Here is a 72089-nt window from a genome sequence, read left to right as displayed (position 1 = left end):
ACCCCTGGAAATGAGGTTGAAATCCCCGCCAACTAACCCTGGCAACGAGCATGTAAGTAAAAAAATTATAATTAATGTATAAGGGGTACCAGAAACGTTGTAGCAAGGCGGCAGTTAATTTCTAGTTACGGCATTGCATCTTTGCCCCATGGGGGTAATTCAGGCTGCAATCCCCCAACCCAAGTGCGAATGGAATCGTACCCATGCACCTGAGGGGAAAACCATTAAAATCCACCCACCATTGTATGGTTTCCCCGTCTCGTTGCAGCGCAGAGTAAGTCTAGTGTGATGATGTCAGCGGCCATCCCTCCTAAAAGGTCAGGGAACGCCTGCATTTTCTGCGACACTTCCCGCCCCCCGAACCTCCGCAGGGTGTCAATCGCTAGCCACCCCAGGCTCCCATCACATGAGTGGCTCGCGCACGCACACAGCATGTGGCGTCATTTGATCATCGGCAGGTGTGTTCTAATCAGAATAGGGCCCCATGTATGTGTATAAACCTTAGTAGACCTGGGCCTAACCCTAATCCTATATGCCAGTGGCATTGTCACCTGTCTATTATCAGATCTTCTCACAACGCTTTTTCTAAATCCCGAGTCACGAAGCTGAAATTTTTTTCCAAGTAAAAGTGAAATTAGCAGGAACCAATTCACAGACACGCCGAAGTCTTATTGAGTCTTGTACGCTGAAATCACAGCCCATCTCTACCTCAGACGAGCAAATGGACATTTCCTATTGATTTGCTTTCACCCAAGATCACGTCAATCGCTGCTGATGCAGGAGATGCGACCGAGATGCTTTTCCAGGGGGAATGAGGAACATCTGCAGACAGGAACCTGGGGACAGTTCAGTCACAGCGGGGTACGCTATGTCATTATACAACCGCTAAATCCTTTCATTTCGCTGGGATTTTCAGCAGGTAGTATTTTTTTTTCCAGCAGTAAGTAATAAATAATTATATAGGGGAAGGCAGAGACTGTGTATAAGGATGAGGTGGATCCAACTCTTCGGGAGAAACCCAACTTTGCAAATAAAGTTTTAGCGTTTATCCTCAGAAAACCTCATATTCATTATATTGGTGGCATTCAGAGCAAGATCTCACATTGTATTTGCTTCCAGCATTTTTTTCTCGGAATGTATTTTCTGTTGCTTAATAGCGTTTTGAAATAAATACCTGAATTCATCATAAGGTGTTGTCACGTTTGCTATTTCATGCTTATGGAATATATATATATATATATATATATATATATATACACACATACATACATAGGGGGTATTCTGATTCAATCGCTCCCCTGCGCGTTTGCCCGGGGACCGATTGTTTGCGAGGTTTTTATGCACATGTGCAGCCACTGTGTGCGAGTGACAGTTGAATCTCCTGGTCACAACAGATACAAGTATTGGATCTGAGTTGGTCCCCGACAATGTGCCATAGCTTTGTCATACCCCTATGCAGTGCCTGGTTTCCGGCGCTGTAGTACAAGGGGTGGAGCCAAGATGACACAATTGTGGAGCCACACCCACATCCAGCATACCTTCCCTCTCGGCCACGCCCCCTATCTGCCAAATGTGCTGCCCCCCTCTGTCAGCAGAGTAGGTAAGTCTGAAACGCATATACACATTAGCTGTGAAATCCTACAGGAGGGGTCCATGTGAAGTCTCCATCGGGACCGCCGCCTCTCTAACCGGTCGTGAGGTAGACTGCTGGCGCCAAGTGGAACTCCAGAGAGGTTAAGGGGGAAATTTACTAAGATGTGTAATCTACTTCACATGCAATGTTGCTATGGGCAACCAATCAGATCCTGTCTACTATCTTCTAGAAGGTGCTAAATAAATAAGTAGTAGATTCTGATTGGTTGCCCAGAGCACATGTAAAGTAGAATACACAATTTCCCCCTAAGTGTTGAGAAAATGGGTGCAGGTGGGTATCGGGTCAATGGGAGACAGTGTCAAGGTCAACAACTATTGGTCGACAGGCAATATGTCAACACACGGGAAAGGTCAACATGCACTAAGTTGACATTGATAATAGATTGACATACTGTAAGCAAAATATCGACATGCCAATGTTTGATACCTGGAAAGGTCGGCATTAGTTTTCATGACTTTTTTGTTTTGATTGACTTGTTCATACTTCTTGAGCCATGTCAACCTTTTGCTTGTGTAAAACTTTTGCTAATGTCGACCTTTGTCATGTGTCGACCTTTTCAGTGTCGACTATTACTGATCGACCTATTGACTGTCGATTTAATTCCTGACTATCTTCCAATCCACACCTATGGGCAGCTATAGAGATGTACTATAACATTGGACTTAATTCAGCACGGATCGTTATCAGAGAATCTTCAGTCTGTTTACTTTAAATATTGAATGACGGCGTGTTGATGGCGGCAATTAGCGATTAAATATCCGTGCACATAGAAGTCACAGTTTGATTGACAGGAGGCCGGCATTTAGCAGTGGAGATATCGCGTTTTGTGGGTGTTTTTGTGAAAATGCTTTTTTTCGGGTGGGTTTCTGACGTCAGTGATGACCACTTCCAGCCCGGTTTTTAGAAGATTAGTGGAAGCCCCGGACTGGCGCAGATGGAAAAAACTGTTCGATGAATTGATTCTTGCAAATGGATCTGTGAATTGGTCGCCATTCTGGACGGCGGCTTTCTGCTCACAGTCCGCCGCGTTCTCTCTAATTAACGAATTAGGCCCAATGTTCCATATAAGAATCGTCATGAAAATAAGGTTCTGCAGAAGTAATTGTAAAGCCCAGCAATTCATCTGCTCTTTTCTGTTTTTTTATTTTGTTCTTGTATAAATTGCAGCCGCGACTGTATATAACAGAAACCTCTGGACGCGATAAAACAAGAGTCGCTGATGGCCCAGAGTGAAAATGCCCTGCGCGGATGTACAATGTATAATACAGTACAGTTCGGAAACATAAAACTTTATATGTATGTTTTTTCCGCGTGTGTTCAATTTACGAGTATGATTATTCTGCAAAACTTAATAGAATTGAATTCATATATTACTTTTGCTAAAATAGTTTCCCTTTCCTAACGCAAACTCGTACAAATCATTCCTTTTGTTTAATTTAAAACAAAAATTATTGAAAGGATGAGGCTCAGTGGGATTTATTAACGCACATCCTCCAGATACCATCCGCCCGTACAGCACAAATAGAGGGTTTGCAGGGATTTCCAAATTATATTTAATTGGACAATTATTCAAGCTGGAAAACACTGCGCTGTAAACTAAGGAGGTTCTTAAAAAAACACCTTGTCTGTTCATGAAAAACCGGCGAGTCCTTTTCTGACCCATGAGGCACAATTGTATCTGCGGCAAATTTATTTTGAAGTAATTGCAGAGTCTAACAGGAATCATATTTAAACAAAAAAAGAGAGAGCGAAAATACAGTAACTTTTTTTCGGCATAATAAATAGGCGGCTGCCTGGCGCGTAGTTCTAATCATATTAATAAGGATGGTAAAGTCATTAAAGAGTGCTAGAACCGTACTGTAAATCATAGTGTGCTGGAAGGAGGGGGCTGGGAAATGACATATGGGGTCAAGCTTTCTCCTATACAGAAAGGAGGCAGGAGGTATTTCACTACTTTTATTCTCCCGACACGTAGACAAATATTTCATGTTCTTTGTACTAAATGAGGCCCTCTGTGACTCTTCTCCCAGTAAAACTGTGTAATGAGTTATGTTTCCGAAATCTAACTCGCATCTGTTCAGACATGGATAAAGGAACGTGTGTATTTAAAGTGTACTTGCCTATCCTCCTGAAAAATGCAGGAGGCTCCTGATTTGTGGGGTAGTCTCCCACAGCCCTGGAAGAGTAAAGTTTCTCTCCCACATCCTGCCCTCTTCCTACTTTTTGGGTAAATTTACTAAGATGGGAGTTCTATTGAAGATAGGATGTTGCCCATAGCAACCAATCAAATTCTACGTCTTATTTATTAAGCATCTTCTAGAAGATAAGAACTATAGGCCCTTATTCTGGTTCACTCGCATGGCACTTTCCTTCTCAAATGGAAAAAAACATGTGCGCTGCAGGGGGGGCAGATTAAACTTGTGCAGAGAGAGTTAGATTTGGGTGGGGTTTTACTTCAAAGTGAGATCTATATTGCAGTGTGAAAATTATTACAGTGTAAAGTATTTACCCTTCACAGAAACAAAATAACTCACCCAAATCTAAATCCCTCTGCACATGTTACATCTGCCCCACCTGCACTACAGCATGGTTTTGACCGTGTGAGAAGGAATTTGCCTTTGCGAGTGAGCCAGAATAAGGGCCATAAGCTGATTGGTTGCTATGGACAACATATCATCTTTAATAGAACTACCATCTTTCTAAGTGCGTGGGTTTGATCATATCTCTCAACCCACCTGAAAATTGGGACTTTATGCGCACCCCGAACGCATTTGCACAAAGAGGACCTCATCTCCTGCTAGGCGCCAACACCTGGTTTTACATTTTTGGGGCGTGACCAAGTGTTCAGCTAAAGTAAAAGTGTGGTCCCGTCCCCTCACCCTCCTGACCGCCCGTGCAACACTGCGGTCGATGGGTGGGACAGTAGGGCAGAGTACAAAAATCAGGATGGTTGATAGGTATGGTTTTGAGTAATGCACTTTTTCCGCAGTGGCCCCGTCTGATATCCACCTCCCATGCACTTAGGATCACTTCTTGTTTGCCCAATCAGAAAGTCGCCAGATGCCTCAAACGACGCCTCGTTAGGCACAAAAGTGCAAAAACAACCCCATTTAAAGGGAGTAACAAATTACTTCTAACAAGAGTTTTTGTTTTGCTACATTTAAATCTCCCAGTTGTACGGAGAACTTAGTGCAACAGTTACAGATGCTTCCAACCAGAACATCTTATTGCCTGCACGAGTCCCTTGTAGTAATTAAGATTGATAAAACTGCTGCAGTTGTGTTACTGATACCTTTCATTATGATCGAGCTTTACAATAAGCTTAGCGAGAACAAAGACGATAACGTTTCTCAGGCGAGATGCGGCCCTCTCCGCTGATTATCTATTCATGGGGAGCAGTTGTTCATTTATTTTTAGTAGTACGTCTTATTCTTACTTTACATATCTGCGCTCTGACTAAATAATTGCACTCTACACTAAACTGTAATAAATCAACCATAGTAAATCTGTGACAAGCAGCTGACAGATAGCACCGATGCAGGCTTGTGTCAAGAATCCGACTTTTTCCTTCCTCTTTAATAGGAGTTGGCAAGAATAACTTTTTTCAAGCTGAAATGGTTTGTTTCTTTAAAATGCAAATGCTGTCAAATCGAGAATTGAAATGGATTTAGAGGATTGCGTATATTGATTAGTGCACTTTAGCTCTATTGCAGAGACACAGATTGATTTTTTTCAACTGATTTGCCATCACCTACGCACTGCGGAGGCCGTGATATTGTGGACTGAACCAATGTAAAAGTGGATCCAGCCAATCAGTTTATTAGAAACCAGTGAGGAATATTCATTATGCATTCATTCTTACAAGGACTGATCCTCATTCTCAGCAATGTCACCTGTATTAGTGAATGCATACGTTTGTTTTAGTGATGTCATTAGTTCCTAGTGAATGCATAGGTTGTCTTAGTGAAGTCACTGGTTACTAGTGAATGTATAGGCTGCATTCTCTGTGATGTCACTGGCCCTAGGAAATGCATAGGTTGTTTTAGTGATGTCACAGGTTTCTAGTGAATGCATAGACTGTATTCTCTGTGATGTCACTGGCTCTAATAAATGCATAGGTTTTTTTAGTGAGGTCACTGGTTCCTAGTGAATGTATAGGCTGCATTCTCTGATGTCAATGGCTCTAGTGAATGCATAGGTTGTTTTAGTGATGTCAGTGGTTGATAGTGAAGGGATAGGTTTAATTTTATGTGATGTCATTGGTTTCTAATAAATGAATACATTTCCTTCTCAGTGATGTCATGGGTTCCTAGTGCATGGATATGCTTAGGGCCTGTGTAAGGCTTTGCAGCAGCCTAGGCAAAATTGCATCTACTGAAACCCACCCCCTAACCTTGCACTACTACCAATACCCACTTTACAGTCCCTCAAGTGAATGTGTGGGGGTGGCAATTTGGAATTTCCTCAGCTACCACTTGTGCAACAAGAATATCTTATAGACATCCTGATGGTGTAAGGCTTGCTAATCGATCCCGATGCAGTCAGATCGCATCGCACGGCAAACCACCTGATATGAATGCGATGTGGACGATATAGTGCAGATCTGTACCATTTAGGCATTGCTGCCCTGTCTATCTGGGTTTCGATTTGTGCTGCCATGGGAGCGCGCATCGGGAGCGCAAGGTAAAAAACCTGTGCGATCTGCATGCGATCCCGATGCCATTTTGACTATATAGTCAAATTCTCATGCAGATTGTACCCGTGTGCACACGTCATTAGTTTTGCGATTAGCAGACTTTGCGGCCTATTGGCCTGACTGATGTTGCCAGGATCCATTGCTCTGTCTTTTCATGTATGCGGTGGGTAAAAGATGCCTCCTGCTGCCTTACCATAACGACAGCAGAACACAACAAAAACAGGAAAGACATGTCTGTATTTTGCCAGCCACTCCCTGTAAACTCCAAGTTGACACCTAACCTAACGCAATGCATCATCATGCCAGTCATTGGGGATTCCTGACTATTGTGAATTCCCGACCAGTGATCACAATACCGGAGTTCCGTAATTGTTGGAGATGATGATTCCGGAATCATGACAACAGGCACCCCCGGTCCTAAGTATGACAGGTTAGTTATAGGCCACATGGGGGGGATAGGGTAAGGCACTTATGGGGAGGGATAGGGTTAAGCTGTGGGGGGGCGGGTTAAGCAACAGGTGGGGAGGCTTCGTATTACGAATCCCCTGTCGGGATTCTGATCATTGGATGCTGCTGTTCGTATTCTGACCACTGGCATCCCGCCCGCGGCCCACGGGTCACTTGTATGTATTTCCCTCCAAATGGTCACTTCCTGTCAATCATTCAGCTTCATTGCGATCAAGACTGCAGCGGCACCTTGGCGCATGCACATTGTGATTGCGGCCCATGCACAATCTGACGATAAATGCGCCATTGAGTGGTAATCGCCCCACGTCCTCAGTTGCACACAGATGAACAAATGCCGCACATCTAATTGGTCAGTGCTTGCAATGTCGCTTAGCTGCTCCTAGTTGTTTCTTCATATAAATAAGACTAACGTTTTGCGGCGCTCAGCCAATCTGAGCCGCCCGGGGCCAGGTGTTATTTGGCGTGACTTCAGCAGCACTGTATGGAGAGACATCTGTATATTGTTTGTTTCTGCGCAGGTGACATCCGCAGTAAATACACAGCGTAGTGTTGGGTGTGTATAATGGCAGTAATGATGTACATACCATCACTCTCCTCACAATGCAGAGTATTTAAGGAGAGACTACTCACCTGTACAGAACAGAAATCCAGCTAATTATCTGCTGATTATATTCCCAGCATGACTTGAAAAACTCTGGCTGCCGCTCGCTCGGAATATGCAGCTGCGAGCGGCAATGACACATCGCCAACCTGCCTAATGGCTCCCTAATGACTAGGTTAACATTAGCAAACACATAAGTGACTGTAAGTCTACCCAAATGAGCACCATGTGCCCGGGACTGAGTCACCGTCAGCTGTCTGTGCTGTTAAATTACATGGACAAACAGAACGAGTGTGAGGGGTGACAAAGAGCTTATTTAATCATTGTCAGCAGCGTCGTTCTGCATAAGAGAATGTGCGCTGATTACTGACAGAGTGCATGCGTAGCGTCCACTGGGGCAGGAGGTAGGGATGGTCATCGGTGCAGACGTCATCGATGGTTGCCATTGATGGCAATTCTGCACCCAGCCATCGATAGTGGCAAACTATTTGATGGATAACCATCGATAGTTTTAGCTATCGATGGTCATCCATTATATTGGACTGATTGGCCCATGGGCCAATCAGAACACGGGGGTGGGACTTCCGGGTGTCCGGGGCTTAGCTATGCTCCGTGTCCCATCACCTTGAAAAAAAAAAGGAAACATCGCTTCTCCTTTGCCAACGATGTAGGGAAACCAACTGGTACTCCCACATCGATGGCAAAAGTATTTGACATTGGCCACAAACCATCGATGTTTTTAAATCATCGATGGTCGATGATTTTAAATCATCGATGGTCGATGATTTTAAATCATCGATGGTCGATGATTTAAGCAGGAGGATGATGGGAGTTATAGTTTCTCATGTAGAGGGAACACACATTATCTAGGTGCAAGGTTTATTGATTTGTAATCTGCTTTTTATTGTTGCAATTAAGGATTGTCATCGGTGCTGCCGCCATCGATGGTAACAAACTATGGATGAGCATCCATTTTCTTTGACTGACTGGGCAATGGCCAATCAAAAAGTGGGGGCGGGGCTTCCAGGTTGTTGAGGGCAGGGCTATGCTTTGTCCGGGCACCTTGATGGCCGCTGATTTAGGGAAACCATCTGGTTCTCCCCCATCGATGGCAAAAGTATACAGCATCGGCCATAAACCATTGATGATTTTGAATCATTGATGGTCGATGGCCATCCCTAGTTGCATATGCATCAGATAGTAGTCTGATCCCACGGGATGGGCATCAGTGCAGCATCCATCGATGGTTACCATTTATGGCAATGGTGACAGAAACCATTGATGGCTCTGTAAATATGCGGGGGGTTATTCAGACCTGATCGCTACTGTGCGAAGTTGCAGAGCCCAAGGGATGGCCATCGATGACATTGCCATCGATGGTTGCCAGCCTGCAATAGAGGTGGGACATCCCATTCTCAGCTCTACATACAGCCTGACAGCACGGAAAAAAACAGGGGATAAAACATGGGGAATATAGCTACCATCGATGGTGGGAAAGCATCTGGTGCTCTGCCATCAATGGTGAATGTATTCATCATCCAGCATTCATCAGCAATGGTTGTCATTCATCAATGGTCTTTGGCCATCCCCATACGAAACGCAGATACTGTAGGTAGAACACAAAGCGTAACAATATAAGCAGTGCAAGCGTAACTGTACCTGGTCCATAACCCCCTAAGCCAAAGGGGAGATACCAGCTGTCCCTTTAATGTTCACGGATGGATCCCCCATGTGATTTATGTGGCACTCTGTACAAATAAATGCCAGGGTCTGGTAGGGACTGTCCGGGGAGTCAGGGATTACTCCGTTTCCCACTGGTGTACCGATTACTGGACTGGATACTGTTTGCCAAGATGGCTCATTTCTACAGCTTGAGTTGCTGTCAGTGGAACTTTGGGTTCCAGGCTTTGTAGTCTAAAGCACAAAGGGCCTTATTCTAGTTCACTCTTTCTGACAAAATCCTTCTTAGATGGACAAAACCATGTGCACTGCAGGTGGGGCAGATGTTACTTGTGCAGATATAATTAGATTTGGGTGAGTTATTTTGTTTCTGTGCAGGAAAATACTGGCTGATTTATTTTTACACTGCAGTATATATCTCACTTTTAAGTAAAACCCCACCCAAATCTAATTATATCTGCACAAGTAACATCTGCCCCACCAGCAGTGCACATGGTTTTGTCCATCTAAGAAGGAATTTGTCAGAAAGAGTGAACTAGAATAAGGCCCAAAGTAACAGACACAACAACGTCATGCTAAATGCAACTCTGAATCATCCCTATGTGCACAATGCTCCTACACAACATTGCAAGACATAGCTGTCATTAAATTCTAATGTGATGACATCATTTTTATCAGCAGACAATGTTATTATATAGATTGTTATCATCACTCTCCTTTGTTTGTACATATTGCCTAGAATAAAATTTAAGGTACTTGTTTCCTAGCACGGCGCCCACGATATTAAGTTGTATGACATCGCATCGCATCGCATGCCATATGCCAGCATGCTATGCGATTTTAAATTGTATAAACATACTAATGGGTGCTTACAATGTTAAATGCACCCTCACGCCACCCCCACTATCAATGCCAACCCGAAGTGTGGCGAGCACAGCGAGCCTGGCGAGCACAGCGAGCCCGCGAGGGGCGGCGGTACGCATCCTCCGACCTTTTCATACCCCCACTATCCACGTCGGCGTGGAATTGATTTTATATAGTGTGGCGAGCGCAGCAAGCCACCGAGCCCGAAGCGTGGCGAGCGCAGCGAGCCCCGCGAGGGGACGCGTATTACTTTACATGTATTCCACGTGCGCTCGCCATGCTTCGGGCTGGGTGGCTCGCTGCGCTCGCCACACTATATAAGAAATCAACTCCACGCCGATGTGGATAGTGGGGGTATGAAAAGGTCGGACACCGCTGCGCTTGCCATGCTTCGGGTTGGCGTTGATAGTGGGGGTGGCGTGGGGGTGCTCTTAACATTGTAAGCACACATTACGGTGCTTATATAATTAATTATCTTATACGGGGCACATTTAACATTGAAAACACCCATTAGGGTGCTTATACAATTTTAAATCCTATACCATTGTATATGGCATACAATGGCATACAATGCGATGGTATACAATTTAAAATTGTATAACATCGGCTGCCATCGTATACGATGCGATGGGCGCCATGCTAGGAAACAAGTACCAAATTTAAATAAAGCAGTGCAGTATGTTTGGAGAAGGGCAGTTTGAGGGGGACACAGGAAACATGAAGCATACAATTATGAAGTCCCCATTGACTTACTCATGCCCCATGCCATCTGTCTGTCTACCTCTCCCCTTAGATTGTAAGCTCCTAGGAGCTCCTGCCCCATGTTCACTCAGACCTCACTGGCCGCTTCCAGAGTTCCGCCCATTTGTTAGTGTTGCCATCACTATTGGTGAGAGGTTTCTACCTTCCCCGCTCACCTGCTTACCAGCTGTAGTGTGTACTGAGAGCCGTGGTGCTGATTTTTAAACCTCATGGCAAGATACCGGTTGGGCCCCCCCTCCCCCCTCAACAATCCATAGCACTATATGTTTGCTGATGATTGCAGGCGGCATCGATAGAGCACTTTGATGCACGCGCAGTCTACCGATAAATGCTCAGTCGTGTAAACATTGCGAACAAATCTACATCAGGCTCTAGGCCTTTTGGAATAAGCCGTTATACCTGCGTCACATGTAAAGTAACCTGACTGCCCACATACAGGGGATGAGACCCTTTTTTGTGTCCAAACATTTTTCTATCCTATAAAAGAACATCAAAGGGTCTTTGGAAGTGTGGCAAGGTCCATGTGATGTCATGATGTCCCGCCGTAGTCCGCAATGCTCCCCTGGGAACGTAGGTGGGTGGATGCCTGCAGGTCCGGCAACAGGGGGGTCAAGGGGGACAAGAGTGAGATTTGGGATCAGGTGTGGGGGGAGGGGGTGACGAGGCCCCAGAAATAGTGTACAGGGCCCCACGATTTCTGTTGCCGGCCCTGGATGCTTGCACGAAGCACGCGGTTGGTGTCACATGACATCAGCGCCTGCCCCCTTTTTGGCCCTCTCTGGCGGCAGAGAAAATTCAATCAATGGTCGGCGACTCACAAATGATTTCTCTCCCCTTTGGCCGCATGCTAGCGAATGGATGCGGAGGGGATCGGGGTCATCTGGTGGTGCGGCAGGCGGCACTGACCTGTACCTAACGAACAGCACTGAATCGGTCCCTTTGTATGATTAATGGGCCTCCTAACCTCCACAGAGTTTTCCGTCTCTCTATTAAGTATTGGCTCTTATAGAAAATGTCTCTATATTGCAATTATTTTAAGCAGCATGACCTTCCGAGGTCGTGGTCATATATTAACAGCTCGCTGCCCTTATAGCATTACGGCTAATCCGTTCTTCTCATGGTTCCAGCAAAGCTTCCGAGCCGGAATCTCCAGCGCACCTCTCTCCTTATTATACCCTATGAATTGTTAAACACGGAGCTGTCACAATGTGCCGTGCGGAATAAGCAGTTCAAGCTTCTCCCTAATAAATCCTTTCAGCGAGTCTCTCTATTCATCTTTAATTCTGCAAAACTCTCTAATTAGAGACAATCTAGACAGAAAATTAATTTGCATTACGATAAACGCCATTCACCTTTTATTTAATAATGTAAAGAATTTATCATGCAAATTACAGATTCTGTTTGTTGGGAAGAGTTTGGTTGTTGTTCCAGAGGCAGCGGCAGTTCCTCGCCCAAACTTCGCACCTTTATCATTTACTATACGTCCCTTAGATATTTCTACGTGATTTCATTCATTCGAGATCTCTGGAGAACTCGGTGACTTTGTGTAAAACTTCTGATAAAAGGAACCTTTTTAAAACGCTGCACGTCATATATAATAATCTTTAAGTACTTCCTTTTTTTTTTTTAATAGGTTACTTTAAAAACCATTAAGTATTAAGTTGATCTATGCAAAAAGACCTTTATAGTTAAATGAATAAAAAAAAACTAAGTGGATTTTTTTTTTTTTAAATGTTCAAACGAAGGGAACTATTTATCAATTAATATTTGCGTGATTATTCCATTCGAACACCCGTTGTAGTGGGATACTGACAAATATTTTGTACCCCCCCAATGTATATACAGAGAACCGTAGCTGCCCGCACCTTTCCTGATGAATATACCAATGCCAAGTACAAGTTTCAGAGCTTGGCCCCGCAAGCTAACGTCATCTGAAGATGGCATTTGCTATTGTAGTTATGGGGAGACCACACATGCAAAGTAGATGGAGGCCTATAGGAGAAGAAAGCCAGTACTTCTTATACAGGTCGGGTCTCCCTTATCCGTGTATTCCAAAAACCTAAATATTTTTTTTTTTTTTGGGGGGGGGGGGTCCCCTGCCCCTTTTTTTTATCCCTGGGACCAGAGATGCATCTTAAGAGGATCCTGAAGGATGCCATGGACGCCGGGGGACACTGTGGATGCCGAGGGGCCATCGGGGCTCCGGCGGGGGACCAAGTAAGTGTAGAATTATTTTTTCAAAAATTCGTAAAAATTCCTTATCCAAAAAGGTTATGGTCCCAAGTCATGTTACTGGGCCTTAATTGTACAGTCAATGCTTACAGCGCCCTGGTATAGGGTCCAACATATGTTAGCAGTTCCTCTTTTGCTCTTCCCTGGGACTTGCAACCCGCATAAATGACCCAGCTTAAGACTGAACGGTGCAGGGTCTGGTGAGCTCTATGCCCCTCCTCTCTGCTCATTCTCAGCTCCAACTACCAGTGTGTGTAACAGTGAGTACGTCTGTTCCTCATTACGCTCGGTAAAACCACTCCATTGGTTAAGTAACTGGGCTCTTGGTAATTGTAAGGCATCTCCTGGTGTGTACAGAAACTCTGCTACATCCCCAAGCCAGTAGCACACACATACTTCCGACCAACACTAATTGGTCTAAGCATAATTATACTATTTGAACCATGTTCCAGTCATTGCATTAAAAAGGGTCAATTAGTCCACATTTCTGCAGATTAATTATTCAATTCTCTGCATTGAAATTCTGAGCTCTGAACAAATTCTCTTCAAATCTTACTAATTAATCACCGAAATGCAGCAACAGATCATCCTGAGTGACAGTAGGTAAGGATGAAAGTGCGAGGTTCTCCAGACACCCCCACTGCGTCGCTAACAGACAGACCCACTATAGCCGGCACAGGAGTGTCTGTGTAATAATAGGGAGCCGCTCGGTGCCATCCATCAATCCATCTGTCTAACGAAAAAACAATCAGATCATTATCATGAAGCAGAGCTTCGTTAGAGGATCTGTCACGAATAAGCAAATTGCAGAGGTCATCCGAATATCCTGGGGGACGTTAAACGTCCGTCTCGTGGTGCCTTCCACCCTGTGCTGCATTTACAAGACAAATTGGGGATAATGTCTGTAATAGCTGCGGGTGGCACTTGTGCATCCAAATATTTATGTGTGCCTTTTACCCAACATATTACAGCGTGCGAGGGCCAGTAATGGACACATTCAGTCTCCAGTGCTTGACGACCCAATTTATTTGCTAATACAGTACGCTGGAGCTTTCATTTGTAATAGCTGAGTGTGGAATGCAGAGAGCGAGGGGACGCGAGGAGGTCTGGGTAGTTCTACTGTTCCGCCTGTAAATATAGAAGAGTCACTTTTGAGGAAATATATTATTTGCACTATGGGGGTGGTCTTACTCTGGGGGCCAGACTTACTCAGAGCTAGGCAAATATGTCACCTTGCCTATTGCTGGGCCTTACTCTGCTTTGTAAGCGATGCAAAAAAAAGCACAAAACTGCACTGCAGGTGGGGCAGATGTAACGGATTATAATTTTTCAGTGCTGCTTTATTTTGACACTGCAATATACATTTCAGTTTGAACACTCCCCACCCAAATCTAAATCTCTCTACACTTGTTACATCTGCCCCACCTGCAGCGCAGCATGGTTTTGTCCAGGTGTGTTTGTTTTTTTTGCTAGGACCCTCCTTCAGGCTGCCCTGCACCGGGGTTTGGGTCATAGGGTCAAGACAATTAAGGTCAACAGTCATGGTCGACCACTATTGGTCCAAATGCCATAGGTCGACAGATGAAAAGGTCAACATAGTTAAGGTTGACATGTTCAAAAGGTCGATACAATAGGTCGACATGGAAAGGTCAACATGAGTTTTTCACGTTTTTGTTGTCTGTGTTGACACGGACACGTAATTGTACCACGTCCCCTCGCATGGGTGTCTTCGCTCGCCATGCTTCGGGCTCGGTGCCTCAATACGCTCGGCACACTTATACTCTAACTCTATATCTACTTGGATGAAAAGTAGGAAACGTCCCTTTTTCCATGTCGTCATATTGCTTGTGTCGACCTTTTGACCATGTCAACCTAAGCTGTGTCAATCTTTTTCAAGTCGACCAATGGCCTGACGACCAACAGTAATCGACCTATTGACTGTCTACCTTAATTTTGTCGACCTGCCGACTGCATCCTCCCCTGCACTCAGGTCATATCAAGTTCCTGGAATTGCGTTCTTTTTCATTGGATATTTTGTGTAATAGTAAGGGAAGTAGGAGAAGTGTCGGTATCCTACAAGTAGCGGATGTTATAAGGTATTTGGTGCTCTGTAATGTGGCATAATGTGTACTGGGAGCACTGTAATGTGGCATAATGTGAACTGGGAGCACTGTAATGTGGCATAATGTGAACTGGGAGCACTGTAATGTGGCATAATGTGTACTGGGAGCACTGTAATGTGGCATAATGTGAACTGGGAGCACTGTAATGTGGCATAATGTGAACTGGGAGTACTGTAATGTGGCATAATGTGTACTGGGAGCACTGTAATGTGGCATAATGTGAACTGGGAGCACTGTAATGTGGCATAATGTGTACTGGGAGCACTGTAATGTGGCATAATGTGAACTGGGAGCACTGTAATGTGGCATAATGTGTACTGGGAGCACTGTAATGTGGCATAATGTGAACTGGGAGCACTGTAATGTGGCATAATGTGTACTGGGAGCACTGTAATGTGGCATAATGTGAACTGGGAGCACTGTAATGTGGCATAATGTGAACTGGGAGCACTGTAATGTGGCATGATGTGAACTGGGAGCACTGTAATGTGGCATAATGTGTACTGGGAGCACTGTAATGTGGCATAATGTGAACTGGGAGCACTGTAATGTGGCATAATGTGAACTGGGAGCACTGTAATGTGGCATAATGTGAACTGGGAGCACTGTAATGTGGCATAATGTGTACTGAGAGCACTGCAATGTGGGATATTATGAAGTTGAGGCACTGTCATGTTGCATACCTCCCAACTTACCAAGAGACGGAGGAGGGACAGATAGATGCGCGCCGGAGGTGCGCCGAAAATTTTGGGGTGCGTGGCCTGATTAAAGGGGCATGGTCTATACTCGCGGCTCTCCCACGAGGCCACGCCCCGTTTTGACGCTATGGGGGCATGACCCGGAGGCTCTGTAAACCTCTAGCCATGCCCCCAGCCCCCTGGCTGCGGGAATAGACGCTGTGCGCATGCGTTTATTCTGCACTGCTCAGCAGCCGACAGGGGGACTCCCAACAGCCCCCCCTCGCTGCGGGACAATGCCGGCTGCGGGAATGTCCCTGAAAACCGGGACATTCCCACAGTAATCGGGACTGTTGGGAGGTAAGATGCAATGGTGCTCAGTGTTAACTGGGGCACTACGGTGTGGCATCACATTAACTGGGAGCACTACGGTGTGGCATCACATTAACTGGGGCACTACGGTGTGGTATAATATGAATTTGCGGCCAGCGGTGATCAGTGATCTGTCAGAGAATAAACGTGAAAAACGCTTTTTCAATTTTTTTATATTGCCGATTCCCTGACCCAGTCGCAGGGGATTGGGACATTAGCAATATGGGCCTAATTCAGACCTGATTGCAGGGCAAATTTGTTCTCAAAATGGGCAAAACCATGCTGCACTGCAGGTGGGGCAGATGTAACAGGTGCAGAGAGAGAGAGTTCGATTTGGGTGCAGCGTGTTCCAACTGAAATCTAAATTACAGTACAAAACCAAAGCAGTCAGTATTTACCCTGCACAGAAACAAAATAACTCACCAAAATCTAACTCTCTCTGCACATGTTACATCTGCCCCACCTGCAGCGCAGCATGGTTTTGCCCATTTTGAGAACAAATGTGCCCTGCGATCGGGTGTGAATTAGGCCCAATGTCTCTATTAATGAAGGCAAATCGGACTACTGTAGGTAAGACCCTTCCAATGTTTAACTTGTGTATTACATAGAAATATTCTTCCTCTGCGGGAAATTCCGGATATTAAGTGCGTCCCCTCGGAATTTCATGACCTGTGATATCACATCCAACCTGCTGCCTTGTATTAGTTTTCATTTCCTTTTTGTTTACTCTAGAAAGCGAATCATCTATTAATTATTCCTCAGATGTTAGAACCAGATACTGAATAATGATTATTTGACGATTACCAGTAATTACGGGAAATTCATTAATAGCAAGTTCTAAGCATTGAACCTGGGCTTGGGAGTGTGAAAATGCTCTGCAGGAGATTGATCAAAGTGGAGAGAGATAAAGTACCAACCAATCAGCTCCTAACTGCTGTTAACCACAACATGACAGTTAGGAGCTGATTGGCTGGTGGTTTATCTTACCAATATATCTCTTTCTAAGGATTAGTACATTTCACGCACACAGGGCAGCCGAGAGGAATGCCGGGCCCCGGTAAAATTTTGGGGCCATGGCCTAAGTGTGGGAGGTATGGCCACGCCCCAAAATGTTTAGCGGAGGGTGAAAGAAAACTCTAGACTCAGGAGCAGCAGCAGCACACCTACAGCATGTGCTGTGCTGACAGCAGGCTCAGCATGAGCTCACACGCTGTCAGTGAGACACTCATGCTGAACCTGCTGTCAGCACAGCACATGCTCAGTGGACAAATACAATCAAATCTGCAGGTCTGGGACGGCGGCGGTGTTACAATAGCTCCGCAGCCCCCCGGCGCCCGCACTTACACAGCGCCTCCCCGCTACCACGAGGGGCTGCGGAGCTATTGTAACACCGCCGCCATCCCAGACCTGCAGATTTGATTGTATTTGCCCTGGCTCCCCTCCGCTGCTGTCCCGGCTTGTTCTGATGGTATGGAGATGGACCATCACATAAAATGTCCGCCCCCATATAGCAGACTGTTCTCTGAAACTGTCTGCTGTATGGGGGCGGACATTTTGTGATCGTCCGTTTTTCATTACAGATGCCAGGAGCGGAGCCGGGACTGCACAGATGAAAAGTTCTGCGGGTCCCTGGAGATGTAAGGCACGGGGGGGGGGGGTCATGGGGGGGACATTGGTGGGGAAGCGACATTGGCGGCCGTGATACACGGGGGGGGGGGGGGGGCGCGGCGCTGGGCCCAGGTAATTAGAAACCCCTCCTCTTCTCGGCTGCCCTGCACGCACAGCTAGATAGGAGCTGATTGGTCAGTACTTTATCTCTCTCCAGTCTTTGATATATATAACTACTGTAACTCATGTCCACAATCAAAATCAGCTGCATACAGTGTAACTGAGGTTGCAACTTTAAAGTGCAAACCTATGAAATGCCACTGAGCTTCCCCAAGACGCAGGCCGCAGATAGTCGCCCTATCATTACTACAAAGGGGCAGACAGAGAGAACGGTCAGCCAGCAAATAGCGGCGTCTTCTGCAAATATGCCCAGATTGCACGGGTAGCATAATAGGACAATGCAGACAGGACCGTCTGGGTGCGTGGGAGGAGCAGGACAACAATCCCCATCTGCCAGTAGATAAAATATTTGTCCACATACTGTTCAGTAGCAGTTGTTTGTATTTCATTGAATAGTAATTGTTCTCTGGCTCCTGGTACATTACAGACACCAGCGCACAACCGTTACTGCCGCGCGCACAGATCCCACCGTTATACATGGACGACAAGTACGGGACTCACCCAGGGGGTTCTGTATGGGACGCGCAGTCCAAGACCTTGCACCCTAACTGACACTGCTTCATGTATGCTGTGATGTCATTTTTAATATATGAGTCAATGCAGACAGATTAGGTCGACGCAAGCGTTAGGTCGACATGGGCAATGTTGCCAGTCAAAAGGTTGACATGGTTTTTTTTCATGTTTTTTTTCATGTGTCAACAGAAGGTATTTCATGCCCTACCATCCACTAGGGCGTGGAGTGGGAATAAAAAAGTGCCCAAAGCATGGTGAAGGCATGGTGTTCATGTCGAACGTGTCAACATTCGTGACAAAACATTGTGAAAAGTCCATGTCGACCTTTAAAAAAAAAAATCTTTATTTATTCATTTTTGAAGCATAAATAATCAGTTGTCATGTTGTACATATATTATACATATATTATTTTATCACATTCGTAAGAACAGTGATTGTAACATAGACCTTAACATCTCTCTTATCCCTTTTTTTGTGGTCCGGTCCCGTGTGTGATTTAGACGTAAACTTCTCTTCCCTTTGTTGGTTAATCCATAAATTAATCTGTCTAATGCTGGGTACACACCAGGACGACAAGGGTCCAATCCCATCAGTCTAGATCCAATTCCGACCGAATGGGTGTACATTGTGTGGTGATTGGGCCCTTTTCTGTCCTGGTGTGGACCGATACCGATCCGATGCGCAGTCCCGCGGGTCGGTCGTTATTCAGATCCTACCTGCTGCAGGTAGGATCTGAATAACGACCATACTGCCGGGTGCAGGTCGCCATCGGCTCGGACCCACTCACGGTGCACATCGTGAGCGGGTCGTGCCCCCCGCGTCATCGTGAGCGGGTCGGGAGAAACACTGACGACCCGCTCACATCGTGCATCGTGAGCGGGTCGTCCTGGTGTGTACCCCACATAACAGTAGATTATTTAATTAAAGGGGTCTTCTTCTAATGCTGTCCTTGTCCACCTGTAATCCATGTCCACCTTTTGACTGTCGTCCTTCCCCATGTTGCCCTAATTCTTGTGTCAACTTAATGACCCTGCTGACCTAGACCCATGTCGACCTTTTGAGGGTGTCGACCTAATGAACTTTGACCTTCCTATGTTTACAGCCATACAGGATCAGTAGGGCGACCCTCCCACAGTATCAGTGTTTATTCTGTCCACGCATGCGGGTACTGGTAGCCAGGGATGTCCTATCGCATCAGAGACACAGATGCCACCACAGCTGGGAATTTGCTGCGTTTTGTTTTCAATAAAAAAAAAAAAGGACAAAAATATTTGCCACATATTCTTGATTGGCCACATTGGAACCCACCGGCACGCTCTGTACTGTGACCATAAATATCTGTGCAATCTACAACCCACAGAGGACCACAGCGGCGCCTGCGGTCCGGCATTTTTCCACTGTGCACTTTTCATCACTCAAATTTGTTGTATGATTCTAATCAATCAGAGGGAACAAAATAATAGAAAAGATTTAATGCTATAAAAAAACATAGATGTAATTATTATAAGATAAAATTGCATCCTGGGAACGGTGACCGGCGGCAGCTGTGCCCCTATAGAAAATGTCCCAAATATTCTGGCTGGTTTGTGATGTCTGCATCTGGGAAATGAGTAAATATTTCAATGGTAGGGGATTATTTAAATCAGTGGTGATGGGTAACGATTCAATGCCCCAGGAATCACCAATGTTAGTGCATAGGTTCCAACTCTCACAGAATGTATGGGAGACTCCCAAATCTCCTCTGACTCACGCAGATGCCTGTAGAAGTGCAGAGGTGTCCCCAGAAGCACCGACAGGTATACTGGGCACAGGTAATGGGAGGAGGTGTGGCCAAAGCAAGGAGGTGTGGCTGCCTCTCCAGACAATCGCATCACCATGGTCAACAAAACTATTTGAAGCTTGACATCGATGGTGGGAAACCATCTGGTTCTCCCCACATCAATGTCAAAACTATTCAACATCGGCCATCAACTATCAATGATTTCCCTAGTGAGGGGAGGGGCTATGATAACACATCATCTTGCTTCCTTGTACCGTCTGCTGGGGGGGACAAGGGGCTTGATAGAGGTGCAGGAGACTTGCCCACTTTTCTTGGAGTCAGGGGTGGGATGTGTGTCCCAGAGAGGGGACTGTCAAGGGCATTTTCAGAGACGGGGACTGATCTCGACTTCATTAAGCCCCACCCTAGTGCAGCAAATACAGTGATTCACAGGTCTACGAGGGGGAGGGGCTAAAATAAGATTTGCGTCATTTTAGTCCCTGAAGAGGATTGCAGGATTTGAACGGTGTGCGGGGACATGCAGGAGGCTGGCCCACCTTTCCAAGAGGGGTCGGAAGGGGGACCCAATTTTCAGTGATGAATAGGCCCTTAATGACTTTGAGCGTTGTTACCCTTTGGACTGTAGACGCTCAGCTAGTGCCGGCTTTGGAACGTGATGATGAAATTATCGTTGTATCAGATTGGTAGTATATTAAACGCGCCGCAATAGAAAAATAATCTGTTCTTCTAATCCAGAACAAAACCTAATTATTGTCCTTGTTACCAAGGTCAGTAGACGGATGAATTGTGAACTGAATACAGCCCCAAAATGTTAATTTAATTTGGAGGCCTCACATTTCCCAGCGTGTGATTTTTATCGCACTCTTCCGCTGTTCATTATTGAAATACAGTTACAGCCGACATGCCTGTGTAATCCTCCATGTTTACAGCTGCGTTACCCACCACTACAATTTCTGTAGCCTCAAAAAAGAGTCATGTGATTTAAAGGGCATCTAAACTCAATTAATAGTTCATTCTGTATTCAAAGCATGGAGGTAAAATGTTAACATGAGTAGATATTTCCATCTTCCCTCATGAAGTGCAAAAGGCACATCTTATCTTGCAGTTAATGATTGAAAGATTGATTTGCTAGCGTGGGTCAAAAAGCTCAAATCGCAAAGCCTGCTTCCTAACTGGCCCAGGCCCTGGGCTTAAACTCATCAGTTTGGATAGAACATTATCCCAGTATCTGTGCCCTATTCCAGTGTAATGCACAATAGAGAATGTTGGAAATTTTGGATATCTGCTGTAGTGCTTTGATATTCTACTAAATGTCCAAAAACAGGTATAAGGTTATATAAATTCAATTAGGGGGCAAAGTTGCTCTTGTAGGGGTATATAAATGTTGGCAGCGGACATAGAACTCGGCCCAATCTTGCCCTGGACTCGATTACTTTTTTGCCCAGTCCCTTAGGGCTACCGATAAAAAAACATTTGAATCCAACAGTTAAGTGTAATATAGACGCTCTTACTCCCAGGGTGAAGAACATTGCGCACTGTGTGGATATGTGTATAAATGCCAAATAAATACCAACAGTGGCAGCAAATCTAACCCCCCCCCCCCCCCTCACGGCCATATCTCAACCAATACTCTCAGATTTTTGTATGCAGTTTTATGGAGCTATAAACAAAAATTGTTGAGTCTGGCTGTACTGTAAATGTGGCATGTAACTGAACTGAGGGTTAAGTGTACTAATACCCGTTTTACACCAAAATCCTGGATCCGACCCGTCATTTGGAACACAGTTCCAAGCCAGGTTGGATCCGGGATTTTGGTCAATTTACACTGCGGTGGTGACCCACAGTGTAAATGGAGGTGGCGCTTGGAGATGACATCATCTCCAAGTGTCCATACCGCCGATCGCCACGCCGGGCTCCTGACCGCCGTGCTGAGGGCAAGCCCAGCACCAAGGCTTCCCCCAGCCTCCGTGCACCACCCCAGCCCCCATCTGCCTCCGCTGCTGTCTGCACAGCACAGCAGACAGCAGCAGAGGCTGTGTGTGTCCCCTGCCCAACCTCCATGTTAACCACAGGACGCTGCGGTCCGGAGGTTGGGCTTCCCACATTGCTTTAAACTTGATGCCGGGTCGGAAGACCCGGCATGCCCGTTTATACTGCCCACTAGCCAGTTCCTGCCCATGCTCTACCATGGTCAGGACCGGGGTAGAAGTCTGTGTAAAGGGACATGGTTTAACCCCTTTTACACCGCCACTGACCCGGGTCCACGACTCAGAAACCCGGGTTTTTGCGTTTGTTGTAAAAGGGGTATAAGAGAGAGTTCTATTGAACATGGGATCTTGCCCATAGCAGCCAATCGGATTGTATCTATTATCTTCTTGAAGGTGCTAAGTACAGTCTGGTTGGTTGCTATGGGCAACATCCCATCTTAGTCATTTTACCCCCGAGAGTCCTGCTGTGATATCCCACTGCTGCCACCAAAATGACTGAACGGCCGATCTCTTAAAAGCCGCTACTTTGTGTTCCTTCCTCTATGACAAGTACGTTTATAAGAGAAAGGTCTCCCTGAAGTGCACAATGTGGGAATCTACCCATAGACATCTCTCCTGCAGCCATGGTTTCTTATTCTAATGAAGATCTGTAATTACCATCGTGCTGCAGGTGTGGAGAGATCACAGGTCATTGTTCAGAAACGTCATTGTATTCCGCAGCAATCTCCTGTATATGGGTAAAGGTGCCCGTCATAGTTACTGTTAGTGATAAGCCATTAAGGGTGACCTGCAGAGCGGACTACACATGCGTGCTTAGGGGGTTATGCTGGTCCATTCGCACAGAACAGAACAGAACATTCGCATTGGGACCGGGTGTGGCCACGGAGAACAGAACAAGGCTGCGGCCAGGGTGCATGGGGTTGCGGCAGATAGTTCCCATGGTAATCTTCCTGACTTCAATTTGGCTCATGGCTGGTGGTGGTTTAAGAGAAAAGTAGGCCCATGTGCAGCCACTCCCCCCCCAGGTGTGGGCCCCCTCCTCTCTGCTGACACCAGCGCTGCGCATTAGGAGTGCTCACCCCCTACTGCCCATGCACAGATCTTTGGACGTCACATGATGTCAGCCGCCGGCCTCCGTCTTCCTCCCAGCGCTCGTAAACAAAAGCAAACAACTGCTGCTTTGGGAGAAGTACTGAATTACCCCTATAGCCCAAATTTCAGGCAGTGTATGGGGCGGTACAATTTATTGGGTACACATCTCATATTAAATATTATGTAAATTTACACAACTATAATCACATTAAAATACACACAGAAAAACAAAAAATTAAAAAATTAAAGAAATAAACAAGCAAAAATAAATAATAAGGTGAAAAAACAATAAATCAAGTTATGGGGGATTAAATAATAATTGAAGATCTTTAGGTAGGTATATAAATAAGTATGGAATTTTAGCTGGTTGATTTTGAGCTAAACACGTTTCTTATGAGTGAGGGGTCAGCCTTAAATGAGGCATGAGGCACTGTCCAACTTATAGTGCATTTACCCGCGTCCGGGTTTTTTTGTACAGATGTCTAAAGTGCTGGAGCTTATTGTCAGGTGTAATTTTTCATATGTCAGTTGTTATAGCTGAATTGCTTTGGGCCAGTCACTACTTAACACACAGCGCATCCAGTGCTATAGTACACTAGTTTTGTCCAGAAGTGTATGATAATTCAACTCTGGAATTGAGAAAGCCGCCCTGTGAGCGGAGAAACGCGTTTTCCACAGGAGTCCTTGCTAGAAGCTGGCCGCCCGGTACCTCCATTCAACCGCCTGACCCGTGGGTTCATCAATCAGCAGCACACTTGGAACTGTGGCAGAGTCCCCAGGTGTGGCTGCTCCACGAGAGTCTAGCGAGCTACGGCAAACTGCCACCGGGAGAGACTGAGGCCACGATCCATACACCAAGGCTGGAGAGAAGCACCGGCGCCAAGTGCACCTCCAACTCAAGCCGCGATACCAGCCCTGAGCGGCGCAGCCCTTCAAAAGAAAAACCGTGCTTCTCCAGCTTCCCCGCAGCGGCGCCATTCAGGCTGAATAGCCGCTTGCCTGGGACGGGTAATATACCTCTATTTATCATACACTTCTGGACAAAACTATTGTACTACTAGGTGATTCATCGCGCCCTACGGGCGCTCTTCACACCGTCGTAAGGGGCTGCGCCCCCTTAATTTGTGAACATTTGTATATGAGAAAGATGGTTAGAATTGTATGTAAGATGCCTGTATTGCAACTTCAGTTATAGGTGAAATGTGTTAAATAGAGAGCATATGATGTGGAAGGGGGTGTGTATTGTTTTGTTTAATTAAAAAGCGGTTACAGAGTAAGATGTACATTGATAGTGTGGATGGTACAGTGACATTTGTGGGTGTGGGGGGGGCTGTGTGTGCATGTTGTTTAGGTGTGTGTGTGTGTGTGTGTGCGCAATAGTATAGTAGGGTGTTTCTGAGTCAGCGGCTCCCCACTGGCGGAGGTCACGACACAGGAAAACAGGAGGCTGGGTAGTGATAGGGGTGTGTGGGAATAAGGGGGACTAAAGAGGAGGGTAGGAGATACTGTGCTGCTTCTGCCAGTGGGTGAGGGTCCAGCGTGGCAGCACAGGAGTACAGGATGGTGGCCCTTAGTCAGTGTCTCCTCCTACTGGGTGGGAGTTCGGGTGCATGAGAGCAGGAGGCTGGGCTATGAGGCATGATAGGGGCATGTGGGCAAAACAGCGTCAGCGACTCCCAAGTGGTGGAAGTTACGGTTCAGGAGAGCAGGAAGCTGGGTAGTGATAGGGGTGTGTGAGTATACGGGGGACTAAAGAGGGGCTTAGGGGTGCCGTGAATTGCGGGAGGGGCGCGGGGGGGTGCCGTGAATCAAGGGAGGGAGGGGGCGCAGGTGTCGGCGAATCGCGGGAGAGGGCGGTGGTCCGCAAAGCGTGGGAGGGGGCGTGAATTGCGTGAGGGGGGTTGCGAATCGCGGGAGGGGGGTGCGCGGGGGGTCCGTGAATCAAGGGAGGGGGGGGGGGGCACGGGGCGCGATGAATCACCTAGTTGGTTATATATTCTTGTAGAAGGATGGTAGGATGTTGCTGTCATTCAGAATGCATTTACATAAACAGTAATAGTAGCAGTAAAAGGTCTGACTTAAAACACCTACAGTAAAACAGAACAGGTGTTATATATTATACAAAGAATTGGTTGATGATGTGTAGGTTGACGTGCACATAGTTGTCACTGGAAAAAAATTGCTACAAGAAAAAATCAACACAGAAAGTTCAACACATGTAAATGTTGACATAAGTGTGGCACTTCATCGGTGTCCATGTCGACACATGAGAATGAATATGAAAACATTCAAAAAAAGAAAAATAAATCTTCAAAAACTCATGTCAACCTTTTTTATTGTCGACCATAGCCGTGCCAGTGTCTTGCATGTGCCATTTAATCCTGGGGTTGGCGTGAATCACGCGCGGGGGTGGGGGAGGGAGGAGGTGAGGGGTGTCCGCGAATCACGGGAGGAGGGGTCGTGGGTGGATGCCGTGAATTGCGGGAGGATGGGTCGCGGGGGGGGTGCCACGATTCGTGGGATGGGGGGGCGCAGGGGGTTGCAGTGAATCGCGGGAGGGTGGGTCGCAGGGGCGGGGGGTTGCCGCAATGACAGGAGGGGGGGTCAGGGGTGGGGAATCGCGGTAGGGGGGGTCGTGGGGGGCACCGTGAACCGCGGTAGGGGGGGGTCGTGGGGGTTGGCGCGAATTGCAGGAGGGGTGGGGGTGTCACGGGGTGGGGCCGCGAATCGCGGGAGTCCCCGGGGGTGCCGCGAATTGCGGGGGGTGTGCTGAAAATGGCGGGAGGGGGTTCGCGGGGGGTGCCGCGAATCGCCACAAGAAAAAAATTAACACAGAAAGGTCAACACATGTAAATGTTGACATAAGTGTGGCACTTCATTGGTGTCCATGTCGACACATGAGAATGAATATGAAAACATTGAAAAAGTGAAAAATAAATCTTGTCAACCTTTTTCATTGTCGACCATAGCCATGTCAGTGTTTTGCATGTGCCATTTAATCGTGGGGATGCCGTGAATGTGGGGGGGGGGGGGAGGGAGGTGCATACCCAATATGACCCTCTCCAGGAGGGACACATTGCTCTGTTTCTGGACTTTCTTCTTAATTTATGGATTACCATCACCTGTGCTTAAACACCTTTCTTATCAATTACCCTGTTTAAAATGACAGGTGATGACAATCATAAATTAAGATGGAAGTCCACAAACAGAGCATTCTGTCCCTCCTGGAGAGGGTCATGTTGGGAGGTATGGAGGTGTGGGGCACTCACCTGGTGTGTCTGGTGTGTGAGTGTCATGACTCACATGTGTCATGTGAGTCAGAGGCTCCACCCACCGTTATAGCTCCAGACACACTTTGAGTGACAGATGTAGCCAAATATATAAGAGATAGCGCTGGATGCGCTGTGTGTTAAGTAGTGACTGGCCCAAAGCAATTCAGCTATAACAACTGACATTTGGAAAATTACACCTGACAATAAGCTCCAGCACTTTAGACATCTGTACAAAAAAACCCGGACGCGGGTAAATGCACTATAAGTTGGACAGTGCCTCATGCCTCATGCCTCATTTAAGGCTGACCCCTCACTCATGAGAAACGTGTTTAGCTCAAAATCAACCAGCTAAAATTCCATACTTATTTATATACCTACCTAAAGATCTTCAATTATTATTTAATCCCCCATAATTTGATTTATTGTTTTTTCACCTTATTATTTATTTTTGCTTGTTTATTTCTTAAATTTTTTAATTTTTGTTTTTCTGTGTGTATTTTAATGTGATTATAGTTGTGTACATTTACATAATATTTAATATGAGATGTGTACCCAATAAATTTTATTGATTTTAAATGTTTAGTGTGTCACTTCAGCGCCCTGTACTATTTTGGTAGATTTGTGGTATTTTGGAGAGGTTGGCATGCTCTAACATGCTCCCAAGTGCCGCCCTCCAGTACGGTGGCTGCAGAAGATACACTGCCCAGTACACACTACGCTAGCCCCGAGCGCCGTAGACAATTGTTGTTCTATATGGGGCGGTACACCTGGCAAACCGTAACGCAGGTGTCCTAAGGCGAGCTCAGGGAGGACAGAAACCTCCCGTGGAGCAGAAGGGCAATCCATTCACACCCGATCAAAAATGTCCAAAACCCATTACAGGCTCATCACCGGATGATTTTACACCGGCCAGAACTGCTTATTCCAGGACCTGCTTGGCGGGTGCGATGTCACCCGCCCTCCGCTAACAGGCTTTGGAACGCCCGCTGTTTCCCGGACACATGCAGCGTTTTTAATACCTATGTATATGTTTTTAGTATTTTTGTATATATAAAATCTGGGTGTGGTAAAGGGTTCCGACAGTCTGTATCCCGACAGTCATTAGCGCGACGTCGGGAACCAGACTGGCCGGACTCAAACATGCTGTTTGAGCGCAACAAAGCCCCTTGTGGGCTCGCTGCGCTGGCCACGCTCGCCACCTATTGTATTCTCCCTCTATGGTGGTCGTGGACCCCCACGAGGGACGATAGCCGGTGGCCGTCGGGAACTCGTCTGTCCGTGTTTTAACAGTTGGGATCCCAACGTCGGGTAAATGACTGTCAGGACCCCGTCCGGCACCCATAAAATCTTTATTACCACATTGCGGTGTAATATATTTTAATCATAGTCAAGCGTTGCTATCTTTGCATTTTTTTTATTACACTCAGCATTTTTGTTGGCACTCCCATGAACCGGTCGGTCCCCCCCCCCCCCCCCCCACACGCCCGCTCCCCGTCCATCACTGCGAGCGAGCAGCCAGCGATTAGAAAAAATAATTTCATCTCAGCGCGGCCTCGCGCATGCACAGTCTATCAATAAATGCCCGCTGCACAACTTAACAGTCTGAATCAGGCCCTTTGTACCAGTAAATAATATATAGATATATAGCTCGCGGTCTCGTCCGTGCTTGCGTACAATGGCGATGCTGATGGAGTTCAGCGACCTTTTACTTCTGCGCGTGTGCGAACGTCTCCAAAAGATCATAAGACGCGTGTGTACGAGGGTATGGATCACTGGATAGACACCAGCTAGGTCGACAAGCAGGAGGGTCAACAGGGTCATTAAGTCAACTCAAGCATTAGGTCGACGTGGGGAAAGTCGACAGTCAAAAGGTCGACACTGGGTTTTTAACTTTTTTTCAAGAATGTTGACATGGACACTGAAACGAGGCCCCTCGCATGGTTCGCTGCGCTCGGCACATTATTCTCCAGCCACATCCTAGTGGATGGTAGGGCATGTCGACACATGTCGGCTCCAAAAAAAAAAAACATGTCAACCTTCCCCATGTTGACCTAATGCTTGCTACCGCCATCGCCGTCTCGCTCCACGGGTGGTGTGGGGGGGATTTGCGACCATCCCCCCACCGCTCACCCGCTCTACGGTGGGGGGTGGGTGGGGCCGCCACAGAATCGCTCCAGGGGTGGGGTGGGGTGCGGGCGCCACTTACCTAGATCCAGAGGGGGAACCTGCTCCCAAGTGCCGCCCTCCAGTGGCTGGCGCCCCCAGGCAAATGCCAAAAGCTGCCTAGTGGTGGCCTAGCCCTGGTCGACCTAGTGGTGTCGACCTAATGCTTGTAGACCTAGTGACCAAATCCCATGTACGCCATGAAACGCATGGTGTAAGAAATGTACTGGCAAAGCCATGGGCGTTCCCCAGGCCTGCCGACAGGGGGGTCTGGAGTCCCGGGCCCTGACAGAGAAGGGGGCCCAGACCTGGTCCTACAACTATAAATATGAAATAGCTCCTTACCAGCTAACTGCCTGCCTCTGAATTCTGTCCCTGTGGTGTGTCGTGTCCAATGTCCATCGGCTCTGCTGCAGCCAGACTCTGCTCTGGTCCCGGACAGCAGGGGCTGCTGAGACATGTAGTTTTTTTTAAGTGTCTGGCAGCCAGGCACTTAAAACAAAACTACATGTTCCAGCAGCCCCTGCTGTCCGGGACCAGTGCAGACCAGACTAATGGATGCCTGAAGCAGTTCTCGGTAAGAGGAGATCATGGTGCACTGCCTGTGCGGATGAGGGAGGAGGAGGAGCCAGCAAGTCACAGGGATCCAGAGCAAACACTGCAGCGAGGATCTCACTGTCAGCCCCACCACAGTGACTACTGGTATTATATATTACTGTTCAGGTCTCTCCCTCTCTCATCCAGGAGACTTCCCTGGGAACCTACAACCTCTAACATGTACCACCCTGCAGCCTGTATATATCAAGTTCAGTATCTCTTGAAGACATGGGAAACCTAATCCCATGCACTCTGTATTATTTGAATGAAATAATTATTTCGCATCCATAAATATGCTATAGAAATCTCTCATTATGTTATGCAATACATTGCCAAATGCAGGTCGCGTGTGGAGGGGTTTTATTTGAAAAGAATAAAAATCAACTTATTGTCTATGGATTTTATTTCTTGTATTTTTCCGAGTTGCACTATAGGTCCCAGCAGGCCCTGGCAGCAATCATGGCACACTTGTGTTTGTAGTTCTACAAATGTCAGCGTACCAAAACAGCTGCAGACAGCCGGGCATGCTGGGATCAGCAGTGCACCATTGATTTAATTTTCAGTAGTTTTAAATATCCTAACCCACCTCAGCGGAGGGGCAGGAAGAGGCCCCTGTACGCTTAATACTTGGAATTACGTCTGCATCAGCCGCTAATCTCCAATTGCAGTAATCAGAGGGCAATTCTTTACTTATTTATACTTTAACAATGTTATTATTATAGTTGTGAAACAAGTGTAAAAATCAGAAGCACCCTATGGGCAATGTTCCCTCTAATTTTATGAAGGCTGTGTGCGGCAAAAGATATTGGCTGTGCAACTTTGGAAGGAAATTTTAATTTTTGTGCGTATAAAGGCCTAGGTTTCGAGTTCTGTTGCGTTAATAAAGCAATTTGAATGTTTACAGACTTCACACACCACACATATAGACTATAGCAGTGATTTTCAACCTCGTGGCACACTAAACAAGATTTTAACATTTGTGCGCTCAGTTGTAATGTCTGTGCGCGGGCTTGGCGAGTTGTGTGCGCGCGCACACGCGCACTGTTTAGAGGGAACACTGCCTATGGGGGTATATCAGACCCGATCACACCGCCGCCATTTTGCCCGAGCAGGGTTTAGTTAAGCTGCTGCGCACTAGAGGGAAATCTTGCCTTGCCAATCAATATAATCGCTGTGCAAATGATGTGTACAGCTGGGTTGGAATAGTTTGGTCTACAGCATGTTGGTTGACAAGCATTAGGTCGACACCGTTAGGTCGACATGGGGAAATGTTGACATGGTTCTAGGTCAACATGGGATTAGGTCGACATTATCTAGGTCGACAGTCAAAAGGTCGACATTGGGGTTTTAACAGTTTTTTACCCAAATGTCGACATGGGCACAGTTTCCAGTGCACCGCATCCCCTCTCATCGGTCGCAATGCTTCAGGCACGGTGACTCGCTGCGCTCGGCACACTATTTTATTGACCCATCACGCCCTAGTGGATGGTAGGGCATGAAATACCGCCAGTTGGCACGTGTCGTCTCAAAAAACAGTGAAAAACCCCATGTCGACCCTTTGACTGTCGACCTAGACACTGTCGACCGAATGTTTGTGTCGACCTTGACCCATGTCGACCTTTTGCCCAGTTTGCCTATGCCTAAGGCCAGCTCTGGTCGGGGCAGTGCTAAGTGAACACGAATCGGTCATTGGCACAAAGAGGAATATACAGTAATAAATGCATGTACTCCTATTATGGAGATCTCAAAATGCCCTAACCTCACAGGTGCTCTGTAACGCTGCACCGACCTCACAGGTGCTCTGTAACACTGCCCCGACCTCACTGGTGCTCTGTAACACTGCCCCGACCTCACAGGTGCTCTGTAACACTGCCCCGACCTCACTGGTGCTCTGTAACACTGCCCCGACCTCACAGGTGCTCTGTAACACTGCCCCGACCTCACAGGTGCTCTGTAACACTGCCCCGACCTCACAGGGGCTCTGTAACACTGCCCCGACCTCACAGGGGCTCTGTAACACTGCCCCGACCTCACAGGTGCTCTGTAACACTGCCCCGACCTCACTGGTGCTCTGTAACACTGCCCCGACCTCACAGGTGCTCTGTAACACTGCCCCGACCTCACAGGTGCTCTGTAACACTGCCCCGACCTCACAGGTGCTCTGTAACACTGCCCCGACCTCACAGGTGCTCTGTAACACTGCCCCGACCTCACAGGTGCTCTGTAACACTGCCCCGACCTCACAGGTGCTCTGTAACACTGCCCCGACCTCACAGGGGCTCTGTAACACTGCCCCGACCTCACAGGTGCTCTGTAACACTGCCCCGACCTCACAGGTGCTCTGTAACACTGCCCCGACCTCACAGGTGCTCTGTAACACTGCCCCGACCTCACAGGGGCTCTGTAACACTGCCCCGACCTCACAGGGGCTCTGTAACACTGCCCCGACCTCACAGGGGCTCTGTAACACTGCCCCGACCTCACAGGGGCTCTGTAACACTGCCCCGACCTCACAGGTGCTCTGTAACACTGCCCCGACCTCACAGGTGCTCTGTAACACTGCACCGACCTCACAGGTGCTTTGTAACATTGCCCCGACCTCACAGGGGCTCTGTAACACTGCCCCGACCTCACAGGTGCTCTGTAACACTGCCCCGACCTCATAGGGGCTCTGTAACACTGCCCCGACCTCACAGGTGCTCTGTAACACTGCCCCGACCTCACAGGTGCTCTGTAACACTGCCTGACCTCACAGGTGCTCTGTAACACTGCCCCGACCTCACAGGTGCTCTGTAACACTGCCCCGACCTCACAGGTGCTCTGTAACACTGCCCCGACCTCACAGGGGCTCTGTAACACTGCCCCGACCTCACAGGTGCTCTGTAACACTGCCCCGTCCTCACAGGGGCTCTGTAACACTGCCCCGACCTCACAGGCTCTCTGTCATGGTGACAGATTACACCTTCAGCCAGCGCTGACTTCTAAATCAGCAGCCACCATTGGAAATCCTCTACAGGGGGTACAATATCCTCTTGCAAAATTGGGGCTTTGCTCGCCTTTGTGTTCAGAGAATCCCTTATATTATAATCCAGACACATCCCGGGCTGAGCCCGCACCACGGTGGCATTCTGCGCCCTCCGAGACCTCCCGAACACGGCACCGACGCGTGAATCTACCATATAACGATTTATAACAAGGGTGCGAGACATGTAACAAGAGTCTGTGTTTTGGAAGCTGAAATGTAGATTAACGCGCTCATTGCTGGGGGACCCTGGGACCACGGAGCCCCATCCTGCAGGGGCTTAGGCACATATAGAAGTTTGGTCTCACTATCACAATGGTCTGCACAAAATCCGTCCCCTGGAATAATTGGGTATCATCCATACAGAACCAAGTAGCTGTAGGGAATTTATTAAACATCCAGGTTTATTAGCTGTGCGGACCGGCGGCAGTACATAATAATCAGGCTGCAGGTGGAAATGGGATTTTCTGAATCAATGATTTGCTGAGTTTATTTTCCCAGTATGAGCGTATCATAACAACACATTTCTCTGTGTGTCTTTGGAAAGCCTATCTTTGATAGATATATGGTCACTATGTCGACATAGGTTGACGTGCATAACGTTGACCACTGAAGATCGACAGGTCTTAGGTTGACACGAAAAAAGGTCGACATAGCTTTCGGACAACAGGTCATTAGGTCAACACAAGCATTAGGTCAACAGTCAAAAATTTCGACATGGGTATTTCATTTTTCTTTAGCCGACGTGCCGACAGGCGGTATTTCAAGCTCTACCATCCACTAGGGCGTGGATGGTGAATAGAATAGTTTGCCAAGCGTAGCGAGCCACCGTGCCCGAAGCATGGCGAGCGCAGCGTCAACATTCGGGACAAAAAATTGTAAAAAAAAAAACATGTTGACTGTCGACCTTTGCAATGTCAACTTAATGCTTGTGTGACACCCTGTCGACCTTCCTGTGGTTAACCTAATAATCCACACCTCCACTGATAAGGGCGCGATTGTTGGCCACTTCTCTCCTCCAATTAGGAGAAGGGCCGGTAGCGTTGGGGGTTAAAAAAAAAAAAACTGCCAATAAAATCTTTTTTTAGGGTGCACTCTACGCCCGGCCGTTAGTCTCCCGCCGCAGAGGAGAGAAAATTAGAACCTTTTATTGTGATTTTTAAATTGCTTTGTAACAAATAGCTGAATAATCCTCAGCGAGCACAAAGTCTGCTTCACCCAACCAGCGGCTGACAGCTTTCTAATGCAGTTACATTAAAGCTCTTCTCTAAGTATGGAACTAGCTCCTCGGGGCATTGTTACATATCATTGCTTACAGGCACTTGGAGACATTAGTAATAGCGCTCCCTCCTCTGGTACTGTCACGTTATGCTGTCACTTAGCGGGCACCTGATATCAGATACTGTGACGAATCCCTTCCTGGTGACCTTCCTCCGCACGGATCTACATCCTTTTACCCCCATTTAGTGCACAGCCAGCTTTTAATTCCACTCATCCATCTCTACTTCCATTGACCTCCCATCACCCTGAACTTCAAGGTCCCTTATCCCCGGCCGTCCCTCAGGATAATCGCGTAGAATGGCCATTTGTGTCTTATTCATGTCCGACGTGATATACGGAATAACCGTCCTGGACCGGATTTTACAGTCATGCTGATCACAGAGATTTTTCTTTCTGTGGCCGGGTGTTCCGGAGGATTTAACATTATACACACTATTCTGTATACCACATACTCAACACCATATACACTGTGCCGTAACAACATATACACTCTACCATAACACCATATACACTGTGCTGTAATACCATATACACTGTGCCGTAACAGCATATACACTCTACCATAACACTATATACACTGTGCCGTAACAGCATAACACCATATACACTGTGCCGTAACACCATATACACTCTACCATAACACCATATACACTGTGCTGTAATACCATATACACTGTGCCGTAACAGCATATACACTCTACCATAACACTATATACACTGTGCCGTAACAGCATAACACCATATACACTGTGCCGTAACAACATATACACTCTACCATAACACCATATACACTGTGCTGTAATACCATATACACTGTGCCGTAACAGCATATACACTCTACCATAACACTATATACACTGTGCCGTAACACCATATACACTGTGCCGTAACAGCATATACACTCTACCATAACACCATATACACTCTACCATAACACCATATACACTGTGCCGTAACAACATAACACCATATACACTGTGCTGTAACAACATAACACCATATACACTGTGCCGTAACACCATATACACTGTGCCGTAACAACATAACACCATATACACTGTGCCGTAACACCATATACACTGTGCCGTAACAACATAACACCATATACACTGTGCCGTAACACCATATACACTATTCTGTATACCACATACTCAATACCGTAACACCATACACACTCAACCATAACACCATATACACTGTGCCGTAACACCATATACGCTGTGCCATAACACCATATACACTATTCTGTATACCACATACTCAATACCGTAACACCATATACACTCTACCGTAACACCATATACACTCAACCATAACACCATATACACTGTGCCGTAACACCATAACACCATATACACTGTGCCATAACACCATATACACTATTCTGTATACCACATACTCAACACCGTAACACCATATACACTGTGCCGTAACAACATATACACTCTACCATAACACCATATACACTGTGCCGTAACACCATATACACTGTGCCGTAACAGCATATACACTCTACCATAACACCATATACACTCTACCATAACACCATATACACTGTGCCGTAACAACATAACACCATATACACTGTGCCGTAACAACATAACACCATATACACTGTGCCGTAACACCATATACACTGTGCCGTAACAACATAACACCATATACACTGTGCCGTAACACCATATACACTGTGCCGTAACAACATAACACCATATACACTGTGCCGTAACACCATATACACTATTCTGTATACCACATACTCAATACCGTAACACCATACACACTCAACCATAACACCATATACACTGTGCCGTAACACCATATACGCTGTGCCATAACACCATATACACTATTCTGTATACCACATACTCAATACCGTAACACCATATACACTCTACCGTAACACCATATACACTCAACCATAACACCATATACACTGTGCCGTAACACCATAACACCATATACACTGTGCCATAACACCATATACACTATTCTGTATACCACATACTCAATACCGTAACACCATATACACTCAACCATAACACCATATACACTGTGCCGTAACACCATATACACTGTGCCGTAACACCATAACATCATATACACTGTGCCGTAACACCATATACACTGTGCCGTAACACCATATACACTGTGCCGTAACACCATATACACTGTGCCGTAACACCATATACACTGTGCCGTAACACCATATACACTGTGCCGTAACACCATAACACCATATACACTATTCTGTATACCACATACTCAACACTGTAACACCATATACACTGTGCCGTAACAACATATACACTCTACCATACCACCATATACACTGTGCCGTAACACCATATACACTGTGCCGTAACACCATATACACTCTACCATAACACCATATACACTCTGCCGTAACACCATATACACTGTGCCGTAACACCATAACACCATATACATTTTACCATAACACCATATACACTGTGCTGAAACACCATATACACTATACCATAACACCAAATACACTGTGCCGTAACACCCTATACACTGTGCCGTAACACCCTATACACTATACCATAACATTATATACACTATACTGCAACACCATATACACCATACCATAACACCATATACACTATGCCGGAACACCATATACACTATACCATATACACTGTTCCAGAACACCATATACACTATACCGTAAAACCATATACACTATACCATAACACCATATACAATGTGCCGGATCACCATATACACTGTGCCGTAACACCATACACAGTACACTATACCGTAACACCATATACACTGTACCATAACACCATGTACCTTATACCGTAACACCATATATCTTATACCGTAACACCATCCACACTGTGCAATAACACCATCTACACTATATCATAACACCATCCTCACTGTGCCGTAACACCATATACACTTTACCATAACACCACATACACTATACCGTAACACCATATACACTATACCAGGGTTCCTCAAACTATTTTGCTCTGGGACCCCATCAGACAATAAAAATAATGACAGGACCCCAGCAAGTTACTGCAGAAAGTCATCACATCACATGTGTAGTCAGCAGACAGCACCTACATGGCAGCATTGTGGGCGCACAGAGCGATGGGAGGAGTCTGATATACCATAACCCATCACATCACACGTGTAGTCAGCAGACAGCACATACATGGCAGCATTGTGGAGGCACAGAGTGATGGGAGGAGTCTGATATAACATAACCCATCACATCACACGTGTAGTCAGCAGACAGCACGTACATGGCAGCATTGTGGGCGCACAGAGCGATGGGAGGAGTCTGATATACCATAACCCATCACATCACACGTGTAGTCAGCAGACATGGCAGCATTGTGGAGGCACAGAGTGATGGGAGGAGTCTGATATACCATAACCCATCACATCACACGTGTAGTCAGCAGACAGCACATACATGGCAGCATTGTGGAGGCACAGAGTGATGGGAGGAGTCTAATATACCATAACCCCTCACATCACACGTGTAGTCAGCAGACAGCACATACATGGCAGCATTGTGGAGGCACAGAGTGATGGGAGGAGTCTAATATACCATAACCCCTCACATCACATGTGTAGTCAGCAGACAGCACATACATGGCAGCATTGTGGGCGCACAGAGCGATGGGAGGAGTCTGATATACCATAACCCATCACATCACACGTGTAGTCAGCAGACATGGCAGCATTGTGGAGGCACAGAGTGATGGGAGGAGTCTGATATACCATAACCCATCACATCACTCGTGTAGTCAGCAGACAGCACATACATGGCAGCATTGTGGAGGCACAGAGTGATGGGAGGAGTCTGATATACCATAACCCATCACATCACACGTGTAGTCAGCAGACAGCACATACATGGCAGCATTGTGGAGGCACAGAGTGATGGGAGGAGTCTAATATACCATAACCCCTCACATCACATGTGTAGTCAGCAGACAGCACATACATGGCAGCATTGTGGGCGCACAGAGCGATGGGAGGAGTCTGATATACCATAACCCATCACATCACACGTGTAGTCAGCAGACAGCACATACATGGCAGCATTGTGGAGGCACAGAGTGATGGGAGGAGTCTGATATAACATAACCCATCACATCACACGTGTAGTCAGCAGACAGCACGTACATGGCAGCATTGTGGGCGCACAGAGCGATGGGAGGAGTCTGATATACCATAACCCATCACATCACACGTGTAGTCAGCAGACATGGCAGCATTGTGGAGGCACAGAGTGATGGGAGGAGTCTGATATACCATAACCCATCACATCACACGTGTAGTCAGCAGACAGCACATACATGGCAGCATTGTGGAGGCACAGAGTGATGGGAGGAGTCTAATATACCATAACCCCTCACATCACACGTGTAGTCAGCAGACAGCACATACATGGCAGCATTGTGGAGGCACAGAGTGATGGGAGGAGTCTAATATACCATAACCCCTCACATCACATGTGTAGTCAGCAGACAGCACATACATGGCAGCATTGTGGGCGCACAGAGCGATGGGAGGAGTCTGATATACCATAACCCATCACATCACACGTGTAGTCAGCAGACATGGCAGCATTGTGGAGGCACAGAGTGATGGGAGGAGTCTGATATACCATAACCCATCACATCACTCGTGTAGTCAGCAGACAGCACATACATGGCAGCATTGTGGAGGCACAGAGTGATGGGAGGAGTCTGATATACCATAACCCATCACATCACACGTGTAGTCAGCAGACAGCACATACATGGCAGCATTGTGGAGGCACAGAGTGATGGGAGGAGTCTAATATACCATAACCCCTCACATCACATGTGTAGTCAGCAGACAGCACATACATGGCAGCACTGTGGAGGCACACAGTGATGGGAGGAGTCTGATATACCATAACCCATCACATCACACGTGTAGTCAGCAGACAGCACATACATGGCAGCATTGTGGAGGCACAGAGTGATGGGAGGAGTCTGATATACCATTATCGATCACATCACACGTGTAGTCAGCAGACAGCACATACATGGCAGCATTGTGGAGGCACAGAGTGATGGGAGGAGTCTGATATACCATAACCCATCACATCACACGTGTAGTCAGCAGACAGCACATACATGGCAGCATTGTGGAGGCACAGAGTGATGGGAGGAGTCTAATATACCATAACCCATCACATCACACGTGTAGTCAGCAGACAGCACATACATGGCAGCACTGTGGAGGCACACAGTGATGGGAGGAGTCTGATATACCATAACCCATCACATCACACGTGTAGTCAGCAGACAGCACATACATGGCAGCATTGTGGGGGCACAGAGTGATGGGAGGAGTCTGATATACCATAACCCATCACATCACACATGTAGTCAGCAGACAGCACATACATGGCAGCATTGTGGAGGCACAGAGTGATGGGAGGAGTCTGATATACCATAACCCATCACATCACACATGTAGTCAGCAGACAGCACATACATGGCAGCATTGTGGAGGCACAGAGTGATGGGAGGAGTCTCATATACCATAACCCATCATATCACACGTGTAGTCAGCAGAAAGCACATACATGGCAGCATTGTGGAGGCACAGAGTGATGGGAGGAGTCTGATATACCATAACCCATCACACCACACGTGTAGTCAGCACACAGCACATACATGGCAGCATTGTGGAGGCACAGAGTGATGGGAGGAGTCTGATATACCATAACCCATCACATCACACATGTAGTCAGCAGACAGCACATACATGGCAGCATTGTGGGGGCACAGAGTGATGGGAGGAGTCTGATATACCATAACCCATTACATCACATGTGTAGTCAGCAGACAAAACATACATGGCAGCATTGTGGGGGCACAGAGTGATGGGAGGAGTCTGATATACCATAACCCATCTCATCACACGTGTAGTCAGCAGGCAGCACATACATGGCAGCAATGTGGAGGCACAGAGTGATGGGAGGAGTCTGATATACCATAACCCATCACAGCACACGTGTAGTCAGCAGACAGAACATACATGGCAGCATTGTGGAGGCACAGAGTGATGGGAGGAGTCTCATATACCATAACCCATCACATCACACGTGTAGTCAGCAGACAGCACATACATGGCAGCACTGTGGAGGCACACAGTGATGGGAGGAGTCTGATATACCATAACCCATCACATCACACGTGTATTCAGCAGACAGCACACACATGGCAGCATTGTGGAGGCACAGAGTGATGGGAGGAGTCTGATATACCATAACCCATCACATCACATGTGTAGTCAGCAGACAGCACATACAGTACATGGCAGCATTGTGGAGGCACAGAGTGATGGGAGGAGTCTGATATACCATAACCCATCACATCACACGTGTAGTCAGCAGACAGCACACACATGGCAGCATTGTGGAGGCACAGAGTGATGGGAGGAGTCTGATATACCATAACCCATCACATCACACGTGTAGTCAGCAGACAGCACATACATGGCAGCATTGTGGGGGCACAGAGTGATGGGAGGAGTCTAATATACCATAACCCATCACATCACACGTGTAGTCAGCAGACAGCACATACATGGCAGCATTGTGGAGGCACAGAGTGATGGGAGGAGTCTAATATACCATAACCCATCACATCACATGTGTAGTCAGCAGACAGCACATACATGGCAGCATTGTGGGGGCACAGAGTGATGGGAGGAGTCTGATATACCATAACCCATCACATCACACGTGTAGTCAGCAGACAGCACACACATGGCAGCATTGTGGAGGCACAGAGTGATGGGAGGAGTCTGATATACCATAACCCATCACATCACACGTGTAGTCAGCAGACAGCACATACATGGCAGCATTGTGGGGGGACAGAGTGATGGGAGGAGTCTGATATACCATAAACCATCACATCACACGTGTAGTCAGCAGACAGCACATACATGGCAGCATTGTGGAGGCACAGAGTGATGGGAGGAGTCTGATATACCATAACCCATCACATCACACGTGTAGTCAGCAGACAGCACATACATGGCAGCATTGTGGAGGCACAGAGTGATGGGAGGAGTCTGATATACCATAACCCAGCACATCACACGTGTAGTCAGCAGACAGCACATACATGGCAGCATTGTGGGGGCACAGAGTGATGGGAGGAGTCTGATATACCATAACCCAGCACATCACATGTGTAGTCAGCAGACAGCACATACATGGCAGCATTGTGGGGGCACAGAGTGATGGGAGGAGTCTGATATACCATAACCCATCACATCACATGTGTAGTCAGCAGGCAGCACATACATGGCAGCATTGTGGAGGCACATAGTGATGGGAGGAGTCTGATATACCATAACCCATCACATCACACGTGTAGTCAGCAGACGGCACATACATGGCAGCATTGTGGAGGCACAGAGTGATGGGAGGAGTCTGATATACCATAACCCATCACATCACACGTGTAGTCAGCAGACAGCACATACATGGCAGCATTGTGGAGGCACAGAGTGATAGGAGGAGTCTAATATACCATAACCCATCACATCACACGTGTAGTCAGCAGACAGCACACACATGGCAGCATTGTGGAGGCGCAGAGTGATGGGAGGAGTCTAACATAACAGACAATCCAACAGATTTTCCAGACTCGTTGAATCACTGACTGAGATTAGAAACGTCATCAGCCTGATGGTCATCAACATGGAGTCACAACCCCATGCTGAGAAGGTCTGGACCCACTTTGGGGTCAGGACCTACAGTTTCAGAACCACTGCACTATACTATAACACCATATACACTGTGCCGTAACACCATATACACTATACCATAACACCATATACACTGTGCCGTAACACCATATACACTATACCATAACACCATATACACTGTGCCATAACACCATATACACTATAACAGTGGTCTCCAACCTTTTTGGGCCGTGAGCTACTCGCAACAAAATAAACCTGAAGAGATACTAAAATAATTAAAAAATCTGCATAATATGCCACACACTCTAATGCCCCTGACACATTATGCCAAACACCGCAATGCCCTGACACAGTATGCCACACACTGCAATGTCCAATATGTGGCATACATACCTCCCAACACTGGAGGCAGAGGAGAAGGGACCGAAATTAGGGGATAACCTACTAACATGGTACTCCTGTGAGGCCACATCCATGGATGTACTACAGAGAGTGACACTAGAGTGCTGCAATGAATGTAACCGGCACTGTAGAGAGTGACACTAAAGTGCTGCAATGGATGTACCCGGCTCTGTAGAGAGTGACACTAGAGTGCTGCGGTGGATGTACCCGGCTCTGTAGAGAGTGACAGCAGAGTGCTGCGGTGGATGTACCCAGCTCTGTAGACAGTGACAGTAGAGTGCTATGATGGATGTAACCGGCACTGCAGAGAGTGACAGTAGAGTGCTGTGGTGGATGTAACCGGCACTGCAGAGAGTGACAGTAGAGTGCTGTGGTGGATGTAACCGGCACTGCAGAGAGTGACGGTAGAGTGCTGCGGTGGATGTAATCGGTTCTGTAGAGAGTGACACTAGAACCCTAATGTGGATGTACCCGGCTCTGTAGACAGTGACAGTAGAGTGCTGCGGTGGATGTACCCGGCTCTGTAGAGAGTGACACGAGAGTGCTGCTGTGGATGTAACCGGCTCTGTAGAGAGTGACACGAGAGTGCTGCGATGGATGTAACCGGCACTACAGAGAGTGACAGTAGAGTGCTGCGATGGCTGTAACCAGCTCTGTAGAGAGTGACACTAGAATGCTGTGATGAATGTAACCGGCACTGCAGAGAGTGACACTAGAGTGCTGCGATGAATGTAAACGGCACTGCAGTGTGCGACACTAGAGTGCTGCGATGGATGTAACCGGCTGTGTAGAGAGTAGAGAGTGACACTAGAGTGCTGCTGTGGATGTAACCGGCTCTGAAGAGAGTGACAGGAGAGTGCTGCGATGGATGTAACCGGCACTGTATTGAGTGACAGTAGAGTGCTGCTGTGGATTTAACAGGCTCTGTAGAAAGTGAAAGTAGAGTGCTAGGATGGATGTAGTGGCTCTATAGAGCGTGACACTAGAGAACTACGGTGGATGTAACCGTCTGTAGAGAGTGACAATAGAGTGCTGCGATGGATGTAACCGGCTGTGTAGAGAGTGACACTAAAGTGCTGCGATGGATGTAACTGGCTCTGTAGAGAATGACACTAGAGTGCTGCGATGGATGTAACCGTCTCTGTAAAGAGTGACAGTAAAGTGCTGCGATGGATGTAACCGGCTCTGTATAGAGTGACACTAGAGTGCTGCGATGGATGTAACCGGCACTGTAGAGAGTGACACTGGAGTGCTGCTGTGGATGTAACAGGCTCTGTAGAGAGTGACACTAGAGTGCTACGGTGGATGAAACCGGCACTACAGAGAGTGACACTAAAGTGCTACGGGGGGATGTAACCGGCTCTGTAGACAGTAACAGTTAAGTGCTTTGGTGGATGTACCCAGCTCTGTAGAGAGTGACAGTAGAGTGCTATGATGGATGTAACCGGCACTGTAGAGAGTGACACGAGAGTGCTGCAATGGATGTAACTGGCACTGTAGAGAGTGACAGTAGAGTGCTGCGGTGGATGTAACCGGCTCTGTAGAGAGTGACACTAGAGTGCTGCGGTGGATGTACCCGGCTCTGTAGAGAGTGACAGTAGAGTGCTGCGGTGGATGTACCCAGCTCTGTAGACAGTGACAGTAGAGTGCTATGATGGATGTAACCGGCACTGCAGAGAGTGACAGTAGAGTGCTGTGGTGGATGTAACCGGCACTGCAGAGAGTGACAGTAGAGTGCTGTGGTGGATGTAACCGGCACTGCAGAGAGTGACGGTAGAGTGCTGCGGTGGATGTAACCGGCACTGCAGAGAGTGACACTAGAACACTAAGGTGGATGTACCCGGCTCTGTAGACAGGGACAGTAGAGTGCTTCAGTGGATGTACCCATCTCTTTAGAGAGTGACACTAGAGTGCTACAGTGGATGTACCCAGCCCTGCAGAGAGTGACACTAGAGTGCTACAGTGGATGTACCCAGCTCTGTAGAGAGTGACAGTAGAGTGCTGCGGTGGATGTACCCAGCTCTGTAGAGAGTGACAGTAGAGTCCTGCTGTAGATGTACCCAGCTCTGTAGAGAGTGACAGTAGAGTGCTGCGGTGGTTTACCCAGCTCTGTAGAGAGTGACAGTAGAGTGCTATGATGGATGTAACCGGCACTGCAGAGAGTGACAATAGAGTGCTGCGGTGGATGTAACCGGCACTGCAGAGAGTGACAGTAGAGTGCTGCGGTGGATGTAACCGGCACTGCAGAGAGTGACGGTAGAGTGCTGCGGTGGATGTAATTGGTTCTGTAGAGAGTGACACTAGAACACTAAGGTGGATGTACCCGGCTCTGTAGACAGGGACAGTAGAGTGCTTCAGTGGATGTACCCATCTCTGTAGAGAGTGACACTAGAGTGCTACAGTGGATGTACCCAGCCCTGCAGAGAGTGACACTAGAGTGCTACAGTGGATGTACCCAGCTCTGTAGAGAGTGACAGTAGAGTGCTGCGGTGGATGTACCCAGCTCTGTAGAGAGTGACAGTAGAGTCCTGCTGTAGATGTACCCAGCTCTGTAGAGAGTGACAGTAGAGTGCTGCGGTGGTTTATCCAGCTCTGTAGAGAGTGACAGTAGAGTGCTTTGTGGATGTACCCGACTCTGCAGAGAGTGACAGTAGAGTGCTGCGGTGGTTGTACCCGGCTCTGCAGAGAGTGACAGTAGAGTACCCAGCTCTGCAGAGATGTAGAGTACCCAGCTCTGGGTGGATGTACCCAGCTCTGCAGAGAGTGACACGAGAGTGCTGCGGTGGTTGTACCCGGCTCTGCAGAGAGTGACAGTAGAGTACCCAGCTCTGCAGAGATGTAGAGTACCCAGCTCTGGGTGGATGTACCCGGCTCTGCAGAGAGTGACAGTAGAGTGCTTTGTGGATGTACCCAGCTCTGCAGAGAGTGACAGTAGAGTGCTGCGGTGGATGTACCCAGCTCTGCAGAGAGTGACACGAGAGTGCTGCGGTGGTTGTACCGGGCTGTCAGCCATACATCTTCCTGTAATGTGAGTCTCTGTTCCCGGCTGCATAGTAACAATCTGTATTACTGTACTCTCCTATAACTCAGGGGCATTTCACGCTAGAGAAGATCTATGGGGCCCAATTTAAGGAGTGAAGAATCCGACAAAATGAGATACAAGAGATTTTGCGAGGACGAGATAAGAGCGCACGGTCCTAGTATTGGAATAAAATGCGAGAATCTGAAATGTATTACATTATCTTTCAGAAATGAACAAATTTCAAGCACATGCCCACAGACAAGTGTTTCCGTTCAGCTGCTGAAAGTATGTGTAATACAATGATTGGAATGGATTAAGAGCCTCCCAGGGCACAAGAAATTCACAATTGATTTAGCCCAGCGTGATTTCCATCAAAGAACAGTAATCAGTAACCTATATTACCCCGGCTCTATTCCTGCTCCTCATACCTTGCTATAAAGAGACAGAAACTTTCTATAATACTAAGAAGAAAATCAACCGTAATGAACATCGGTGGAACAGCCGTCGTCTGTAGATACGAGCTTGTATCTCACTGTCGCTTGGCAAGTAGTTGGTAGTAGTCGTAGATTACTCGGCGCGTTGTTTTTTTTCACAAAAAACCTTTACTTCAAACAAGTTTTTAAAATGTTATTTTGCGTTATTATGATTTGATAACAAGTCTCGGTCATCGCGGCGACTTTTTAATATTTTACATTCTTTTCAAAATTTATAAATAGGTTTTTTTATTTTATTAAATCAATTGTTTTTAACAGCACTGGTGACAGATCTACCATTGGTAGTGTTGCTTTTCCTCTTCCTGCTTCCCAGACACTGAATGGCCAATCAGAGTCCAGCATACTCTACCTGCCTTCCAACCTGCAGCCAAACAGTGAAAGGTTGCCAGCATGCTGAGTGGTGAATGGCTGGAGCTACCCACCAATCAGAATGCTGAGAGACATTCACTGTATGGAAGCAAATGGAGAGATGGCCGCAGGACCGAGGGGCGTGTTATGATTTTGTTGACATTTTTCCCTATATGTATTGCTTTGCCCGGGGACTACAATGCAATTAAGATGGCCCTGGGCCGGCGGTCACATCACAGACCCTCTTAAAACTCCTGGTCACACATGCGGTTTTTCACACTCCCAGAAAATGGTAGGGTACCACCTGCAAACGCTGGCTTCCTGGCAGTCAGATGGCGGTGGTATTGCGATTACTATCCATGCACTATTTCTGTAGCTATTTCCCCTCGCCAAACTGCGCTACTAATAATGCCCATACATAGTTATTCAATAATCAAAGAGACTGGGCAAGTTCATGGTTCATCATTTTTATACCAAAACAAACCACCAAATCCCATAATGTAGGCGTATGTAGATCTGGCTCTGATACTAGCCTGTGCCTCCATAGCCACTAATCTCGCCGCACCTTCCTGGAAAAAAACATACGGTTACAACACACAGGCTCTCAGCATGTCACACAATGGTAGAGGTGGAGGATGATGTTGCAGTGAAAACAGAGCTCAGAGGGATATTCCAAAGCCTCTCATCTCAGTACATCAACTGTCATGTGACTGTGGTTGACACGGCACTGAGCAGTTCTATAGATTATTACAAATGGTATTGATCAAACGACGTCTTTTGGATTGTCTTAGAGGCCCATTTAAGTAAGATTGCGTGTACAATACGATGTGGGTGGATTATTACCATCCAGGATCACATTGTAATATTAGATCCTATCGCTTGGATGTATCTCCCTGCACATCCAGGGACTGTGCCTCTGAAAGGACCACGGCCCATAGTGATTTACGGTAAATATAGAAAACAACTTTTTCTGCGTCTTTATTTTTGTAGAGATTGGACATTAAATTGGAGAAATAACATGGAAATGCAGGCTGCTAAATAAAAATATTCATTTCTTCTCTGTGTGAACGTATAACCCGAGAGGTAAACAGATTCAAGTTTTCGGGGAACTTTCTGCTGACTTTAGGGGTTTGGGCATAATGTGCAATAATACTGCATCTTACTTAACTCTGTCGCCGATTTCCTCCAGCTCTGGGTCCACTCATATTTCTTCTCATAAAAAGTTAAATATCCACTACAAAAATGAATCAGCTAAACTTGATGTTAAAAGCCGCCCCAGTATGAGTCTGAGTATCACGCTGTGAAAATGTTATCAAATGTTATATGGGGGAAAAACAGCCCAGTGAAAGCATTTGTAGTTTGTCTATTACCGTCCTCGGTGCTTTGCTGTTCTGATTTAAAGAAGAGAAGAAAAAAAAAAGAAATCTATTTAGAAAGCGGCGTTCTCGCCATCGCATTTATCTCCGCTGCTCAGAATCCCGGGAATTTTACACAACTGCTTTATGTTTAGCATAAATTATCTTCAATGTAGTATAGTTCTATATATAAGTGCAAGGGGCAAAAGGCGCTGGCAAGTACAGTAACTAGAACACACGTAATAAGTGATTAGCGTTATAAACAGGAGCGTGCCGTTCTCTCATACGCAACCCATTACACGCAGACATTAGACAGGAAGTTATAATTATGTCCTTTAATGAATTTGGCCACTTACTGTATCTTAGTAATTATATGCCTTCATGATGCCGGTTATCTAGCGCAGAAGCTCCCCAGTAATAGCTAAATATAGCTAATGATAAACGTATTACATGGCATTAGAATTAAGATAGGCCGTGAATAGAACCGGTGTCTAATCCAGGAGTGTCCAGAGGTAGGTGGGAGCGGGTATTTATTACATGGGCCCAGACCTCTCTGCATGGCCGGGGTGTAATCAGCAATTCAACAATTCTTCCCCTTATGCTTATTTTTCTATGTGACGGCACAGCAGCCATATTGTATTTACCTGGACATAGAGCAAGCCCCCTGCTAGTAATGGGTGTGGTATATTTGGTTGACATTCATAATGTCAACAAGAGAATTTGGTACTTGTTTCCTAGAAGGGCGCCCATCGCGGGCATCGCATGTATAATGGCATGCGATGCGACCGATGCGATGCCCGCGATTTTACATAGAAATACATGTTAAAATGTAAATCGCGTCGGTCGCATCGCATGCGGCCAAAAAAATCGCATGCGATGCGACCGACGCGATTACCGATTTTCCATAGGGAACAATGTTAAATGGCCCACAGACCCCAAATAGCCACCCTGAAGTGTGAAATGGCCCCTCCAATTGTTAACGCCACCCCACCATCAACCCGAAGCGTGACGAGCGCAGTGAGCCCGCGAGGGACGGCGGTACGCGTCCTCCGACCTTTTCATACCCCCACTATCCACGTCGGCGTGGAGTTGAGAATAGAAAGTGTGGCGAGCGCAGCGAGCCACCGAGCCCGAAGCGTGGCGAGCGGACAAGGAATACGAGCCCGAAGCGTGTCGAGCGGCCGCGGAATACATTTTAAGTAATCCGTGTCCGCTCGCCACGCTTCGGGAGCGTGTTCCGCGTCCCCTCGCGGGGCACACTACGCTCGCAACGCTTCGGGCTCAGTGGCTCGCTGAGCTCGTCACACACTTTCTATTCTCAACTTCACGCCGACGTGGATAGTGGGGGTATGAAAAGGTCGGAGGACGCGCTCGCCACATTTCGGGTTGATGGTGGGGTGGCGTTAACAATTGGGGGGGCCATTTCACACTTCAGGGTGGGTATTTGGGGTCTGTGGGCCATTTAACATTGTTCCCTATGTGAAATCGGGTCAATTGGGCAATTTAACATTGTACCCTATGTAAAATCGCGGTAATCGCGTCGGTCGCATCGCATGCGATTTTTTTGGCCGCATGCGATGCGACCGACGCGATTTTTTTCCTTGCGATGCATAAGATCAAAATCGTGGGCGCCGTTCTAGGAAACAAGTACCGACAATTTTAACATGGTCACAAAGTAGACAACTTAGCATACATCATGTACCACCTAGGAAACCCCCCTTTATGTTAAGTGCACGAGGATCAGAGGAACGCACATAGCGGCGCAGTTGTGACATTTACCTAAAATTATGAGATTTCCAGCGCGCTTAGTGAGTGACCCTCCCAAGCTTCTTGGTGAGATTTCCGTCTGTACTGCGGCACTGAATGGGTTACATGGAATAATCGGACGGAATAAAGCGACAGTACCAGTAGCAGAGACTACCCAGATCCGTCTCATTCCCTCGCAACCGATCCCCAATCAGCCTGGCTCCTGTTGATTCTGCCACACGCTGGAGAACATGTTCAATATTTTCTGTTCCCAAGACTTACAATTGTTTCCCTAATTGGAAATTGTTGGGGGCAATCAATGAAGGACTGGAAGAGTATTTTTCTCTCCCATTCATTAGATTATGCTGAAGGTATTCATGTAGGGAGGACATTGTGTTCCATGAAGCTGAGCGCCTGAAATGTAGATGTCAGGATGTCAACAATGCCGGCAGTGGTCCTGCTACATCCAGGGAAGGGATGTCGGCGCTGGTGGAAATAGGAGTTTACCATCCCAGTGGACGTGGAAAATTAATTGTGGGCCGAGCTCAGCAAGGGGCCGTGTCAGAGCCATGCAAGGGGACTCGGTACACTTATATGGTGTCCATGGTGACCAATGTCGACCTTTTTCATGTCAACCTTTTGCTTGTGCTTTTGTTCACGTAGACCTAATGCATGTGTCGACCTACTGCCTAATGACTGTCGACGGACGAACTAACGATCCATACCCCTCTTTTAAACGTTCAGATCCCCCTTTCTCTCCTATCTATATGACATGTTTTACGGTGTAGAAATAGTTGACGCGTTTTTAGCATTTGCCGCCTCCCCTGTGCGGCTGCCTCCTCCTATCACACTATTATCACCGCTGTCATTTTCGGGCCTGGTTCAGACCTGCTCCCCGGGCCGCGAGTGTGCGGAGCCCAGGGAGCAGTGAGCCGCCGCCCTCTTCTCCACAAAATACCACCTTACCAAGGGGTTTGCCGGGATGCTCAGAGATGTGTACGGGTACTTACCATCGAATTACTTTTCCTCTAGTCCCTGGTGCTGGCAGCTGCTGCGTAGCACAGAACCGGCGGGCGCTGATGCTAGCAGGTATAAACAGGCCTGCGTTTGGCTGGACACTCCCAGCATTTCGTTAGGCAGGCCCACCGTTTTTGTGGGCACGCCCATGAAATGCCCGGGATCCACCCCCTCACGCCCACCCCCTGTCAATCAGGCTGCGAGCAACTTGCAAATAGAAGAATTTGCCTAAGCCTCTAGGACACGGCCTCACACAGCAGTGTTGCCATCGCCCAGTGCGAATTCGAATCTGGCTGAATGGGTCTTAATCGGAATTAGTACATACTGTCCAATTACTTAATTGGATTACTCAACCAACCTGATTTTACCCACTTGTCTCCTCTCTGACAGTAGTTCCTTGCCTGTTACCTTCTCTCTCACTCTGTTTTCTACCACATCCTCGCAAATCTACTACAGACGCTGTCTGTCCCCCCAAATCCCTCTGTCTGCTTTCACTAACCTACCCTCTCACCTCTGGTCCTCATGGCTGTTAATCTCTCAACTTCACTTTCTCCAACCGCTCCTCCCCCTCCCATCCCATACCTATCCTGACCACTCGCCCCCGCACCCCCACCCTCCCAACGACCCCCCCTCGCTTCTGCAATCCCAAAAACCTTATCCACATAAATACACAACCCACCCCCCCCTCTTTCCTGTGCACTATGGAACGCCAGATCCATCTGCAACAAACTCCCTGCCATCCATGACCTATTCATCTCTAGAGCATTCCACCTCCTTGCTATCACCGAGACCTGGCTCTCCACCTCTGATTCTGTCTCTCCAGCTGCTCTCTCCCACGGTGGCCTCTCTTTCTCTCACACTCCCAGGCCTGACGGTCGCCAAGGTGGCGGCGTGGGTTTTCTCCTCTCAGCCTCATGCACCCACAGTGTCATTCACCCTGAACCCTCTCTCCTTTTCTCCTCCTTTGAGTTTCACTCTATCCGTCTATACTACCCCTACCACCTCCGTGTCGCTGCAATCTACCGCCCCCCTGGCCCTATCTCCCAATTTCTTGACAACTTCGCTGCCTGGCTTCCACACTTCCTCTCCTCTGACCTGCAATCTGTCATTCTTGGTGACTTTAACATCCCCTTGGATAACCCCACTGATCCTGGCACCTCCAAACTCCTCTCTCTCTGCTCCTCTCTTGGCCTATCTCAGTGGACTACCTCTCCCACCCACATCCAAGGACACTCCCTCGATCTCGTCTTCTCTTGCACTTCTTCCCTTACTGACTACACTATCTCGGCTTTTCCTCTTTCTGACCATCACCTCATCTCCTTCTCCCTCACTGCTTCCCCCTCTCCCACCCCCCCTCCCAAGCGCATTGTCTCACGGCATAACGTCAACACACTTGATCTTGCTGCCTTCTCAAACACGCTGTGTCCTCTTCTCGCCCCAATCGCCCTCATGTCCTGCCCGAACCTCGCCGCCTCCCTCTATAATGACACCCTATCTTCGGCATTGGACTCTGCCTGCCCTCCCTCCTCTATCCCCCTTCGATGCTCCAACCCCCAACCGTGGCACTCGCCTATCACCCGATTCCTTAAAAAGTGCTCTCGCACTGCTGAGCGCTTCTTGAAGAAATCACGCTCCCTTGCGGATTATCTCCATTTCAAATTCATTCTTTCCTCCTTCAGCTCTGCCCTTGCTCTGGCCAAGGAATCCTACTTTAAGTCCCTCATCCTTTCCCAATCATCCAATCCCCGCAGGCTCTTCGCCACCTTCAACTCCTTGCTCTCCCCCCTCCTCCAGCTCTTCCGTCCTCCATCGTAGCCGCTGTATAATCGTCTCTTAAGCCACCTTACTGCTAACTCCATTCTAGACCCCCTCCAATCCGGGTTCCGCTCTTTACATTCCACTGAAACTGCCCTGACCAAAGTCACTAACGATCTACTATCGGCTAAATCCAAAGGCCTCTTCTCTATCCTCATCCAGCTTGATCTGTCGGCTGCCTTTGACACTGTTGCCCACCCTCTCCTGCTCAACACCCTCCGCTCCTTTGGCATCACTGGCACGGTCTTCTCCTGGTTCACCTCATACCTCTCCGATTGCTCCTTCTCTGTCTCCACTCCGAGCTCCTCCTCTCCTACTACCCCGCAGCCAGTCGGTGTTCCCCAAGGGTCAGTCCTTGGCCCTCTCCTCTTCTCCCTCTACACCACCTCTCTGGGCACCCTCATCAGCTCCTATGGTTTTCATTACCACCTTTATGCTGATGATACCCTAATCTATCTCTCCTCCCCCCGACCTATCCCATCACTCCTGTCCAAGGTCTCCGAATGCCTCACGGCCATCTCAGCCTGGATGACCCAACGCTTCCTGAAACTAAACATGGCTAAAACTGAACTTCTAATCTTCCATCCCCTGAACATCACCTCTTCTCCCACTATCTCCATCAGCATTGGTGAAACCGAGATCACCTCCACCGACCAAACGCGCTGCCTCGGTGTCATCATTGACTCCTCCCTTTCTTTCACCCCCCCACATTCGTGCTCTCTCACAGTCTTGCCGCTTTCACCTACGCAACATCTCACGCATCAGACCATTCCTCTCCACTGACGCGACCAAAATTCTCATTCATTCACTTGTCATCTCCCGCCTTGACTACTGCAACATCCTTCTCTCTGGGCTACCTCTCACCCGCCTCGCACCTCTCCAATCCATTCTTAACGCTGCTGCTAGGCTCATCTTCCTCTCCCGCCACTCTACCTCCGCCTCCCCCCTCTGTCTATCTCTTCACTGGCTCCCCATTCCTTTCCGAGTTCTCTTTAAACTCCTCACCACCACCTAAAGGCTCTCTCCTCCTCCACCGCTCCTTACCTCTCTTCACTGATCTCTATCCACACTCCCTCCCGTCCTCTTTACTCCATCGCTGACCGCCGACTGACCTCTCACCTAATCACCTCCTCCCACTCCCGTGTCCAAGACTTCTCTCGTGCTGCCCCCCTGCACTGGAACAACCTCCCGCCACCCATCAGGCTTTCTGATTCCCTTACCTCCTTCAAGCGCTCCCTCAAAACCCACTTTTTTCGACTAGCCTATCCCTCCTCCTAACCTCTTTTGATCCTCCTATCCTGCCTCCGTTCCTACTTATCCTATTGTTTTTCGTTCGTCCACCCACCTATTTTTAGTATGTTAACTCTTATGAGCAGGGCCCTCCTTCCTCACGTACTCACCCTACCTCTTTACCTCACCTGTGCTCCTGTCCTGTTCTTCCCTTCCTCTACTTCATCTTCAGTCTCCTCGACAATTTTGACACCTTCTGAACTGATGCTGATTTTAGTTCTACCAGCTATACCCCTATTTATACTGTATTTTTCAACACACCCTGTACGTTACCTTGTAATTTGTTTTTTGTTTGCTATGTACGACGCTGTGGACACTTTGCGGCGCCTTATAAATAAATGTACTACTACTACTACTACTACTGTAGGGCCTTATTCTGAGTACACAATATTTAGTGGCTGTTTGCGGACACTAGTGACTGTAAGCATTAGGGGGCCGTCGTTACAGCCCTAAAATCTTGCAATAATGATCTCTCTCGCAGGCCCTTGTTTTGCCAGAATTTGTAAAGAGAAAGTTATTATTTTCGGTGCAGTTTCGTATTGTCCTCCTGCCGGGATATGGGATTGGCGCACCTGGCCCAGGGACAAACTATCAGTCCGCTCCACGGTTGCATCGGCAACACTTTTACTGAACATGCGCGGCCGTCAACTGGCACATGAATCAGCATGGGGTAGACGGAGTGGGATTCTAAGGATCCCTCTCTGAAAACATCTGTGACAAAGTAGTCCATAGGCATTAGTAGTCGATGCCAGGGTCTGGAATGCAAGCTATGGGGACTGCTTTGGTGTTGAGAACCTTTGGGGGGCCCTTTGTGCTGTCCCTCCTTATTAAATCCTGAACATCCTAAATATTTTGGGGTATCCTGTGAAAATGGGTGTCCTTTAATAAATATGCCCCAAGATGCAACACAGTGATGTATTTTTATGTGAAGTAATACCCACTAGTATGAACTATGTACAGATTAAATGAAACCCTTGTGACAGCACATACAAATACAGGTGGATTAGGAAGTATAACAAGATTCCAGAATACAGTGACAGAATTCAAATTCCAGGTAAATGGAGCAATTCTCCAGATTCACCACTAGGTGGCGCCACTAAGTAGTATTAGCTCAATCAGTGCTCTGAGCTGTGCTGTAAATCTCATGGAGAACGGAATAAAACCCATCATTGGAAGGTTAGTTCCTATCTGTGCAGTCAGACGAAACACTCCCTGGTTGGCTGAATGAAATCTGTGTGAATGCAATAAATATTTTTCCAACCTGGCTGCAAACGCCATGAAGGAATCAAATGATGGGACGAAATACATCATAGGGGGTACGTTTACTTCTAAAAATGAAAAGAGGGGATGTTGCCCATAGCAACCAAATTCTGTCTATCATTTTCGAGGATGCAATAGAGAAATGATAGACAGCATCTGACAGCTACAGGCATTTGTATGTCTTACCCTTAGGGGCGTGTTTAGAGATCTAGACCTGATCATTATTATTTATCGAAATTACTTGCGGCAAAACAAAATGTAAAATTTCCTAGATGTATTAAATGCACACAGCCGTCCGTCCCGCAGTGGGTTAGAAGTGACTGATTGCCAGGGCCGCTGACAGGGGGGTGCCCTGGGTACAGCCGTCCGTCCCGCAGTGAGTGAGAAGTGAGTGATTGCCAGGGCCGCTGACAGGGGGGTGCCCTGGGTACAGCCGTCCGTCCCGCAGTGAGTGAGAAGTGAGTGATTGCCAGGGCCGCTGACAGGGGGGTGCCCTGGGTACAGCCGTCCATCCCGCAGTGGGTGAGGTGAGTGATCAATATTATTATAACTTTATATTGGGTCCTCAGCGCTCTGCTGCTCTCCTCTACTGATTTCGGAGAGGGACTCTGCAGATTCCTCTCCCAAAACTGTTGCGGACAGTAGCCCGTAGACTATCATGGCTAATGCCATCCGATGGCTGATCTGGTGACTACTGTGAGTGTACACATTAAACTTTTACTTTCTACAGTGGTTATTTTTGTATTTATTTTACGTGTGGACTATACGTGCCAGTAGGCTTTTAGTGTCCTGCCTGCTGGTACTTGTGGTTCTCCAAGTACCGGAATGTTGGGAGGCTAAACCTTACTGCCTTACCCCACTGCCTAAACCTATCCACCCCATGTAATTTCCTAAACCTAACCTCCCTTCCCACAGTGGAGCGTCAGGTGGGGGAGGTGGCAGCACTGAGGTGACGCTGCTCCCTCCTCCATAAAAGTAAGCAGGACCTGGGTCGCTAGAGCTGGGTTACCCATTTACACTGCCCACTAACCCGGGTCTGACCCTGAAATAACACTGCCGGTTTGCTGGACGCGGGATATTCGACATGGCCCTTTCACAAGGCACAGCGACCACGGTCCAGATGTAGCGCCTGTCATTCATCCGAGGGCTGGCAATAGAATCGCAAGCTCTGTGAATGGGGTATTGGGGGGAGTCTATGGTGCCAAAAAGGTGTCAGCACATGTTCTAATGGGGCAAGTCGTTGGAACATTGCGCGGTTATAAAATACTGAGCCGGCGGTGACGATTGTACACAGTTTAGAGATCAGACATTAGAATCTCATAGTGTCTAAGACAAGAGGGTTATGTGGATACCAAACATTGGATTCATCCCATCGTCTGCCCTTGTCCTGTAAAATGACCACCGACTGTTCTTTATTTTTGGGTGTAATATTTAACAAAACTTCAATGAACTGACTCGGCCGTATCTGTATTTATTTCTACTAAAAGAACTGTGAGAGGCGCTGGCACTTTTAGCGAATATTTTGGAGATCTCCCACAGCGACATTGGCACTCCGAGGGTTAATGATTAGGCCCCTAACAGAGATGTATTAGCTGACAGCAGTCTATATTTAGTTGTGTTCCTTTAAGTTTCCGTCTCTGCCGGCGTTTCCTCTGTTTATTCATTAGTTTATTGCGCATTGCATACTTAATCCCCCATATTAACAGGCAGCGGACGCTCGCTTCCCGCGCTCCGACAAAGGAGAGATCCTGGAATTAAGAGCGAGCGCAGTTATTTCTCAATCAGACACATTATAAACTTTTCAAACAGTGAAAGGTCAACGGTGTTCCGAGGCATCAGCAAGGTCACGGCGTAATGAGCTGGTGACTCCTTTATGTGCGATTTGTGACTCTGTGGGATTAATTGTCCTCACTCTCTCTCTCTCTCGTTCACAATCTGAGGCCGGATTGTCACAATGATCCATCGCTCACGTCCCCAGGCCCACACTTCCATTACAAAGGTGCGTGCTAATCGATAGTAGCATTTTTAACATTTTGGCCCTTACATTTTATCAATCCTTATTAGCTAACAACCAATACTGAGCTGGCGCGCGGCGTACCCTGCATTCACTAAGATGTGACAGATTACAGGGAGAGAGCTCCGTGCATCTGTAATAAGCGATCGCCATCACTATACAATGACAGCGCTGCCAGATGTTTCTGCGTTTTATTTATTTTGTGTTATCTGGTTTCATCCCGGATACTTTGCTGCAAATTTTTAGAAGTAGTGATTTTGCTCATAGCTGCCAATCAGATTTTAGCTAATCGCTTCTAGAAGGTGCAAGATAAACTATAAGAAAAATTCTGATTGATCGCAGTGGGCGAAATGTCCACTTCTAAAAACCCGCATGTTAGCTCTGTTACATATATCACAAGGCTAGGCTGATGACCAGGGTTGCTGAGAGAGGAAGGGGAGCGGGTACTGTTGACTGGGGCCCGGGCTTGTCCAAGGGGCCCAGCAGGAGCCCGGGATAGCTGTCCTCTGGTTGCATGAATGCTGAGTGTACTGCACTGGTTTTATTTTTGAACTGCAGTTGCCACGCCCCCGGAGTTTGACCACGCCTCCATATCACATGACTCCGTGATTGATTTCTATGACTACAAAAGGTTTTGATTGGTGAGATTAGGTAGAAATGGCTATTGAGAATATAGCCAATGGGAAACTGAATAAGTTATCCGGATGGCTGACAGACAAAGTCTAGGTCAACAGTTAGTAAGCTTGCATATGGTCAAATAATAGACACAACCAATAGGTTGACATTTCAATGATCGACACATGAAAAGGTCAACATAAGTTTTTCTCATTTTGGGGACTTTTTTATTCTATGCCATCAATGTGGCCTCTGATTGGGCACAGTGAGTGAGGTACACCAATCGGATGTCCACGTGTTCAGGTGTTGACACAGGCGGGGCGTGACAATGATCCAGGGGTCTCAAAATCCAGGGATGCAGCTTCAGGCCTATCCAGACGGCGGAGCTAGGTGGGCCCCCTTTACCCTGTGGCCCCCTGGACAGTATAGCCACCCTGTAGTTATGCCGTTGCTATGGGCTACAGATTACATAGAAGCTTATCCCTAGTAACCAACACCACCGTGGAGCCTAGAATGGAGCCTGGTGCAAGTGGGTTGTAGGTCATAGAGTCAACAGTAAGAAGGTCGACAGTCCATAGGTTGAACACTATTGTTCCGCAGGCCATAGGTCGACACATGAAAGGGTCGACATGCCTTAGGTTGATAGGGTCAAAAAGTCGACACAAGCAACAGATCGACATGAAAAAGGTCAAAGAGAGTTTTTGACTGTATTTGGTGTCTACGTCAACACACGTGGACATGGACGACACATGTGTACTGCTTCGCTCGCCATGCTACGGGCGCGGTGCCTCGCGGTGCCTGGCACACTTATCATCTAACTCTATGTGTACTGCTTCGCTCGCCATGCTACGGGCGCGGTGCCTCGCGGTGCCTGGCACACTTATCATCTAACTCTATGTGTACTGCTTCGCTCGCCATGCTACGGGCGCGGTGCCTCGCGGTGCCTGGCACACTTATCATCTAACTCTATGTGCACTGCTTCGCTCGCCATGCTACGGGCGCGGTGCCTCGCGATGCCTGGCACACTTATCATCTAACTCTATGTGCACTGCTTCGCTCGCCATGCTACGGGCGCGGTGCCTCGCGATGCCTGGCACACTTATCATCTAACTCTATGTGTACTGCTTCGCTCGCCATGCTACGGGCGCGGTGCCTCGCGATGCCTGGCACACTTATCATCTAACTCTATGTGTACTGCTTCGCTCGCCATGCTACGGGCGCGGTGCCTCGCGATGCCTGGCACACTTATCATCTAACTCTATGTGTACTGCTTCGCTCGCCATGCTACGGGCGCGGTGCCTCGCGATGCCTGGCACACTTATCATCTAACTCTATGTGTACTGCTTCGCTCGCCATGCTATGGGCGCGGTGCCTCGCGGTGCCTGGCACACTTATCATCTAACTCTATGTGTACTGCTTCGCTCGCCATGCTACGGGTGCGGTGCCTCGCGATGCCTGGCACACTTATCATCTAACTCTATGTGCACTGCTTCGCTCGCCATGCTACGGGCGCGGTGAGTCGCGATGCCTGGCACACTTATCATCTAACTCTATGTGTACTGCTTCGCTCGCCATGCTACGGGCGCGGTGCCTCGCGATGCCTGGCACACTTATCATCTAACTCTATGTGTACTGCTTCGCTCGCCATGCTACGGGCGCGGTGCCTCGCGGTGCCTGGCACACTTATCATCTAACTCTATGTGTACTGCTTCGCTCGCCATGCTACGGGCGCGGTGCCTGGCACACTTATCATCTAACTCTATGTGCACTGCTTCGCTCGCCATGCTACGGGCGCGGTGCCTCGCGATGCCTGGCACACTTATCATCTAACTCTATGTGTACTGCTTCGCTCGCCATGCTACGGGCGCGGTGCCTCGCGGTGCCTGGCACACTTATCATCTAACTCTATGTGCACTGCTTCGCTCGCCATGCTACGGGCGCGGTGCCTCGCGGTGCCTGGCACACTTATCATCTAACTCTATGTGCACTGCTTCGCTCGCCATGCTACGGGCGCGGTGCCTCGCGATGCCTGGCACACTTATAATCTAACTCTATGTGTACTGCTTCGCTCGCCATGCTACGGGCGCGGTGCCTCGCGATGCCTGGCACACTTATCATCTAACTCTATGTGTACTGCTTCGCTCGCCATGCTATGGGCGCGGTGCCTCGCGATGCCTGGCACACTTATCATCTAACTCTATGTGTACTGCTTCGCTCGCCATGCTATGGGCGCGGTGCCTCGCGATGCCTGGCACACTTATCATCTAACTCTATGTGTACTGCTTCGCTCGCCATGCTACGGGCGCGGTGCCTCGCGATGCCTGGCACACTTATCATCTAACTCTATGTGCACTGCTTCGCTCGCCATGCTACGGGCGCGGTGCCTCGCGATGCCTGGCACACTTATCATCTAACTCTATGTGCACTGCTTCGCTCGCCATGCTACGGGCGCGGTGCCTCGCGGTGCCTGGCACACTTATCATCTAACTCTATGTGCACTGCTTCGCTCGCCATGCTACGGGCGCGGTGCCTCGCGATGCCTGGCACACTTATCATCTAACTCTATGTGCACTGCTTCGCTCGCCATGCTACGGGCGCGGTGCCTCGCGATGCCTGGCACACTTATCATCTAACTCTATGTGTACTGCTTCGCTCGCCATGCTACGGGCGCGGTGCCTCGCGGTGCCTGGCCCACTTATCATCTAACTCTATGTGTACTGCTTCACTCGCCATGCTACGGGCGCGGTGCCTCGCGATGCCTGGCACACTTATCATCTAACTCTATGTGCACTGCTTCGCTCGCCATGCTACGGGCGCGGTGCCTCGCGATGCCTGGCACACTTATCATCTAACTCTATGTGCACTGCTTCGCTCGCCATGCTACGGGCGCGGTGCCTCGCGATGCCTGGCACACTTATCATCTAACTCTATGTGTACTGCTTCGCTCGCCATGCTACGGGCGCGGTGCCTCGCGATGCCTGGCACACTTATCATCTAACTCTATGTGTACTGCTTCGCTCGCCATGCTACGGGCGCGGTGCCTCGCGATGCCTGGCACACTTATCATCTAACTCTATGTGCACTGCTTCGCTCGCCATGCTACGGGCGCGGTGCCTGGCACACTTATCATCTAACTCTATGTGCACTGCTTCGCTCGCCATGCTACGGGCGCGGTGCCTCGCGATGCCTGGCACACTTATCATCTAACTCTATGTGCACTGCTTCGCTCGCCATGCTACGGGCGCGGTGCCTGGCACACTTATCATCTAACTCTATGTGCACTGCTTTGCTCGCCATGCTACGGGCGCGGTGCCTCGCGATGCCTGGCACACTTATCATCTAACTCTATGTGTACTGCTTCGCTCGCCATGCTACGGGCGCGGTGCCTCGCGATGCCTGGCACACTTATCATCTAACTCTATGTCCACTTGGAGAGTAAAGTATGAAAAAACACCTGATTTGGGGGGGGGGGGGGGGGGAATGTGAAAAACTCATGTTGACCGTTTCCATGTTAACATTTCCCATGTCGACCTATTGATTGTATCGACCTTATGACCATGGCTACATAAGGGTATGTCAACCTTTTTGATGTGTCGATCTAAGGCCTGACAACCAATAGGGGTTGACTTATAATCAGAATAATGATACAGCCCCAACAGATGTACAATTGCTGATCTGCGTGAGCCGCATTTGCATGAATACGTCCTTCCTAAACGATGCCTATGTACTAAGATGTACAGTACTTAGTTCATCTTATATCTATGATAAAATAGAGAGTGATAATCCACTAGCCAATCAGCTCCTACCTTTCATTTTTCAAACACAGCCTGTGACATGGCAGGTAGGAGCTGATTGGCTGGTGGTTTATCACTCTCTATTTTATCACTTTTCAAGCTTAGTACATCTCGCCCCGTGTGAGATGTCGCTTCACACCCGCGTTTCGCCTCCCCATATGTACGGTTAGATACAAGGTAAAAGGGAGCGCTCTGCTTATTTAGATGAGCGTGCTTTCGTTTGATAAAATCATGGAAGAAACACTGCGCAAATTGGGCAGATCGCCGCAGACGCCAGTAAATAACGCAACATGGCGGCCTCCATTAGAGATAAAGATGGCTCTAGCTCGGGTATCTCGGGAACGTGTGTGTTGTGAATTAGTCGCACGCTGCTCTTAGTGGTCACACACACAGAAACAGATAATAAATGTCACGGGGGGGGGGGGGGGGGGGACTCTGAGGAAACACATTTCCAGGCTTCACTTGTTACACAATTGAAAATCTGCTCCGTCGAGCGGTTTCATAAACTCCCAAAGGGTCAACATTTTTCATTTTGGCATGAAGATTGGAAAGTTGGGTCCAGTTCTATTATTAATAGGAATTTTCACCGCTCTTTAATGGGCAGAGAGCGGAAAGTAACGAGATCCTGGTGAAGCTCAGATTATTGTTGCGTATATAGAGAAAAGGTGTCTGAGATGACAGAAAGTGATGGCCGGCAGGGAGGGGAGACTCTATAAGAGAAGGGGTCAGAGATTATTGGGAGATTGCAATGGGGCCGAATTCTAACCGGTGTGATGAATGCTCTTATTAAAACATACAACTGTTAAAAATGGACTATTTAATGCTCTGCTGCAGAACAACTTGGGCCTTATTTTGGTTCATTCTTTCTGACAAAATCCTTCTTAGATGGACAGAACCATGTGCACTGCAGGGGGGCAGATGTAACATGTGCAGAGAGAATTAGATTTGGGTGAGTAATTTTGTTTCTGTGCAGGGAAAATACTGACTGCTTTATTTTTACACTGCAATATAGATCTCACTTTGAAGTAAAACCCCACCCAAATCTAACTCTCTCTGCACAAGTAACATCTGCCCCACCTGCAGTGCACATGGTTTTGCCCATCTAAGAAGGATTTTGTCAGAAAGAATGAACCAAAATAAGGCCCCTTGTGTCCATAGAAGAGGCGCGTGAGGAGGTGTGATTGCAGAGCGTTTCCATTCACTGCTGAGAAATGCTGGATACACTGATATTCCAGGATGTAACTACCATAGGTGCGGTGGTGCAGCTGCTATGGGGCCAGAGCTGTGAGGGGCCACCTTCCCTGTCACAGTTACATGTGTTATATACAGGGTGTAGTTACCATAGGTGCAGGGGGTGCAGCTGCTATGGGGCCCAGAGCTGAGAGAGGCCACCTTCCCTGTCACAGTTACATGTGTTATATACAGGGGTGTAACTACCATAGGTGCAGGGGGTGCAGCTGCTATGGGGCCAGAGCTGTGAGGGGCCACCTTCCCTGTCACAGTTACATGTGTTATATACAGGGTGTAGTTACCATAGGTGCAGGGGGTGCAGCTGCTATGGGGCCCAGAGCTGAGAGAGGCCACCTTCCCTGTCACAGTTACATGTGTTATATACAGGGGTGTAACTACCATAGGTGCAGGGGGTGCAGCTGCTATGGGGCCCAGAGCTGAGAGGGGCCACCTTCCCTGTCACAGTTACATGTGTTATATACAGGGTGTAGCTACCATAGGTGCAGGGAGTGCAGCTGCTATGGGGCCCAGAGCTGAGAGAGACCACCTTCCCTGTCACAGTTACATGTGTTATATACAGGGTGTAGCTACCATAGGTGCAGGAGGTGCAGCTGCTATGGGGCCCAGAGCTGAGAGGGGCCACCTTCCCTGTCACAGTTACATGTGTTATATACAGGGGTGTAACTACCATAGGTGCAGGGAGTGCAGCTGCTATGGGGCCCAGAGCTGAGAGAGACCACCTTCCCTGTCACAGTTACATGTGTTATATACAGGGTGTAGCTACCATAGGTGCAGGAGGTGCAGCTGCTATGGGGCCCAGAGCTGAGAGGGGCCACCTTCCCTGTCACAGTTACATGTGTTATATACAGGGGTGTAGCTACCATAGGTGCAGGGGGTGCAGCTGCTATGGGCCCAGAGCTGAGAGGGGCCACCTTCCCTGTCACAGTTACATGTGTTATATACAGGGGTGTAGCTACCATAGGTGCAGGGAGTGCAGCTGCTATGGGGCCCAGAGCTGAGAGGGGCCACCTTCCCTGTCACAGTTACATGTGTTATATACAGGGGTGTTACTACCATAGGAGCAGGGAGTGCAGCTGCTATGGGGCCCAGAGCTGAGAGGAGCCACCTTCCCTGTCACAGTTACATGTGTTATATACAGGGGTGTAGCTACCATAGGTGCAGTGGGTACAGCTGCTATGGGGCCCAGAGCTGAGAGGGGCCACCTTCCCTGTCACAGTTACATGTATTATATACAGGGGTGTAGCTACCATAGGTGCAGGGAGTGCAGCTGCTATGGGGCCCAGAGCTGAGAGGGGCCACCTTCCCTGCCACAGTTACATGTGTTATATACAGGGGTGTAGCTGCCATAGGTGCAGGGAGTGCAGCTGCTATGGGGCCCAGAGCTGAGAGGGGCCACCTTCCCTGTCACAGTTACATGTGTTATATACAGGGGTGTAACTACCATAGGTGCAGGGGGTGCAGCTGCTATGGGGCCCAGAGCTGAGAGGGGCCACCTTCCCTGTCACAGTTACATGTGTTATATACAGGGGTGTAGTTACCATAGGTGCAGGGAGTGCAGCTGCTATGGGGCCCAGAGCTGAGAGGGGCCACCTTCCCTGTCACAGTTACATGTGTTATATACAGGGTGTAGCTACCATAGGTGCAGGGAATGCAGCTGCTATGGGGCCCAGAGCTGAGAGGGGCCACCTTCCCTGTCACAGTTACATGTGTTATATACAGGGTGTAGCTACCATAGGTGCAGGGAGTGCAGCTGCTATGGGGCCCAGAGCTGAGAGGGGCCACCTTCCCTGTCACAGTTACATGTGTTATATACAGGGTGTAGCTACCATAGGTGCAGGGAATGCAGCTGCTATGGGGCCCAGAGCTGAGAGGGGCCACCTTTCCTGTCACAGTTACATGTGTTATATACAGGGGTGTAGCTACCATAGGTGCAGGGAGTGCAGCTGCTATGGGGCCAGAGCTGAGAGGGGCCACCTTCCCTGTAACAGTTACATGTGTTATATACAGGGGTGTAGCTACCATAGGTGCAGGGAGTGCAGCTGCTATGGGGCCCAGAGCTGAGAGGGGCCACCTTCCCTGTCACAGTTACATGTGTTATATACGGGATGCGGTCATCTATTAGAATGAACTTAGGTCTACAGTCATTAGGTCGACCCCACTAGGTCGACTGGCAGGAAGGTCGACCTGACTTAAGGTCGACATGGGCCAAGGTCGACATGACTTAAGGTCGAATTTGCATAAAGGTCGACATGAGGAAGGTCGACTGGTCATAAGGTCGACATGGGTTTTTCACTGTTTTTTGAGCCGACATGTGCCGACAGGCGGTATTTCATGCCCTACCATCCACTAGGGCGTGGTGGGAGAATAAAATAGTGTGCCGAGCGCCGCGAGGCACCGTGCCCGAAGCATTGCGAGCGAAGCGAGCGATGCGAGGGTCCGATTCTCATTGCCAACTGTGTCCATGTCGACTGTGTCGACATTCGGATAAAAAAACAGTGAAAAACCCATGTCGACCTTATGACCAGTCGACCTTCCTCATGTCGACCTTTATGCAAATTCGACCTTAAGTCATGTCGACCTTGGCCCATGTCGACCTTAAGTCAGGTCGACCTTCCTGCCAGTCGACCTAGTGGGGTCGACCTAATGACTGTAGACCTAAATGCAGTCTGACGAATGATCCCATTCCTTATATACAGGGTGTAGCTACCATAGGTGCAGGGGGTGCAGTTGCTATTGGACCAGAGCTGAGAGGGGCCACCTTCCCTGTCACAGTTACATGTGTTATATACAGGGGTGTGACTACCATAGGTGCAGGAAGTACAGCTGCTATGGGGCCCAGAGCTGAGAGGGGCCACCTTCCCTGTCACAGTTACATGTGTTATATACAGGGGTGTGACTACCATAGGTGCAGGGAGTACAGCTGCTATGGGGCCCAGAGCTGAGAGGGGCCACCTTCCCTGTCACAGTTACATGTGTTATATACAGCGTGTAGCTACCATAGGTGCAGGGGGTGCAGCTGCTATGGGGCCCAGAGCTGAGAGGGGCCACCTTCCCTGTCACAGTTACATGTGTTATATACAGGGGTGTGACTACCATAGGTGCAGGGAGTACAGCTGCTATGGGGCCCAGAGCTGAGAGGGGCCACCTTCCCTGTCACAGTTACATGTGTTATATACAGGGGTGTGACTACCATAGGTGCAGGGAGTACAGCTGCTATGGTGCCCAGAGCTGAGAGGGGCCACCTTCCCTGTCACAGTTACATGTGTTATATACAGGGGTGTAGCTACCATAGGTGCAGGGGGAGCAGTTGCTATGGGGCCAGAGCTTAGAGGGGCCACCTTCCCTGTCACAGTTACATGTGTTATATACAGGGTGTAACTACCATAGGTGCAGGGGGTGCAGCTGCTATAGGGCCCAGAGCTGAGAGGGGCCACCTTCCCTGTCACAGTGACATGTGTTATATACTGGGGTGTAACTACCATAGGTGCAGGGAGTGCAGCTGCTATGGGGCCCAGAGCTGAGAGGGGCCACCTTCCCTGTCACAGTTACATGTGTTATATACAGGGTGTAGCTACCATAGGTGCAGGGAGTGCAGCTGCTATGGGGCCCAGAGCTGAGAGAGACCACCTTCCCTGTCACAGTTACATGTGTTATATACAGGGTGTAGCTACCATAGGTGCAGGAGGTGCAGCTGCTATGGGGCCCAGAGCTGAGAGGGGCCACCTTCCCTGTCACAGTTACATGTGTTATATACAGGGGTGTAACTACCATAGGTGCAGGGAGTGCAGCTGCTATGGGGCCCAGAGCTGAGAGAGACCACCTTCCCTGTCACAGTTACATGTGTTATATACAGGGTGTAGCTACCATAGGTGCAGGAGGTGCAGCTGCTATGGGGCCCAGAGCTGAGAGGGGCCACCTTCCCTGTCACAGTTACATGTGTTATATACAGGGGTGTAGCTACCATAGGTGCAGGGGGTGCAGCTGCTATGGGCCCAGAGCTGAGAGGGGCCACCTTCCCTGTCACAGTTACATGTGTTATATACAGGGGTGTAGCTACCATAGGTGCAGGGAGTGCAGCTGCTATGGGGCCCAGAGCTGAGAGGGGCCACCTTCCCTGTCACAGTTACATGTGTTATATACAGGGGTGTTACTACCATAGGAGCAGGGAGTGCAGCTGCTATGGGGCCCAGAGCTGAGAGGAGCCACCTTCCCTGTCACAGTTACATGTGTTATATACAGGGGTGTAGCTACCATAGGTGCAGTGGGTACAGCTGCTATGGGGCCCAGAGCTGAGAGGGGCCACCTTCCCTGTCACAGTTACATGTGTTATATACAGGGGTGTAGCTACCATAGGTGCAGGGAGTGCAGCTGCTATGGGGCCCAGAGCTGAGAGGGGCCACCTTCCCTGCCACAGTTACATGTGTTATATACAGGGGTGTAGCTGCCATAGGTGCAGGGAGTGCAGCTGCTATGGGGCCCAGAGCTGAGAGGGGCCACCTTCCCTGTCACAGTTACATGTGTTATATACAGGGGTGTAACTACCATAGGTGCAGGGGGTGCAGCTGCTATGGGGCCCAGAGCTGAGAGGGGCCACCTTCCCTGTCACAGTTACATGTGTTATATACAGGGGTGTAGTTACCATAGGTGCAGGGAGTGCAGCTGCTATGGGGCCCAGAGCTGAGAGGGGCCACCTTCCCTGTCACAGTTACATGTGTTATATACAGGGTGTAGCTACCATAGGTGCAGGGAATGCAGCTGCTATGGGGCCCAGAGCTGAGAGGGGCCACCTTCCCTGTCACAGTTACATGTGTTATATACAGGGTGTAGCTACCATAGGTGCAGGGAGTGCAGCTGCTATGGGGCCCAGAGCTGAGAGGGGCCACCTTCCCTGTCACAGTTACATGTGTTATATACAGGGTGTAGCTACCATAGGTGCAGGGAATGCAGCTGCTATGGGGCCCAGAGCTGAGAGGGGCCACCTTTCCTGTCACAGTTACATGTGTTATATACAGGGGTGTAGCTACCATAGGTGCAGGGAGTGCAGCTGCTATGGGGCCAGAGCTGAGAGGGGCCACCTTCCCTGTAACAGTTACATGTGTTATATACAGGGGTGTAGCTACCATAGGTGCAGGGAGTGCAGCTGCTATGGGGCCCAGAGCTGAGAGGGGCCACCTTCCCTGTCACAGTTAAATGTGTTATATACGGGATGCGGTCATCTATTAGAATGAACTTAGGTCTACAGTCATTAGGTCGACCCCACTAGGTCGACTGGCAGGAAGGTCGACCTGACTTAAGGTCGACATGGGCCAAGGTCGACATGACTTAAGGTCGAATTTGCATAAAGGTCGACATGAGGAAGGTCGACTGGTCATAAGGTCGACATGGGTTTTTCACTGTTTTTTGAGCCGACATGTGCCGACAGGCGGTATTTCATGCCCTACCATCCACTAGGGCGTGGTGGGAGAATAAAATAGTGTGCCGAGCGCCGCGAGGCACCGTGCCCGAAGCATTGCGAGCGAAGCGAGCGATGCGAGGGTCCGATTCTCATTGCCAACTGTGTCCATGTCGACTGTGTCGACATTCGGATAAAAAAACAGTGAAAAACCCATGTCGACCTTATGACCAGTCGACCTTCCTCATGTCGACCTTTATGCAAATTCGACCTTAAGTCATGTCGACCTTGGCCCATGTCGACCTTAAGTCAGGTCGACCTTCCTGCCAGTCGACCTAGTGGGGTCGACCTAATGACTGTAGACCTAAATGCAGTCTGACGAATGATCCCATTCCTTATATACAGGGTGTAGCTACCATAGGTGCAGGGGGTGCAGTTGCTATTGGACCAGAGCTGAGAGGGGCCACCTTCCCTGTCACAGTTACATGTGTTATATACAGGGGTGTGACTACCATAGGTGCAGGGAGTACAGCTGCTATGGGGCCCAGAGCTGAGAGGGGCCACCTTCCCTGTCACAGTTACATGTGTTATATACAGGGGTGTGACTACCATAGGTGCAGGGAGTACAGCTGCTATGGTGCCCAGAGCTGAGAGGGGCCACCTTCCCTGTCACAGTTACATGTGTTATATACAGCGTGTAGCTACCATAGGTGCAGGGGGTGCAGCTGCTATGGGGCCCAGAGCTGAGAGGGGCCACCTTCCCTGTCACAGTTACATGTGTTATATACAGGGGTGTGACTACCATAGGTGCAGGGAGTACAGCTGCTATGGGGCCCAGAGCTGAGAGGGGCCACCTTCCCTGTCACAGTTACATGTGTTATATACAGGGGTGTGACTACCATAGGTGCAGGGAGTACAGCTGCTATGGTGCCCAGAGCTGAGAGGGGCCACCTTCCCTGTCACAGTTACATGTGTTATATACAGGGGTGTAGCTACCATAGGTGCAGGGGGAGCAGTTGCTATGGGGCCAGAGCTTAGAGGGGCCACCTTCCCTGTCACAGTTACATGTGTTATATACAGGGTGTAACTACCATAGGTGCAGGGGGTGCAGCTGCTATAGGGCCCAGAGCTGAGAGGGGCCACCTTCCCTGTCACAGTGACATGTGTTATATACTGGGGTGTAACTACCATAGGTGCAGGGAGTGCAGCTGCTATGGGGCCCAGAGCTGAGAGGAGCCACCTTCCCTGTCACAGTTACATGTGTTATATACAGAGGTGTAGCTACCATAGGTGCAGGGGATGCAGCTGCTATGGGGCCAGAGCTGAGAGGGGCCACCTTCCCTGTCACAGTTACATGTGTTATATACAGGGGTGTAACTACCATAGGTGCAGCTGCTATGGGGCCCAGAGCTGAGAGGGGCCACCTTCCCTGTCACAGTTACATGTGTTATATACAGGGGTGTAGCTGCCATAGGTGCAGGGGGTGCAGCTGCTATGGGGCTCAGAGCTGAGAGGGGCCACCTTCCCTGTCCCAGTTATATGTGTTATATACAGGGGTGTAGCTACCATAGGTGCAGGGAGTGCAGCTGCTATGGGGCCAGAGCTGAGAGGGGCCACCTTCCCTGTCACAGTTACATGTGTTATATACAGAGGTGTAGCTACCATAGGTGCAGGGAGTGCAGCTGCTATGGGGCCCAGAGCTGAGAGGGGCCACCTTCCCTGTCACAGTTACATGTGTTATATACAGGGGTGTAGCTGCCATAAATGCAGGGGGTGCAGCTGCTATGGGGTCCAGAGCTGAGAGGAGCCACCTTCCCTGTCACAGTTACATGTGTTATATACAGGGGTGTAGCTACCATAGGTGCAGGGGGAGCAGTTGCTATGGGGCCAGAGCTTAGAGGGGCCACCTTCCCTGTCACAGTTACATGTGTTATATACAGGGTGTAACTACCATAGGTGCAGGGGGTGCAGCTGCTATAGGGCCCAGAGCTGAGAGGGGCCACCTTCCCTGTCACAGTGACATGTGTTATATACTGGGGTGTAACTACCATAGGTGCAGGGAGTGCAGCTGCTATGGGGCCCAGAGCTGAGAGGAGCCACCTTCCCTGTCACAGTTACATGTGTTATATACAGAGGTGTAGCTACCATAGGTGCAGGGGTGCAGCTGCTATGGGGCCCAGAGCTGAGAGGGGCCACCTTCCCTGTCACAGTTACATGTGTTATATACAGGGGTGTTGCTACCATAGGTGCAGGGGGTGCAGCTGCTATGGGGCCAGAGCTGAGAGGGGCCACCTTCCCTGTCACAGTTACATGTGTTATATACAGGGGTGTAACTACCATAGGTGCAGCTGCTATGGGGCCCAGAGCTGAGAGGGGCCACCTTCCCTGTTACATGTGTTATATACAGGGGTGTAGCTGCCATAGGTGCAGGGGGTGCAGCTGCTATGGGGCTCAGAGCTGAGAGGGGCCACCTTCCCTGTCCCAGTTATATGTGTTATATACAGGGGTGTAGCTACCATAGGTGCAGGGAGTGCAGCTGCTATGGGGCCGGAGCTGAGAGGGGCCACCTTCCCTGTCACAGTTACATGTGTTATATACAGAGGTGTAGCTACCATAGGTGCAGGGAGTGCAGCTGCTATGGGGCCCAGAGCTGAGAGGGGCCACCTTCCCTGTCACAGTTACATGTGTTTTATACAGGGGTGTAGCTGCCATAGGTGCAGGGGGTGCAGCTGCTATGGGGTCCAGAGCTGAGAGGAGCCACCTTCCCTGTCACAGTTACATGTGTTATATACAGCGTGTAACTACCATAGGTGCAGGGAGTGCAGCTGCTATGGGCCCAGAGCTGAGAGGGGCCACCTTCCCTGTCACAGTTACATGTGTTATATACAGGGGTGTAGCTACCATAGGTGCAGGGGGAGCAGTTGCTATGGGGCCAGAGCTGAGAGGGGCCACCTTCCCTGTTACAGTTACATGTGTTATATACAGGGTGTAACTACCATAGGTGCAGGGGGTGCAGCTGCTATAGGGCCCAGAGCTGAGAGGGGCCACCTTCCCTGTCACAGTAACATGTGTTATATACAGGGTGTAACTACCATAGGTGCAGGGAGTGCAGCTGCTATGGGGCCCAGAGCTGAGAGGGGCCACCTTCCCTGTCACAGTTACATGTGTTATATACAGAGGTGTAGCTACCATAGGTGCAGAGAGTGCAGCTGCTATGGGGCCCAGAGCTGAGAGGGGCCACCTTCCCTGTCACAGTTACATGTGTTATATACAGGGGCATATCTATAACTGCCTCACAGCACTGAGGTCATGGGTTCTATTCCCACCATGGCTCTAACTGTGCAGAGTTTGTATATTCTCCCCGTGCTTGCGTGGGTTTCCTCCGGGTAATTCAGTTTCCTCCCACAATCCAAAAATATACTGAAAGTAACTGACTTCCAACAACAATTAAACCAAATATGTGCGCGTGTACATGGGCAGACTACAGTTGGAGCGCCTCTCATTGAGGCAGGGGATGGCGGTGGATTCGCCAGCCGCCAGCTCCCACCAGCCGCCGGATGCATGCGTCCCCTTACAACGGAGCGCCCCACCGGTCCCAGATGCCCGATCCCCGCTCCCCTCCCAACCCTGCCCGTCTCCCAGATGCGGAGACAGGCAGGGTTCGCGTCCCCCGCCGAAACGAAACTGGGATGCGCATGCGTGTGGGACGTCCCTGTCAGATGGAGCGCCGGCGCACCAGTGGTGGCGGTCTGGCAAGCCCCGGAGCAGAGTGACAGGCGCTCCTTCTGTAGATGGATCAAATGGTTCTTACATGATAATACATTCTATGAATAATGATGCAATTCGTATACTGAACGTGTCCTTTTAGCCCCCCCCCCCCCCCCCCCCCCTTATGCAGATATGTGTGGACCGCTGCATTTTGCAGAGAGGAGGTGGGGATTGTTGAAACAAGTTGCCCGCCCCCATCTCCGCCTACCTGCATTTCCATCTCCCAGAGGGGAGACTTCAAATATAGGTACGTATCTGCTAGAGTGAAGGGTTGCAGTACATGGTGATTACGGTGTACAGGTAAGTACCAGACGATATCACCGCCTGCATTTACCTGACCTCTATCGGGGTTCAGACTGCCGGCACACCCATCACGGGTCATCCATGTGTACCCTGATACAGGAGTCCTCACTCAGACCCATGAAAATCAGCATTGCGTTATTCTCTGAAGCCCCTGACCCCTTATAAAGGGGTCATCGGAATATAATTTTCCGTAAGTAACTTTACGGATTTGGAATCTTTCTCTATGTGACTGCAACAGACAAACCTAATGAATTGCTCCAGAATTCCGTGTGTACCCACTTCACAACCGTATCCACATCAGTGATATTTAATATTCCTCTCTTCAGGTCCAGTGATATTAGTACTGAAGACTCGCACGCAACCCGCGAAGCTAATCTGCGTATAATGTATGCGCGCCGTAAATTGCAGCAAGAGGAAGCCTCTAATAAGTATTTTTTCCGCACCGCTTACTAAGGTTTTTTTTATTTCTGTTTCAAATTTATTTCATTTTTGTGTTTGGAAATTAATAAGCAAATCCACCCGTTTCCATCCCCCCATAATTATGTCATTATTTCAAATGTGTTTTAATCTTTTCTACAGGTATTTCGAAATAATACACATTTCATAAACTTGTTTCTAACCCATCTACTTGTAAGATTTTAGCTGGCATATCTCAATTCATCCTCACATAATATTATTTTTATTAGCTTTTTTTTATAAGCCGCCACAAGTGGTTTACAATACAGCTGAGATGTAGGAGGTAGGAGGAGGTAACATGCTCCTGGTCACCCAGCAGGGGCACAGGGAGAGTCCACCATAGTTTCCTACCGTCCTGCAGCCTGCA

The sequence above is a fragment of the Crinia signifera genome, chromosome 11 (assembly GCF_055691185.1).
Source record: "Crinia signifera chromosome 11, ASM5569118v1, whole genome shotgun sequence".
Lineage (NCBI taxonomy): Eukaryota > Metazoa > Chordata > Amphibia > Anura > Myobatrachidae > Crinia > Crinia signifera.
This window is presented reverse-complemented; position numbering follows the sequence as displayed.